General features: G+C 45.9%; 7 protein-coding genes and 1 pseudogene across 8 annotated transcripts in view; 3 read left to right on the top strand and 5 right to left on the bottom strand.

The window, feature by feature from the left end:
* Nucleotides 1-3,207: 3,207 nt before the first annotated feature.
* LOC124694618 lies at nucleotides 3,208-4,590 on the bottom strand. The gene is made up of 3 exons (XM_047227583.1): nucleotides 4,406-4,590; nucleotides 3,342-4,314; nucleotides 3,208-3,276 (listed from the first exon to the last, which is right to left on the bottom strand). Exons 1-3 carry the CDS (start codon nucleotides 4,588-4,590, stop codon nucleotides 3,208-3,210), a joined length of 1,227 nt encoding a protein of 408 aa, XP_047083539.1.
* Nucleotides 4,591-5,272: 682 nt separating this feature from the next.
* LOC124695503 lies at nucleotides 5,273-9,901 on the bottom strand. Its single transcript, XM_047228342.1, has 2 exons — nucleotides 9,618-9,901; nucleotides 5,273-5,911 (listed from the first exon to the last, which is right to left on the bottom strand). Exons 1-2 carry the CDS (start codon nucleotides 9,881-9,883, stop codon nucleotides 5,854-5,856), a joined length of 324 nt encoding a protein of 107 aa, XP_047084298.1. The 5' UTR covers nucleotides 9,884-9,901; the 3' UTR covers nucleotides 5,273-5,853.
* A 12,393-nt stretch (nucleotides 9,902-22,294) lies between these two features.
* Nucleotides 22,295-25,282, bottom strand: LOC124694617 (annotated as a pseudogene).
* Nucleotides 25,283-40,731: 15,449 nt separating this feature from the next.
* LOC124694616 (noroxomaritidine synthase 1-like) lies at nucleotides 40,732-42,309 on the bottom strand. Its single transcript, XM_047227581.1, has one exon. It carries the CDS (start codon nucleotides 42,307-42,309, stop codon nucleotides 40,732-40,734), a length of 1,578 nt encoding a protein of 525 aa, XP_047083537.1.
* A 5,053-nt stretch (nucleotides 42,310-47,362) lies between these two features.
* On the top strand, nucleotides 47,363-54,521 carry LOC124701400. Its single transcript, XM_047233450.1, has 9 exons — nucleotides 47,363-48,856; nucleotides 48,951-49,088; nucleotides 51,899-51,973; nucleotides 52,223-52,264; nucleotides 52,371-52,460; nucleotides 52,549-52,653; nucleotides 52,746-52,838; nucleotides 53,128-53,207; nucleotides 53,284-54,521. Exons 1-9 carry the CDS (start codon nucleotides 47,372-47,374, stop codon nucleotides 54,314-54,316), a joined length of 3,141 nt encoding a protein of 1,046 aa, XP_047089406.1. The 5' UTR covers nucleotides 47,363-47,371; the 3' UTR covers nucleotides 54,317-54,521.
* A 6,762-nt stretch (nucleotides 54,522-61,283) lies between these two features.
* Nucleotides 61,284-63,175, top strand: LOC124694615. The gene is made up of 2 exons (XM_047227580.1): nucleotides 61,284-61,581; nucleotides 62,044-63,175. The coding sequence occupies exons 1-2, from the start codon at nucleotides 61,284-61,286 to the stop codon at nucleotides 63,048-63,050; spliced, it is 1,305 nt and encodes a 434-aa protein (XP_047083536.1). The 3' UTR covers nucleotides 63,051-63,175.
* Nucleotides 63,176-65,741: 2,566 nt separating this feature from the next.
* Nucleotides 65,742-68,486, top strand: LOC124701397 (putative receptor protein kinase ZmPK1). The gene has a single exon (XM_047233447.1). It carries the CDS (start codon nucleotides 65,801-65,803, stop codon nucleotides 68,234-68,236), a length of 2,436 nt encoding a protein of 811 aa, XP_047089403.1. The 5' UTR covers nucleotides 65,742-65,800; the 3' UTR covers nucleotides 68,237-68,486.
* Nucleotides 68,487-68,571: 85 nt separating this feature from the next.
* The window catches only part of LOC124701398 (protein NPGR2-like), a 4,606-nt gene continuing 2,676 nt past the window's right edge, over nucleotides 68,572-70,501 (bottom strand). For both annotated transcript variants that reach the window (XM_047233448.1, XM_047233449.1), the window contains 3 exons: nucleotides 70,094-70,501; nucleotides 69,349-69,499; nucleotides 68,572-69,237 (listed from right to left, as the gene is read on the bottom strand). The exon at nucleotides 70,094-70,501 is cut by the window's right edge and continues 809 nt beyond it. In XM_047233448.1, coding sequence (XP_047089404.1) covers nucleotides 68,918-69,237; nucleotides 69,349-69,499; nucleotides 70,094-70,501 — 879 coding nt within the window. In that variant the 3' untranslated portion in view covers nucleotides 68,572-68,917. The remainder of the gene's footprint in view (nucleotides 69,238-69,348; nucleotides 69,500-70,093) is intronic.

Genomic DNA, 70,501 nt, shown 5'->3' with positions numbered 1-70,501 from the left:
AGTTCGCCATTTCATCATACGAAATTCTGCAAATATTCATCATAAGACCATGGATTCTGTGCCGGAGAAATGCATCAAAATTTGCTCAACTCCACTGAAGCTAAGCTTACCTGCCCAAATCTGCCAACCAGATAATGGATTATGTGTGTAAGTGTGTTGGAACAAATTAAGTAATGGATTAAAGCATTTGCAAACACTGTACTACTACATTTTTTCCACTGCAGGGGAGAGGAGTTGCTGGTTACTGAAAATTCTTCTGCTATTTCTTCTACGGTGCAGATGTTAATGCATTCTGTCAGATAGAAATATAAAATTAGGTCCCTAACCTCGCAATCCAGATAATTCAACTAGCATGTGAGCTACACAGATATATGATTTGTATGCACTCCTATGGACAAATTATTATCTAGAATAAGCCCAACCCTCTTTTCTATATGGATATAATGATTCAGGCAGCATGGAGTATATGGATAGTGAGAAACAATAAAATGTTCAAAGACCAAGATCCAAGCTTCAGGAGTTGGAAGGAAGGCAATTTATTATCAAGATCTAAAAGGCTAGTGAGTTACACGATCAAAAAGAAATATGCTCGAAACTCGACAGTTCAAAGATTGCCTAGAGATTCAAACATAGAAAGCTTCTTTTATATTTTGTAACCCCCTGTGTAAATACACAATACATAACTAACCTCAAAAAAAATGTACAGATTCTCATGATTACCATGTTCCATAATTCAGAAAAGGGAAGCATACAGGCACATTTCAGAAAAAGGAATACAAACTCAAAAGCAGTACCATACTATCAGCTAGTGACAGCGAGTGAAATAATAAGGCATGATAATGACAATGTCACAAAAATACCATACTATCAGCTTGACATGTCTAGAGCACATAGAAGAATAGGTTATCACTTGTTAAGCACTCTCACAAAATCTGTATCTTCTTGATTCCCATTTCTTTCTACCCTACTTTCTACCCTAATTTAACCAACAAGGTGGAGTCGATTATGTGTGGTTGAACAAATAATTAACAGCTTAACTGGAGAGGGGAGGTAAGTTTAGTGCCTACTCCCTCTGATCATCTTTAATGGACGCGAAGTATGCACATACATAGACTACTTATGTGCATCACGCGCGTCAATTTATTCTGATCGGAGGGAGAATTTTGCTCTTTCTTTTTATTGGCAGATGTTGATGCATTATGTCAGATAGAAATAGAAATTTAGGTGCATGTGGATTATGTTTGTTTAGACGGAAGGCTTGAGCAGAGCACGGCTTTAAACTAATAAAGCCAACATGTTCATTATGTCAGATAGAAATAGAAATTTAGGTGCCTGACCTCGTAATCCAGAACTATCATGTGAGCTACACAGATGTCCGATAGAAATAGAAAATGAAAATAGTGTTCTGAGCTTCCTAAATAAGTATCTTCATCAGGAATAAGAAGAAGACAGGCACAAGTCAGATGCAGTACATTATATTGACAGTACCACTGTAGATTGATATGTTTAAAACAAATAAAAGAATAAAAACCTCTTCATGAGACATCCCCTGTACAGAGTACCAATCCCGCACTGTGTCTTCTAGTAATTCGCAGCTCTTTCTCACACACTGCATATAGCTGTGGAGGCACACATTAAGCAGCAGTTGAACATTTCATCATACGAAATTCTGCAAATATTCATCATAAGACCATTAATTCGGTGCCAGAGAAATGCATCGATTTGCTCTCAAGTCAGCTGAAGCTAAGCTTACCTGCCCAAATCTGCCACTTCCACCACGCGCCATTTCAAACCAGATAATGGATATGTGTGTTAGAACAAATTAATTAATGGACTAAAGCATTTGCAAACACTGTAATACTAGTTTTTTTTTCAGTGCAGGGGAGAGGAGTTGCTGATCACTGAAAATTCTTCTGCTATTTCTTCTGTAGTGCAGATGTTCATGCATTCTGTCAGATAGAAATAGAAAATTAGGTCCCTAACCTCGCACTCCAGATAATGTAACTAGCATGTGAGCTACTCATATGATTTGTATGCACTCCTATCTACAGATTATTATCAAGTATAAACTCAGCCTTCCTTTCTTTATGGAGATAATGATTCTGGCAGCATGGAGTATATGGATAGTAAGAAACAATAAAAATTTCAAAGACCATGATTCAATCTTCAGGAGTTGGAAGTCAATTTATTATCAAGAGATAAGGCTAGTGAGTTACAGATCAAAGAGAAATATGCTAACAGTTTAAAGATTGGCTAGAGATTCAAACATAGAAAGCTTCTTTTACATTTTGTAACCCCTTTGTAAATACACTGTACATATCTCTTCATAAATATAAAAATGGCAGTGGGAGCCTTTCCCATGTTTAACCTAAAAAAATGTACTGATTATCATGTTCCGTAAATCTAAAATAGAGCTGTGAGCTTACCTGAATTAAGTTAAGTAAGTAAATTCAGAAAAGGGAAAGCATACAGGCACAATTCAGAAAAGGGAATATGAACTCAGAAGCAGTAGATCATCATAGTGACTGGAGGTGAAATAATAAGACATGATGTTGACAATGTCACCAAAAATACCATAATATAAGAATGACATGTTTACAGCACATAGAAGAATAGTTTATCACTTGTTAAGCAATCTCTCAGAATCTGTATCTTCTTGATTCCCAGTTCTTTCTACCCAAATTTAACCAACAAGGTGGAGTCGATTACGTGTGGTTGAACAAATAATTAACAGATTAACTGGAGAGGGGAGGTAAGTTCAGTGCCTGATATCTGAAAATTCTGCTCCTTCTTTTGTATTGGCAGTTAATGCATTATGTCAGATAGAAATAGAAACTTAGGTGCCTGACCTCGTAAATCCAGAACTATCATGTGAGCTGCACAGATGTCTGGTCGAAATCAAAAATGAAAATAGTGTTCTGAGCTTGGCCCCTAAATAAGTATATTGAGAAATAAAAAGAAGACGGGCACACTTCAGAAATGGGAGACAAACTCAGATGCAGTACATCATCATATTGACAGGGTGGAATAATAATACATGATATTGACAATGCCACAAAAATGACCATACTGTAGAATGACATGTTTACAACAAATAAAAGAATATAAATCTCTTCCACGAGACATCACCGGTAAAGAATACCAATCTCACACACTCTGTATCTTGTTAACAATTCGCAGCTCCCTATAGCTGGGAGGCACACACACTCAGCAGCAGATGATCACCATTTCATCATGCGAAATTCTGTAAAAAACAATCATCGCAAGATCATCAGTCTGGAGCCATGGAAATGCATCAGAATCAGAACCAACTCAAGTTGCACAAGATCGGCTCAGCTCACCTGCCCAAACCTGCTCCTGGTCTTCATAAACCCCCCTCTCGTCACGGAATTGTCGCTGCAGTTCCAGTAAGCCCCCACGGTGCCGAGGATGGGCATGTCATCGGGGCTCGGGCTGGGGGACCTTGACCGCCGGCTCGGCGACGAGTTGGCCGACGAAATCTTGATGTCCTCCACGGTCAAGGCTCCCAGGATGGGCCGGTCCTCGCGGCTGATGGGCGAGTAGGAGCGCACGGAGTGGCTCTCCGGCGTCCCCGCGGAGCCCAGCCACGTCGAGAGGCTGGCGTCCACCGAGGCCTCCTGCTTGCTCGGCGTGCTGGGGGTGTAGTCCGGGCTCGCCGCCGGCTTGCTGTCTCTCTTCCGGGCCGGGACCGGCGCCGGGTCGGAGAGCTTGTCCAGCGACGACCAGTTCTCTTGCCCCGGCGCGCCGGCGTTCTCCTTGTCCGAGTTGTTGGGCGCGGCGGCGGTGCGGGATTTTTCGGTGAAATTCTCCAGCGAGGCGAGCACGGGTGCGCGCGCCTCCGCTCCAAGTCGGCCGGCGCCCTCCTTGGTGGTGGTCTTGGTGACCGGGAGCAGGAAGAGGGACTCGCACGCCTCCTCCTCGCCGCGCGCGATGCCCAGGAGCCCGCAGCCATGCTCCTCGTCGTCGTCGATCGCGTCGATCCCGTCCTCGCCCCCCTCGTCATCCTCATCCTCATACTCGTCGTCATCGGAGTCGTAGCAGTCCTCGTAGTCGCTGTCGTCGTCGGCGGCGCCGGCGCAGTTGCCGTACCTGTGGTTGAGCGGGAACGCCTCGGATTTCGCGCAGTCCGGCGCCAGCATCCACGCCTCCTCGTCGCCGCCCGCCGAAGCCGGGTCGGCCTCCTCCTCCTGCTCCTCCGCCTCCGGGATCGGGGGCGCCTCGTACGCGGTCACGTTGGAGTCGAACGTCACCTTCTTCTTCACGACGGCGAGGCACAGGTCGTCGGCGGAATCCCTAACCAAACCAAGCAAAGTAAACCGAAATTCAGGAAGCAGGTCGACGCGCACCGATGAAGCCAGCCAGCAGGATCCACCCATGGACGAACCTGAGCTCGAGGAGGGTGGAGAGGAGCGGCGCGGCGGCGGAGACGGCCTCGGCGTGGAGGTCGGCCTTGCTGGGGGAGTGGTGGCGGGCGCGGGCGTTGGGGGACTGCGCCGGGGACCGCTTCCGCCTGCGGTGGCGGCGCTCCTTGGACTTGGCGCCCCCGAAGCAGCCCATGAAGCAGCCCATGGTCGCTCGGTCGTCGGCGAGGGCGATCGAGCGGTGAGCGGCGGGGAGTTGTGAGAGCTAGTGGTGAATGCGGCGCGGCATTTGGGGGAGAGGACGAGCAGAGGCCGTTGGGGAAAAAGGGCAAAGCCGCGAGTAGTAATAGTAACGGTCGTGTTGACCCAGCTGGCATGTGACCGTTGGATGACGGAGCGGATGGACGGCGAGGAGGAGCCCTGTGGGGCCCCTGCCCAACAGGAATCCAATGGCGCCTTTTTTTTTTGGAGGGTATCCAATGGCGCTTGTTATTTGTACAGCTGGGGTGATGGGCCGAATTGGTTGCCACCGAACGGGCTGGGCCGTGCTAGATTTCGCTATTGCAGGTGGCCTACGTTGGCAAAGTTTCCTGAAAATTAGTAAAACAAGCTCCCCGCCTGATTCTGGAGGTAGCCAAACAACCTCCATTAAGTACAACAGATTACCAAATCCTCCGTGCACAGCACGAAGGGCTCATATTAAACTGGGAGCCCAAATCAACCCAAAGTAACAAAAGATAAAGCTACTCAGAATGAGTACTAGTGTTACCTGAGCTCTGAACAAGTATGAATCCAGAAAGTCTCTCTGTTTGGTTCTGTTCTACCATGTGAATGCCAACACAAGAGTGCACTGTTTCACAGGACACAAGGATACAACATGCACTTTGAACTTGGAACATTCAATGGATATTAGTTACTGTAAGAATAATTTAGTGTGTGGTCAAAGTAACAAAGGGAAATCAGCTCGTTAACATGCCAAACGGCACACACTATTGACAAAAACCAATTACAGTTCGGGCTGTGCAATAACACAAATACTACTATTGTTCTGATTCCAGGAAGAGCATTCCGCTCATCACATATAGCATTGCTCGTCAGGAAAAGCGAGGCTGCTGCAGCACCGCGGTCCAAAAAATAAATCCAAGAAAGGCTTTCCTTCCTTTCTTGGCATCCTTCCCCCCGTTTCTAACTGCTGCAATATCTCTGAATTCTAACTTAACATCCTGCTGCTTGCACATCCAAACAGATTGCATGTGCTCCTTGTCGCCGGTCCTTTCTCAGTGGCGGAGAGCCGGAGATGGCAGACAGACGGGCCCCTACTTGAATTATAAGAGATAATTTGAGCTTGTGGGAGTGAACCTTTTTCTATACAAGACTGTTAGGCCAATGCTTAACATTAAGATACAGCTCTTGCTAAACATTCATACTCTCCACCTGCGCAAGTTGCACCCAAGATTCATCCCCACGGTATTTACATGATTGCACATATGCAAGTATCCAAATATTCATCATCCGAGTCACTTGAATCACTGCAAATTATTAACAAGATAGCAGCACTATTAGAGGACGAAATCAATTGAAGCTTCTATTGAATCACTGCTTTGAAGTTTAACTATGATTTAGAGGTCAACAAAACTATTCAGCTATAAATTGCCTTCTTAGAAGCACATTGCTATTTCCATATTGGATCTGGTTATTTCAAATAGTTAAACTTCAAAGAAGTGATTTAGAGGTCAACAAAACTATTCAGCTATAAATTGCCTTCTTAGAAGCACATTGCTATTTCCATATTGGATCTGGTTATTTCAAATACCATAAATTTTAAGAAGATAGAGACAGAATTAGAGGACGGAATCAATAGAAGCAATGTGCGGAAGACTACTGGAACTACTAATATTATCAAAGGTCAACATAACTATTCAGCTATAAATGATCTTCTTTAGATGCACTGAGCTATTTCCATACTCTATCTGGTTTCTTTCAAACACCTTAAATACATCAACCCCTGTACTAACACCAAGAAAGAGCGCCATTGTCGACAAACATATATCATCACACCCTATGTCGATTGCAGTAAGTGGCAAAGCCAGGATTTAAATTCTGCCGGGGCGGACATTTAAGGTCCAAAAAAGACAGAGATGCAAAGTCTATTCCACGTAAGAAGATCAGGATCCATGAGATAGAAAAAGCACAGCACACTTGGAAACTACTAAATATGGACTCCTGCCACTTGAACCGTTCATGGATTGCAGGTTTGCAGTGTAAACAGACGCCAGCGGAAAGAAAACTTGACGTAATTAATTCTTGCAAAAGTATGCAAATAGAAACCACATGACGGTGTATAAAGTCAGTACAACTATCCACAGTAGAGATTAAGGTCCATTGTAACTTATAGACTAATAAAACAAAGTACACACTACATAAGTTTCAAAAGCTTGTGAGAAAGGTAACAATCGTTTAAAATTAAGAACTAATTTGGAACTGTAAACTTATCTGTAAGAACTAAAAAGCAACATATGATAAAATCTAGACATATGAAGCAATTATCTTGACGCAAAAGGGTTATACGCCAATAAGTTTCACTGGGTCTATGTAAAAGTTTGACTTGGAAGAACAGAGCCTAGAGTTTACTTAATAGTTAAACTTCATCCAACAAAGATGTATGGTGCCATCATGGGCCTATCAAATTGTAACTGCGAAGAACGTAATCTAGTGTTTGCTTATATTACTCTCAAAGTAACAGAGCTTAGCTTAGATGTCAAACAGAGACAGTTAGAGAGACAATGGACACGCGGGGATGGTCCTCGAAATGGGTAGTTCAACAGATGATAAATCATGGAGCTACTGTTCAAAACGGACTTTTACTTCTTAGTCTAGTTCTACAGTCGACTTCCCAAAATCGGCTCTTCTTTTTTAGTGATTCCATCCTAAGATCTTGCCATTGATCTATAATCCATATTACACTAGGTTGCTAAACCAAAAAGAAGGTCAGATTGATAGTCTAGTCCCAACAAGCTACTAATCAGGCTGGGACGGAATTCTGCTCACCTATTCTTAAATGCAAGGTAAAGCTTTAGAAGACCTCTAGGAGAATACTAAAGCCTTGGTGTGCAAGAAGATACTAATCTAATGTTTAGTTCCTACTTTTGTAACGTAACCTGATAGCGACGCTAACCGGTCCCGTTAAATCTTGTTTGTTTTCCTTGCTTTGTAATCCAATAACGCGGTATCGGATATCAGTGTAATACAAATCTGATACCGCCCGAGGACCTGCATAATCAGATAACAATACGATTCAGCAAAGCGTGTTTGCCGATGTGGTTCCTTTCGTTGCATCGCAAGATTTGCGCTCTCTGCACCCTCACAAGCCACCACCGCGTCTGCCTGCAGTTGCTACCGCTGTTTTAGTCGCCGGCCCATTCCGTATGCATTAACAGTGTAAATCAATTGCGTCTCCGTTATGATTACCGTTCTTGAAACAAACACATCCTCACTGTTTACGCTGTGTTGTGAACCTTACAACAGTGTAATTAGGGTACGATGAGGATCCAAAGACTGGAGATGAGCACTAACACTCAAAAAACTAACAACAGGGGTCAGTCCTGAGGTGGACGATAGTTTCTCAGGCATAGAAAACCCTATGAGCATGCTGGGGCTGGGCTACCACTTCAGATCATAGTAGTCTAATTGACCATTTTATCGTATATGATCATAAGAAGTTGGCTGGGCTCTAAATTACTTATGGACCTAAGTTTATTAGTTGAAATGTGGAATCAGTTTTCAGTCATCTACTGCTAATTGACAGTAACATGTGCAGACCTACCCCCACATGCACTATTAATAAAAATATCCTGAGAGAACCAGAAGGTCAAAAATTTCTCTAATTAAATAAGGTGATTAGAATCATTAAATTCCATTGACCATGACTTGGTTGGAAGTCTGGTACTAGCAAAGAGTACATATTAAGTTAGTATTAACAAAAGTTGGAAGTGCCAATCAAGAAACATGTATTGACCACTTAACATATAATAGCTCCGTCTGTGATGCAGCAGAAGAGCAAACTGACAAAACATCAATACAGAAATTAGTACTGCTACAGAGGAACTGAGAAGTGAAGCAGGATCCAGTTTTAACTCATCAGAAGTTATCTCTCCCTTTTCCACTTTCATGTAACGATTGCAATCCTTGGTAGATCAATAAAGAGCATCCTCGACATGCAACCAAGCATGCCTACATGTGCACCTTGGACACCTCTGGTCACATGGCTGAGATTTTACGCAATCATTTAGTACCATAAAAGTCCAACTTAGTTTTATGTCACCACAAGACGACAATCTTAACATGTTTGTATGCTAATCACAGGTTCACAACGAGCTGAACGTGAATTAGTAACAGCTCAGGCTCGCGATGAACTCAAACTGGATTTATAGGTCCACACCACTTCACAAAAGTTTGGCAGGAGCATAGACCCCACTTACTCGAATTATAAGTTCAACAACAGGCTGCAAGACCCAATAATCCGGTTTACCTAGCCGTTATTGGCAGATTGTGACGGTCAGATGGATCACATGTTCTAATGTATTATCCTGTCGACACACATATCATTCGATAACTGAACCCCATCTCGCAATAGTTGCAGTGATCATTTCCCCCCTTTCCTGTTTGACAAGAAATGGCCCCGCAGGTGTTGAGCTCATCCAAACAACCCCTACAAGGCAAAATTGCCTAGCCAAACAAGGAAACACTGCGCATAGGTCAATTTTACGACACCGCAACACGACAATCTTAGCAGGTTTGTATGCTAACCGCTAGTGTGCAACAAGCCGGACGTGAATTAATAGTTATAGCTCCACGCCTCTTGATGAAAAGGTCAGCACCCCACTTACTTGATTTAGAAGTTTTAGAGAAGGCCCGCGGCAAGGCCGAATTAATTGGTTCAATCATTTCCCCCTTTCCCATTTGACAGGAAACGACGGCAGGCAGGTGTTGTACCAATGATCCCAACAAACCCCTTTTCGGCTAGTTTGTCTAGCGAAAGCCAAAGGAGGAGACACTGCGCATAATAATTCATTCATGCACTAGAGGATGGGAGTAATTGTGGTGCCCTAATACATGACCCAAATCTAATATATGATCGGATTCAGCAGCGCAGATAATAACGATGAAATGAATAGGAGGATGCATAGAGTAGAGGGTGAGCGGAGGAGGAGGGTTGCATAGTGTGTTGTGCTTTACCTAGGCTGGAACTCGAGTACCTCGACGAGCTTCTTCCCGTGCGTGTCCTTCCACTGCACGCGGCGCTTGGGCTTCTTCTGGCCCTTGCGCGCGGTGCCGCCCTCGGGCCGGCGCGGCGGCAGCAGCGCCCTGCGCTCGCCGGCGTCGTCCTTGGAGCCCGCCCCCGTCGCGGCCGGGGCCGAGGAGGTCCTGGAGACCGAGAAGGGCGGCGCGGCCTGGCTCTTGCCGGCGTTGCAGGAGTTACTCCGGAAGGTTCGGCGATCCATCGCCCGGTGGCATCAACCCCCGCGAGGCGCCGCGCGGAGCTGGACGGGTTCCCGCGGCTTCGGACCTGAGCTCGGGGAAGCAGGGGCGCTCGCGCGGCGGAAGCCGGATTGGATTGGATCCAAAATGATGCCCCCAGCTGGTATTAAAACAGAAACAAACGAACGGAAAGGGATGTTGGAGGAATCAGGGCGGGGGCAATCAATCAATCAGCGAACCGAATCTGCGGAAAAGCATTCGCGCGATTAAGGCGTGCGGGATGGGAGCGAACGTACCGAATTCGGCGCAGGATCGAAGGGAGCTGGGTGGAATTTCCGGATCGAGAGGGGGCGCCCTCGAGGGCGAAGCCAGGGAGGAACGGGGTGTGGATTCGGCGGTGGAATTGTTATGAGATTGGATTGGATGATTGGATGGGCCGGAGAAGATTGGAATCGGAGGGGAGGGGGTGGTGGCGAATCCGGCGAGCGTAGGCACGGCAAACCCGCGCGCCTCCAACTTGCCCCTTTCTCTCTCCCGACTCCCCGGGACAATAACTACGACGTTCCTGGTTTCATTTTCCTTTTCTTTTTCGCAACATTTTGCACCCTTTTCTTTTCTTTTCTTTTGGCCGCCGCCCACCCTTGTAAAGATTTTTTTTTTTTGTTTTCGATATGCTTCCAATGAAATCGCCATGAAATACTGAGAACGAGCAGCACGCTGCGATCCAGCTCGTCATTGTGCTAGCCATGTACAGTAGTGATTTTTGCGACGACAGCCATAGGTCGCGTCGTGTGAACGCCCAAGGGAGACGGTTTTTTTCTTTTTTTTTTGGTGTTGTTGTTGTGAAGCTTTTTTTTTTTGAGACATGTTGTGAAGCTGCTTGCTGGAGTCCGGGCTGGATTTTTCGCGCAGAGTCACGGGTCACGGTCCTTTTCATTGCACACAAATGATAAAGGCGCCAAGTCTTGAATGAATTGATAAAAACCAATGCTTGATCCAACACAGGCAGGCTGGTGATAGCGTGGATTCACATCCACCACTCAGACCATTTGGAAAAGCCATGTTTACTACTCCCTCCCTCTCGCTCATAGTAAGTGTCGGAAATTTAGCATAAAAGTTATGCTCAAGTATGTGAAATAATGTATGCTTTTTTTTCATGGGAAACGATGTTATCATGCCATGCCATGGCGAATGGTGGCCATGTCACCTTTTTTCTAGACAACCAGCTAAACTTTATGGATTAGTCTAGCGGGCGGCCGCATGCCTATTAGTGCATCTGAGCGGACGACTAAAAAAGGAACATGCTACCTTTGTCAGTGTGAACACATACCATTTATAGCTAGACATTCTGTGATTGTAGCACATGCACTACAATGACATCATGCACATTAATTTTTCTTTTCAAATGCTTAAAATCATATAACTTTTACACCAGATGTCGAAATTAGGATCCACTTTCACTTTTGAATTTCTTGCGACGAGCTCTTCAAAACTAGATCTCATTTCTATGTATTTTGATGTAGTTTTTTTTAAAGCAACTTTTACATGCGACAAAGCAATTATAATGCAAGATTATGCAACTTTAGTGTGGGGCGAAGCAACTTTACTGCACAACGTAAATCTACATTCACAACGAAAGTTGCATCGCTAGACGCCAAAGTTGCTCAGCCATCCATCAAAATTTATTCGGTGGGTACTAAAGTTGCTTCGCTGGACCCCAAAGTTGGGCCATCACAAATCAAACTTGCTCTGTCGAGTACCAAAGTTGCTCTACAGGAAACTAAATTTGCTCGGTCAGGCACCAAAGTTGCTCGGTTCGAGAATTGTGTCGCCAGGCACCAATGTTGTTGTGCAGGGCACCTAATTTGCTTCGTCACGCATTGAAATTTCTTCAATGGACACCAAAATTATTTTCGGGCACAAAAGTTGTGCCTTCGTGTACCAAAAAGTGTATATGTTCGTTGCACACCAAAGTTGCTATGTCGAACACTAAAGTTGTTTTGCTGCATAATAAAATTGCTCTGTTGCGTATCAAAGTTGCTTGAAAAAAAAATCGTCGAAACATATGAAAATGTGGTCTAGTTTCGAAGCTCTCGTCGTGGAGATTTTAGAAGTGAAAACGAATTATAATTTCACCGCACGGTTTAAAAGTTATAGTTTTTTAAAAAACGAAAGCTGACATGAGCTAGCCTACCAGCCGGACCGCAACCTCCTGTCGCCTAGTGCATGTGCCCAGGACATCCGTCTGGCGCACACCCGCCCATAAGATTTCAGGAAACTTTATTCATTGGTTCCCCGCAAAAAAAAAACTTTATTCATTGGTAATAATGTTTACAAAGATATTTGTAGAATAGGGAGTGCCTAACCACATAGGGATAAAACATGTCTAGCTAACTTGTGGTCTTCAAAATTTGAAGCTCTACCCTCTCGAACGCAAACTTATATTCAAGAAACTGTGAAGATCGTGCTTTGATTTTCAGTGATCACGGCACCATCTTTTTTTAGGCTACCATCATCTTCTTCTTCTTCTTCTTCTTCTTCTTCTTCTTCTTCTTCTTCTTCTTCTTCTTCTTCTTCTTCTTCTTCTTCTTCTTCTTCGATATCAGTTATCACATGTTTGCAATCTAAGGCTACAACAAAACACTGGATGCGAAGGTCCTCTGATGACGCCAAGGCATCCCAGCAAGCCAAAGCTTCTAGGATGGCTGCATCGGTAATGCCAGGGAAGACAATCACCAATGATCCAAGGTATAAGCCATTACTATCGCGACAAAATGCAGCCGCACCGCCTTTCTCCCCCCATCTTCAAAACAACTGCATCAACATTTACTTTAGGGGTAATCATCAGTGGTGGGATCCATCATGGTGTCGCATGCGTAGTTGGTACACTGGCCGAAGCTTGAATGCAAGTTTTCGCTAAACCTCGGCCTTAGCTCAATTAGGAATGAGTTGATAAAGCCATGAGTTGACAGGGGGCTCTGAAATATGTCTTCATGAATGTCCTTTCTTCTTGTCGTCCAAATAGCCCAGAGGGTGACAGTAAGACATATAAACTATAATCATGTGGCAATGTTTCCATTAGATGGAACAACCAATGCTATGCATTCTCCTCTCCACATGCAATCATGTGTTCCAACATTAGGTCATCAGATGAAACCTTTACACTATTTGCCATGTTGCATTCAATTAATCAGTGTCTCCACGAATCTTCAACTCTACATAAGGTGCAGGTGCTTGATCTCGCAATATTCCTATGCTCCAACATGTCAGTTGTAGGAAAGGACTGCTAGGCCAGTCTCCGAAGGAATATTCTGATTTTGGAGGGGGCAGAGGTCATCCACAACGAGCTTACCCTTCATCTCGGACTCAGCATTAGACGAACCTTGGTTGCCCTCAAAATAATTGTCCCTGTTTTTTCATGTTGATAATCATCTTGTAGGCAGATTGTACCAAGAATAAACCTTTCGGGTCAAAGTTCCAATCAGGGCACCTTCTCATGCACAATGCTATACTAAGGATTGCATCAGCATTCATTGGTAAAAAAACATGACCAATCTATCCTTTTTTCATGATGCCAATGTCTCATCAATTAATTTGGATACCATCTGTGGAGGACCATGATTCCTCAAAGTTGCGATGGCTGATCATGAACTTTTAAGAGGCACGAAAGGCCTTCTGTTACTAATAAAATTAGATAGGGTGAGATAGGATTACCTTGTTGATACCTTGTGTAGCATAGCCTAACTGGATACTGATGGTGTTGCAACGTGAAAGACCATTTGGTGTCTGGTGCGTGCAAAACTATTGTTGGTATGCACACACGTTCACCAATATTGGTCCCCGTCGTAATCTTAGCTTCCAGGATCCATTCACCAAGCCGTGTGACCATTAAACGGGTACCATTGCAAGCTCCAATAGCTTGGTTGATATTCCTTAGTAACATCGTGGAACCACTACCTTCAATGAAATCCTATGATGCGGAAAGTTTGGAGGGTCGACCTTATGGAGAAATTCAGGAGCATACAACAGTTTTGCCTCAGCCACATGGTCCAGAGTTTTACAAATAGAATCACAACTCTCAAACACCATCTCCTCCCCATGCACCCTATAGAAAACATTATCGTTGATAGAGTCAGCAACTTTATTAGTAGGACACACTATGGTGAGGTCTGCCAATAAAGTGCATCAAAATACATTTCAGTAAATGATTCGTACACCGCATGAATAATATCAGAAACGGGATCAGTCTGGCAGCCGTGTTGTATCTGCTGGCAAGGAGATACAGAAAGGGGTAGCCTCCCCTTCTCGTGTATCCATGTGCATAGCTCCATCACCGATATTGAGGACCCACTGCGCAAATTCCTCCAAATCAGCTCGTTCCTCATCCGACAATGTTGGATTATACAATCTCATATTCTCCTCCGTAGCTTAAGAACATTTACATGCTGCCAAATGGGTGACTACATAAGAGAAGAGTTCACAACTTCCGATATGCTGCCCGCTTCCACAACATGTAACACCTACCTGAAATCCCCTCCTGAAACTATAATCTTTGCACTGAAAGGGAGTAATTTTCGGGAAGGTTCATTCACAGACAAAATGTCTCTCATGCTTCTATCAACCGCTTCAAAGCAACGTCTTTTTGTCATTGACATTTCTTCCCAGAGTATGAGTGTTGCTTTCTATATTAATTCAGCTAGATTACTGTCCAGAGAAATGGTGCACACTCTTCGCTCATTGACTTTATATAACATGTATCCTAAAACGTGAATGAGCCGTCCTTCCACCTGGTAACAGAAATGAAGCCACACCTGAAGAAGCTACAGCAGGAACGATATGATCATCGGCCCGTAACCTCGCAATAATAGAGGTCCATGGAAATGTCTTGCATGTACCACCATGACCAGAAACAAAGAAAATGCCCTAGCAGAATTGAGGGATGCAAACATGATCTGGTCGTAGATACTGAGTTGATCTTCATTTAACCTTCCATGGAAAGAAGAAGCCATATCTATTGTAGCTCTTCTAAAATCAACCTATTACCAAGCAACCTTCCTGTGCGAATGATTTTAGTAGATATACAAAAAGATGATAAGGAATAACCAATTTTAGCAAACATAACAGATAGCTCGTGCAACAACTAGATGTACAAATATTCAGAAGGAATTGCTTGAACAATATCATTCAGGTAGAATGCAATCTGAAATGATATATCATCTGCCATAAACCTCCAACATTTATCTAGAAGCCATTGTCCATCTGTGACACCACAAAATAGCAAGACAGTTATGAATAGATGTCGCGACTGATAAGAGGTGGCCCACTGCACGCCTTCATAAAATAGGAGGAACCACTTGTAGTCATCACCAACTAACCCACGCGCTTGGCAAGCTACCTTAAAAGAGGTGTGCAATCGGGCATTGTAACTGATGCATGTAAAATGCATACATGAACTATGTAATTTATTGTGTGAAACTCATTATTATTATGCAAATTTATTATATTTATTGGTACAAACCTATTGATCGTTGAAAAAGTGTACAAGTTCTTGTTTTATACTTTGTTATGTACAAAATAGGCAAATTTGAAAGGAAACCGGTCATTATGGTGAAATCTGGAGTTTCCCAGAATCTGTCCCTGCAGAACAATTTTCAAAAACTGCCACGTAAACCTCCGAAAACGACGTCCAATGAAAAAGTTGAGAACCACAAAGTTGTAGGAAATTTTCTGAGAATTCTTCTAGATATAAAAATCATCCCAAATGGACTACGAAAGCTTATTTTGATGCCAATTAATAAGAAGTACAGATGCATTTCCGGATTCCAAAATTGGTGTCGTGATTGAGACAAACTCTTGTCATACTTGATGTATTCCACGAAGCCACGACTTTATGGGCTCATAAATGATAGGGGAGTCCTAGGAAGGTTCTAGTGGTTTTGGTTTCCATTGCAGAAAACAAAACAAAATATTACAACAAGCCGATATAGCCAAAGATTGGTGTTCATACTCTTGAAGACCGAAAAGCCTAACGTTCAGAATGAACGTTTGTCGATGAATTTGTACATCGACGCCGAGCTCGGGGTCGTGAAAAAGTCCAGCGATGAAACGCTCTAAGTGTTGCGCCTCCGTAGTTCTACATATGTACGGTGTATAGTATAGACGTCTCCCGTGCACCGGTCTAGCGGTGCAACAGAAGAAGAAGATTCTAAGGTGTTTCAACAGCACGACGACGTGCAGTTGGAGGAGAATACTCCAAAACCTACGTACACTCCAAACTTCGGGAGCACACGTGAAGGAGAGGAGAGGGGGACGTAGAGAGAACTCAATGAGGGGGAGCCTATGGGGCTCCTTATATAGGGGTAAGGGTGATGAGTGCATTTTTAGCATGTTTTTGCATTACTATTTCATCAAGTTATCATCAAGTAGTGTTAGGATTTTTGTATTTCACCGCGTCACCACGCCCTTTTATGCTTGTCTACACATGATCTTAAAATAATAAGTCAATAATGAAATATCAATGAAAACTGTCATTTTCTGGCATTTTAACGTGATAGAAATCATTTTTGCACTTAATATTACGCCTAGGCGAAAGGACAACATGAGGACAGCTTCTAGGGAGTTTAACGGGCATTGGTACGGGGCAAGCCCGCCCGTACCGTCCGCCCGTACCGCCCACCAGAGGCACCACCTCGTCAAATACTTTCATCTCCCGCAGACGGATCTGAGATCGGAGTTGAGACATGACCAAAGACACTAGAACACCGCCCCAGAAGAGATCTGAAGGAAGATCAAGAAGGGGCCTCATCCACGTTGCTACCCGGATCATTGGAGGACAAGGCATCATCACCTTCATCATCATCCACAACGAATCACCGATTCCATCCTATCCATTCCATTAGATTATAATCCCCATTACGGTTGTGGGATCATACTTGGATTCGTACTATTATTCCTTTTCCATACGCAAGTTTATGATGGTGTTCTTGATTGTATCCATGTGTGAGTAGTTCATCCCGTTCTTGGGAGAGATGGAGAAACCCTAGTGGCACTATTACATGAAATACGATGATTTATACATTTGCACTATGATTGTATGTTAGTTTTATCTTGTGATGTTGCATGATATCGATCATGTAATATTTGCCTAAGGGTCACATGAGAGAACCACCCTTGGAAGTGTGGTAGTGTATAAGGCGGGAAGTGACATCCCGTGTTCGGTGCACTATTGCACGGAAGAGGGGGATAAGAAGGGACTTGCAAGCTTAACAAGTAACCATGGGGCAATCCCTTAATTGTAATGGATCAATAGATGGCTTGCCGAAGGTCGTTGCAATGGTTACTCAACGAACACTTTCAACATTTCACTTATTCCTATTTAGTTGATGTCATGTTCTTTTGTTTATGGATGCCTAGCGGTGCGAAATAAAATGGAAACTTGTAAGTTCATGAAGTTTGTATATATGTTAGAGAAACGTTTGGGGGGCCAATTTAAGCCATGCATCATTCATGGTGCAAATTTACAGCGAACCATAGTGAGCATTCTATGAAGCATCTTCAACAAAAAAAACTGTGCCCATAGTAAATAAAAGGATTACTGAGATGCTCATTGTCTGTTTGTCTTGTCATTTTGGCATGGGATTGCTCCTATATCTGCAGGAGTACTTCTATATCATGGGACAAGAGGCACCCCGTTGGCGTTCTCAATGATACATGTATACTTACAATGACATGAACTTATTTGTGGCCAAAGTTGAGTAGCATGAGGTTTAGGTACTCGTATTCAAGGGCCACAAGATTTTCATTTGTCAAGCATATAACTCATATTTGCCCTCACATTAACTTTAACCATTCAAGATGCTTATGAGGTAATGAGAGCTCAAAGTTAATGAGTACCATATTTTTTGGAAGGTTTATATAACTTGTTAATCTTGATTCCTCTGCAAAGAGCCTTTCTTTTACTTTTATGTTGAGTCTTCATCTTCTTCTTTATGCACAAATTAAGAGAGCATAGTTGTCATTCTTAGTATAATATGCATAGTCCCAAGATTATTATTGATTGTTTCATGATTATGCTATTGCTTATTCTCAAATTACTTGTATCTAGTCACCCTTTGAACTTTAAAAATGTCCTAGCATTTATGTTTTGCTACTTCATAAAGGACATGTTGAGTACCACTTTGCTATGTTTTATCTATACTCATAAACAAACAATTGCTTTCAATGCATAATTATTCATGATCCTTTATTTGAGTTAGTTCTCATGTTATAACATAGTTGCTAAGTTCTATTGTTATAATTATATCTATCATGTCTATGTTTAGAGTACTTTGATCCCAGCTCACAATGCTTTACAATAACTTGGTCAAGATTGTGTTGGCTTCATGTCACCTCAAAAATTATTTTGTTATCACTTACCTACTCAAGGACGAGCAGGAGTTAAGCTTGGGGATGCTTGATACGTCGCAAACGTATCTATAACCTTTGATGCTCTATGCTTGTCTTACACTAATTTATATATGTTTTTCTTACACTTTGTTGCATTTTTATACATTTTTCGGTACTAACCTATTAACAAGATGCCACAGTGCCAGTTCCTTGTTTTCTGCTATTTTGTATTTCAGAAAAATTGTACAGGAAATATTCTCGGAATTGGACGAAACAAAAGCCGAAGTCAATATTTTACCGTAACAAAGACAGAGTCCAGAGGGGGGTCGAAGAGGCGCCACAGGGCGGCCAGATCACCCCATGGCGCAGCCAAGGGTGGGCGCGCGCCAAGGGGTTGTGTGGGCCCCCAGGTAGCCACCGACCTCGCCCTTCCGCCTATTTATTCACAATATCGGGAAAAAATTAAACACCCGAGCCTCCATCCACGAAAAGTTCCATCGCGGCCGCCATCGCAGACCCTAGCTCGGGAGGGTTCTGAAGCTCTTCCCGGCACCCTGCCGGAGGGGGAGATCATCACCGGAGGCCTCTACATCGCCATGCTCGTCTCCGAAGTGATGCGTGAGTAATTCTTCCCTGGAATATGGGTCCATAATAGTAGCTATATGGTTGTCTTCTCCAATTTGTGCCTCATGTTTAGATCTTGTGAGCTACCTATCAAGATCAAGATCATCTTTATGTAATGCTACATGTTGTGTTTGCTGGGATCCGATGGATATTGAATACTATGTTGAGATCGAGTATATATACTTGCCATATGTTATTTGTGATCTTGCATACTCTCTGTTGCTAGTAGACACTCTGGCCGAGTAAATGCTTATGACTCCAAGAGGGAGTATTTATGCTCGATAGTAGGTTCATGCCTCTAGTTTTCTGGAAGAGTGACAATAACTTGTAAGATTGTAGATGTGTTGTTGCTACTAGGGAGAAAACAACAATGTTTTATCCAAAGGTATTTCTATTGTTTACTTTACACACATTGCTTAATGCGTTATTTGTTGCTTGCAACTTAATACTGGAAGGGGTTCAGACGATAACCGGAAGGTGGATTATTAGTCATAGACGCAGTTGGATTACAGTCTATGTATTATGTTGTAATACTCAAACGAATCTCATAGTAATCATCTTGTCATGTATGGTCATTATTCTATCAATTTCCCAACTGTAATTTGTTCACCCAGCATGTTAGTAAGCATAAAGATATTGCGGATAACATTGAAGATTTCTTTAATCATGTTAGTAAGCATAAAGATATTACGGATAAATCCCTAGTAGAACTTGTTCCTAATTATGGAACTGCAACAGCTTATTTAGTTCAAATGTTAGAGGCTAGATTTGTTAGCTTTAACCCCATAATGCAGCAAATGATTCTTAAACTTCATGAAGTTGAGAATGATGAAACGAGAGATTTTATCCTAGAAACTTTGCTTAAAGAATTTAGAGATGTTGTTATAGAAGCTAGAAAAGTTTTTGATCGGTTTAAGATGCTAGGCTCATGTGTAGATGTTGTTGGTGAACTTGAAAAGATAGTTAAAACCAAATCTGAAAATAGGGAGAAAATATAGAATTTGGCATCTTAAAAAACACTCATGCATGGGCAGGTGTCGGGAAACTCCGAATTTCACCATGATGACAGACTTATTTCCATATTTATGATTTTTTAAAATAAAGTGTAAAACATGTAATTGTGCACTTTTTCAACAATTAATAGATTAGTCCAAAAAAATATAATAAATTTTCCAAATATTAGAGATTTTAACATAATAGAAAACAAATTTCACGGATACATTTTACATGTATTAGGTACCATACCACAAAATCACTTGATCCCACTTGGTGCATAATGTATGTTTTCTGAGTAGATCAACTTGAATCCAATCTTTGCACTTTGACTTGATGAACAATGTGTCATTTCTTTTTTTTGTTATGATGATGTCTTGAAGGTAAACATGAATACTCACACAATTTTGTTCGTAAAGGCATACAACCTATAGGCTCAACTCTCTCATGACCAATCTTAATCTTCTTTGCTTTCTTACTTTTTTAACCTTGAAGCCAACATATGGTTTAAGAATTGCCTATGGACAAGCCATTCAAGTATAAATCAATGCAATCACTAGTCCATACATATTTCAATTAATTACCAAAACCACACATCGGTGATCCATGCTCTTTCAACATGTTTATTGGAAACCAGGCGACTGACAGTTTTGGTCCGGTCTAATGGCAACGAAGAAACATTATTTCTTCCTATTTGGATCTTAAACCATTAAGAATGGCTCGAAAATTGGGTTCCGTGAGGATACATGGTTGGGAAATACTACACTCCATGAACAATATCCAATTCTACGTAATATTTTCAATGAGCAGAAAGATACAATCGTTGCAGTTCTGGTGATATCTCCACTGAATGTGATGTTTATACAGGATTCAATTGGTCCAAGTCTTGCGACATGCAATGCTCTACTAGGGTAAGTGGCAATGTCTCAATTGTCATAAGGGACTAATGAATTTCACAGGAATCTGCATGAGAATGGTTAATTCTCATTTGATTCTATGTATAGAGCACTTGTTCTTCAAAGTGTCATTCAATAATAACAAGAAAATCTTGAAAATGAAGGTAGTGATAAAAAAATAAAAAATAGTGTAGCACTTACGCAAAGGTGTAATCCTTACCAAGGAGAACCTTGCAAAACACAACTAGAATGGGAGTTCAGAGCGTTTTTTCATCATGATGATAGTATTAAGAATTTTGCTAGTGTAAAAGTTTGCTTGTTTAGCCATGTAGCTTCTAATTTATATCTACCATGTACCATGTAGTGTTGCAAATATTTTTGGTAACTGGTTCCGTGAAATTGATCAGAAGTTTGGGAGTGCTTGCCATAATATGCTTGCTTTGACTATATATAGAAATGATACGGTTCTCAAATTCTTTTCCTTTATAGGTTATGGTGTACCTATTTTATCCCTTGCTGGTTGTCTCTACAACAAGTGCATAATCAAGGACTATTGAATGAGGCGTGTACACAGTTGGAGGGAGCGGTAACGAATTTGTTTTTATCTCACATGGATAGAAGCGTAATCTACAAATTGGCCCTCTGGTTCATTAGTCGTTGTGTGAGATCTATATGATTCTTGTACTAACCCCTTTCCGTTTTTCTTTTGTTGGTTCGGATGCGTGCATCTCATCTATGCAGATGCCAGATTTAAATTCGTTTGAATTGTATTAGCGTGATACTATCTTAATTGTGAGTTTAATAGAGCGCTCTTTATCGAAAAATTGAAATTCATTTGGCCTTAGCAGAGTATTTTTCATACTTGGCAAAGGCACGATTTTTCCGGTAGTGCTTTAAAATTACAGCTAGGTTTAAACAAGGGCAGATTCGGTATCCAAGAGAATCTGACAAGAGTTTCACGGTTTGACTAACGGGAATAGTTCGGCTTCTTAACTAGTTTGACATCTGACGCTAACGGAAATGGTATTTTGGCATAAAACCCGATATTGTAATGGTAATTTGGCAAACTCCAATTTTGAGTGGCGTTGCATGGGTAGATCGATCAGACCGTCATGTCACGTGCACCGCACCGCGAAGCTAGCCCCACGTCTCATCAACAGAGATCTACCGATCCATCAACCCAACACATGAACACAGCAATTGATCAGTGCTGTACCATTTTACACGCCCACGTACGATCACCAGAAATGATTTCCTACGGCACACGCTAGCTAGCTAATTAACTTGCATGGATCCGCCGTTCATTGCACTTACAGATTCGATCGTGCAGCTCGACTTTTGCTGAGTACGTGGCCATACGATTTTGAACACAAGAAACCTGACGTAACAAACACAAACGACCTTGAAGAAACACCATGCATATGTAACATGAAGCAACAAAGGACGGTGAATCCATACACGGTAGAAAACCCACTTTTTTTTTTTATCGAAGACGAGTTATAAGATATCGATACAACTCTTACGTCGAGCTTGTTGTTACTGCTGGCCACGGCACAGCTCAGCCGTCTCGACGGCGGCGGCATCTGAGCCCCTCCTCACCGCCGTCACCACGAGCCCGTTCTTCATCTGCAACACGACGGACAGCTTCGGCTCCACGACGTGTCCTGGCACCACCTCCAGGTCGAAGTTCCACACCACGGCGGCGACAACGCTCTTCATCTGCGCCACCGACACGTCCTTCCCCAGGCACGACCTCGGCCCGGCGTTGAACGGCATGAACCTGTGCGCCGGCACATGCCGCAGCGCCGCAGCGCCGCACCGCCGCCGTCTTCCGTCGTAACCCACCTCTCTGGTCTGTACTCCGCGCAGTCCTTGCCCCACACGCGCTCCATCCTGCCCATGGAGTAGACCGAGATCAGCACGGTGTCGCCGGCGCGCACTTCGTGCCCGCTCGGCAGTACGTCGTCGGCCAGCACCGCCTTGCGCTCGATCGGGCCCGGAGGGTGCAGCCTCATTGACTCGAACAGCGCCGCCGAGAGGTAAACGAGGGGTTTCGTCTCGTCCGGCTCGAACACCGCCATGCCGCTCTTGCTGTTGTTGCGGGAGGCGACGATGGGCGCAAGTTCTCTCCTGATGTTGGACACGACGTGCGGGTGCTTGGTCAGGTTGTACAAGAGCCACGCCAGCGTCGTGCCGACCGTGTCGCGCCCGGCAAACATGTAGTTGATGATCGTCGCGTAGAGGAAGTCCTTGGGCTCCCCGTCCTCGCCCACATACTCTGGGTCGTCGATGTAGGAAGAAACTATGTCCAGCTGGTGCGCTCCGTCGTGCTCGTGTGCCCTTTTCCGGAGCATCTCCGCGACGAACCGGCGCAGCACCGGCTGTGCCACGGCGAGCTTCCTCTCGGGACCAATCCTCAGACGCCTCATGAGCTTCCAGCAAGAGATTGGGACGGTGTGCCGGAAGAAGCCGACCTCCATGACGGCGTCCATGGCGTTCGGGACGTCCATGGGCGGCATGTGCACCGACAGAAGGCCCGGGTCCACCCCGAAGACCGGCATGGCGGTCATGTCGAAGGCGAACCTAGTGAGCAGCTCCTGCATGTCGAACGGCGCCCGGGCGGTCGCCGCGCGCGCCAGCGCCGGCATGAGTCCCCTTTCCACCTTGTCGCAGCAGGACCCTGCCATGAACGCGAGCAGCCGCGGGCTGGCCATGAGGTGCTGCACCCGGGCGCGCTGGCGGCGCCACGACTCGCCGTCGGCGTTGAAGAAGCTGCCGCCCATGGTGTCGAAGAAGGAGGCGAACTCGTCGCCCTTGGGGTAGTTGGGGAAGTTAGAGACGAAGATGCGGCGCACGTTGGCCGGGTCGCAGGTGCAGAAGAAGCGCATGCTGGGGGCGCGCACCTCGTAGCTGTGCCCCGGCCCGGAGGCGGCGAAGAGCGCGGTGGCGTAGCCGTGGAAGTCGTGCATGTTAGCGATGAGGGACGGGAGCATGCCCACCACTGGCCAGTCCGTGGGGCGCGCCGGGTTGGTCTTGGAGCTCCTGGCGGACTTGAGCTAGCGGTACAAGGGAATGAGCAGGAGGAGGAGGGAGGAGGCGAGGAATAGCTCACGTAGGAGGAGGGAGGAGTCTCTAAACACCGCGTGAATACGTGCATCCGTGTGCTCATGATTTTCTTTCTCGGGCGATCAGAAAATTAATTGGGCGCGCTCATTTACCACACGCTCCGCTCCTTTCGTGGACCACCCATCATATACGACGACGAGGAGAGCGGGCTTTGCATTTTTTTTTTCGAGAACAAAACAGCGGGCTTTGCTGGCTTCGCAGGCTTGGATGGACTGGGCTTCTCTCTAATTTTCCTACCTGCCTAGCTTCTACTTCACCGCACGGCCTGGGGACTGGGCTGCCCTTCTTTCTTCATCGATTCTTCTCTGATTTTTTCCAAATTAATAAAACCAGCTACCACATCCATCTAACGTGTGTGTGCCATCGCCCATCGCTACCTTCCCTAGCTAGGTACGTACGTGCTTCAAATTCAACTACAACTATATAACAAAAGGAAAATAGGAGGTACCACGCCCATGCCGTGAAATTGATCAGAAGTTTAGGGCGGGAGTATATAAAACTACTTTGCTAGTGTAAATATTTTTTTGTAGGTAGTATGTACAATTTCTATGCATTCTTCATTTTTACGTATACCTGCATGCTTAATTGCGTCTCCTGCGCTATCTAGTGATAATTGCATCTTGTGTTAATTAAATACAGCTACTCCTGTTGTCTGCGTCAGAGCAAGTCTGCCGGCCGGCGTAACACATGGGTCGGCAATTAATTTTTCTAATTACCGCTCCAATTTTTTTTCATGAAACTCTCACATAAAATGGTACTCCCTCCGATTCATATTAAATAACTCAACTTTGTCTAGATACATATGTACCTAGTCCAAAAACTTAACAAAATTCATATGAATGTAGACAAAGTAGAGTTCACTAATATGAACCGGAGGGAGTATGTAATATCTACCTGCTCGTAAATGAGAGCTATGGGCCGAGACCGAGAAAAAAAAAGATTCCACGAGGCTCCTTCCCCCGCTAGAGCGCCTCCCCCGTGCGCGACCGGGGCGCCCCGGCCTCCCCACCCTCTTCCCCCTCAACCCTCCTTCCCCCGCCACCACCGCCGGCGGGAGCCGCCGGGCAAAGCTCGGGCGGTGCTGGAGGCGGCGGTTCTCTTCTCTCCCGTGCGCTTGGGAGGCCCGACGGGGCGGGTTCGACCAGGCGGCGTTGGAGGGTGCCGGCTTCGGCCCAGGCCGGCGCGGATCTTGCCGTGGCTGGCGGCGAGGCGGGCGGTCGCGACGGTGGTGCCCAGCGCCTCGCCAGCCGACGCTCCTGCGTCCCATGGTGGTGGCGGCCGATCTGGGCCCACGGACCTAGATCTGGGCCTGTCGGGCCCGACCGTTTTGCGGTCGCTCTCTGTTGGTGTCTGTACGCAGAGACCTCCTCGGCCACCATCCGTCGCGGCCGGTGTCATGCTCGGACTAGACCTGCGGCGTTGGTTTTGGCGATCTGCCCGCTCGCGCTTGTCGGAGCTCGGTTGAGCTTCCGGCGGTGGGGCGTCGTTGGGGTGACGTCCCGCCAATCTGGGGTGACGTCCATCATGTTTCGGCAGGCATATTTTTGCCTGGACTACAAGTGCATTTTTTTTTATTTCGTCTAAATTTAGCCATAGAATCACGTTAGCTTATTTCGTTTCAATATATATTTATTATTTGCGAAGTCAAAATTTGTGTCAACAATATTCTTTCATTTGCATACACAAACATGGGGACTGTTTTCCATTACCAACTACCATAATTTTGTGGTCGATATTATTCATCTCTATTTCTAGTAAAATCCCCTGCCCTATGATCCCCGCGACTGGAAAATCATATGTCAATTAATAAAAGTAAATGGCATTCCTCATAGAGAACATAGAGACAAAGAACACATTGTTCTCTCCAGATGACGATGCTTGGGGAAAACCCTACCGCGCGCCACCCATGTGCCACCACATACCACCATTGTCGTGGTGGTGACGGCCACCCATCTTCAAACGATTGTGTGCGTTGGGGGGGTGTGGGGGGGGTCGTCAATGGATAAAGTTTCGAGCAAGGAGACGGTGATGTTCTCGTAAGAGAGCAGGACATGCCCCGGTCGCCACAAACACAGTATGGTTGTGGAGCGAGCTTTGCGTCACCACCTCAATCGTCTCCCCCACCACGGCCGCTCTAGGTTGACATAGATGCAACACTCGTGTTCTTGAAGAGTGACGCATATGTTCGAGGACTCCAAGAGCTAGACAACAATTGTCGTGTTGTTGAAGTGACACATATGTGCTAGAAGCAAGTACGTGCATGTTGATTCTTTGTTTCTGTATGTGTAGGCAACAGTAGCACTTGCAGCTTCAATTGGCAGCAAGGTTTAAATCGGAAAAATTAAAGACGAGGCACTGCCACCTCATGCATGTACGCACCGGCTGTAGGTGTTGTCGTTCACAGGGCGACCAATTTGCAAGATAGATTGAAAGTGAGAGTTCAGGTTCCGTCGTATTTGTCATGGTGCTGGTGGCTACCAGCTGACGCAGAATGCCAAGGAATCGGACTGTGCAGTTCCTTCAGAAGAAATTTACCGCATTATCCATAATTATTACAACCATTTCTGAAAAATTGCACAAAAAAAAAAGCTAAAATATATCCCACGTGATGAACAAGCCTTGAGAAACTACAATAGATATATCCCACGTGTTTCACGCATGAAGGACAATAATTTCAGGATTATCAATCCTTGAGAAACTAGAGTAAAATATATCCCACGTGGTGAACATTGAATCTCAAATTTCTAGGATTTAAAAAGAGACCCTGTAAACTCACTCATAAGAACCAAATACAATATAAGCGCAAATTCTAATGTACTTTTATATTCTCCGCTACAATAAATCAATATGTATTTGTCAAAATAGAACAAGATTCTCAACACACACTATTCATTGTATATTTATCGAATATAAACGCCAAGGAAAAATGGCTGGAAAAACATTAGAGCATCTCCAGTCGTGTCCCCAAAGGGATTTGGAGCGCGCCGGATGAAAATACGTTCCCAGCCGCGTGCCCCAAAGCCTTCTTTTGTCCAGCGCGGCTCAATACGGTGTCCGGCGCCCCGAGCCCGTCCTGCTACACAGGGGGCGCTCCAGACACGCCGGACACAACGAAAAGCGAGGCGAGGAAGCGCGGGCCCGACGCGTCAGCGGGTCGGGAGCCTAAAACCCCTTCGCCTACCTTTGGTCAAGCGACGTTAATGGCGTCCCAGATTTCCCAGGCGACGCAGGGACGCGTCTCGTCATGCATGGCCATGTGGCCATCCACGCCAGTTTTATTGCGTCCAACGCCCCGTTGCCGCTTCGCCTGTCGCCGCTGTACATTAAGAGCGCCCATGCTTCCTTCCCCATCCCAATCTCTCGCCGCTCCAACCTCTCGCCGCTCCCAAATCTCTTCTCCCTAGCCAATGTCGTCACCCTCGCGCAAGATCGCCGCGGCGAACGGCTTCGGCCGCGGCAGCCTCACCGTGGCGGAGGCGTGGGCGCTGTAGCACGCGGGATATCCCATCCCGTCGGACATGAGCCTGCCAGGCAACAGTGGGTGGAGGATGTCCATCAACGGCATAGGAGTCCCGCCGCCGCCGTCGGCGGGCACGAAGCGCTGGAGGGACGTGATCAGGGACCACCAGTCTCGCCTCACCGCCGAGGAGCGGGCGGATCCAACCTGGGCAGCCACCGGCAATGACGCCTGGTGGGTCACCTACTTCCAGGCGCAACACGACATTGAGATGAACAGCACCGCCGGCCTCATCGGCCGACGGAACAGCTGGAATAAGGGCGTGCGCGTCCTCTTCTGGGGTGTTCCGGGGCGCACCCTGGAGAACATCGTCGACGACATCCACAACGGCGCTCCAAGGTTGAAGACGCCGTCCTCGCCGCCAGAATCTCCCGCAGCGCGCTGGCAGCCTAGGAGGATGTACTCGTCCTCCTCCAACTCGTCCTCGTCAGGGCCGGCGCGATCGGCGCCGTCCTCGTTGCACGACACCGCGCCCTACACCGTCCCCAAGCGCGAGGTGAAGGAGGAGCCAGAGTTCGCGACGCCGCCCGTTAATCCGAAGCGTGGCGGCAGCAGCAAAGGCGCGGCGGCGGCGCCCTCCTCATCCCAAATCCGGAGGTGAAGGAGGAGCAGCACGATGAGGCAGCCGGGAAGGTGGCGCTGCTAGCAGAGTATGAGCGGCATCAGCGACTCATCGCGAGCACGACGACCCCGAGGACTGCCCAGGGCTGCACGTGGCGTTTGCGGCATCGCTGAACAACAAGGACGCCTGGAGGGGCGACCTCGATAGGGCGATCGCCATGTCCATCCGCGACACCGGGAAGCCGCTCGTGGACCTCAGCGACGACGGCGAGGCTGGGCCAGCGGCGTGGTGAAGGACGAGCCCGTCGACGAGTCCGACGAGCGCGTCAAGCAGGAGGTCGTCACCGACGACATGTACAATTTCCACCAACTACGATGCCTTTGGCCACCGCAAGTACTACTAGATTAGGGTTTAGTTTAAATTTCATCGAGTTTCGTTCGAATCTATGTAATATATAGGAAGTTTGAATGAATTCGCTCAAGTTTTAAATATCTGAAATTTTGTTTAGGGGACGCGGCTGGGGAGCGACGTACCCCAAACGCGGCACGAACAAACACGTCTTCCAAACACTCGATCCGGCACCGTTTGGGGGACGCGCTGGGGGACGCGGCTGGAGATACTCTTAGTCATAGTGGTTGTCGGAGCGTTGCCAACGATGGACACAGACAACAGCTCACCACATCAAGGGAAGTAGAAGTTAGGGTTCACGAGTTGTAGATGAGCCATGCTCTTCAATGAAGAAGCTGTTAAGGTAACGTGACTCATATGGGACGCCCGTGGGTTAGCACATACAAAAAAAAAGAGACCCTTTACGTCAAGGTGAGTGTTCGCAAGTCTAAGACAAGCCATGCATGTCAAGGAAGCAACATTCAGGATAACATCAGTTGTCATGGACGTCGGCGCTGCGGAATGCCGATGTAAGGCCGCCACGTCAAAGAAAACAACGATTGGTTTAGCAAGTTAAACATGAGCCATGCGTCTCAAGGAAATAGTGGTAGGGTACACGAGTCAGTGGATGTCTGTGTGCTAGGCACTACGAACACGGTGACAAGCCCACCACGTTAAGGAGGCATATCAATTACCATAAGCGACGTGATTAGTACTAGACATTGGCACGTTAGCGACACTGAACATGGAGAAAATCCCACCACGTAAAAGAAAGCAACGGTTAGGGTTTTCCCACCTGTTTTCGGTCCTTCGGCATTTTCCCGCCCACGCATGATCTTTTGGAGTTTCCCGCCCCACTGTTGGTACGGTCTTCTACCGTTTCTCGCCCATGTTCACGTTTTTTCCCTCCCCTCCGTACTAATGTATGCTTAGTGTATGACATTGCTTCACATAAGGATGCCAAGATTGAATCCAAGCATGCACTGCTGACACCCATTGTGGATTTACATAAATTAAGTATGTTAGCAATAGTCAAAATTTTCCAAACGACCCACATGGGATCGAATTTTCATTACCATGGAGATAACGAAAATACAAGTCAGTTTCCAAAAGGAAGGGGGGGGGGGATCGCCGCCTAATGCTAACGTTCAAGACGAATATTACAAACCAAGAAGTATGATTACAAGAAAAAACGATAACTGGGAAACTGGGTAACACTCTAGATCGCACACCAAAACGACTTCTGCAGGATGTTTTTTGTTGTATCTTCATGATTTATCACCAGAATCCTTATCCTCCAGGCGCAACTGAGTAGATTGTCCAGAACTCCTCGTAGGTTGATTTCCATCTCCCGCCGCAGCAGCAAGGCGCAGAAGTCCATCAGCTCCAGCACGAAGCTCCAAAGCGTCCTGCTCACCATGAAGACCTGACCAGTAGTTCATGAAAACAGCAGCGTAACTGATGATGTCAAACGGAGAGCTAATCAACTTTTTTTCAAAACAGGATTTATTTCTTAGTTTCCAAATGGCCCAGCAAATAGCAGCCAAACCTAGCAATAGTCAAAATGATGTCTTTGTATTAAAAAAAACAATTGTATGACACATGATATAATAGGTGCACATGCATGCCACCGTGGTTGGTGGTCCGATATTGCCCTAAATCTTGACACATGATATAATAGGTGCACATGCATGCCACCGTGGTTGGTGGTCCGATATTGCCCTAAATCATGGCCGTCACGGTCTGCGCTAAATTTACAATTGTTAATAGACCAAGAGATTAGGTTTGGCGTTATTATGGTGACACCATGAAATAAAGACATGTCGGAATAAAATAAACCAAGATCACAACATCAGCCACACATTCTAGCTACACCGTGCAAACAACCCTCTAGGCACGCCACCTTAATATGACCCAAACTTTATGCATGTTAAAAAAATCGATGACCATGTTAAAATTGAGAAAGAAAGCTTGAGGTTGAAGAAGACGTACAAGTATTCAGTATCAAGTATGTTTTTCATATAAGGTTTACTGAATTAATGGCATGGACTATTATCCCACAAAGAAACAACATGTGTAGTAGCACTTGTTTAAAACTCAAAAATGTGCATGTCTAGATGCATAATGATTTTCATGGGCTTAATAGTGCCTCACTTTTTTTTGAACAGGGGAACGGTCCCGAAGGACCGAGAGCTTCATTTATATTCAGCGGTGGAGCTACATCTTACAGATATGGACTCAACAATTTGGAAAAGTACAACCAAGCCCTTACATTTTGCACTATGGACCTCACAAGAAAATTGTAAAAAGCAATCAAGTCCAGCTCCTTCTCCATCACGATTTTCCAGCTCAGCACAGTCTACCTCAACATCTCCGGGGATGAGACCACTTGGGACAAAGAGGCGGGAGCGAACTGCGCTGTCGCCGAAGGGCCTTCAAAATGGCATAGAAGCCTGGAGGTTGGAGAAGACCATCAGACACTGAGGATGGGAGTGGTCGCCATTCGACCTTGAGGAACGACGACGGATACTGTGCCGCCGTGAGGAGACTCCCGAGAGAAGCACCACTGCTCCCCTGATGCAGATCCGGCCACCAAAAGCCCGAGGCCTAGGAGCCCCTTCCTTCCTCGTCTCCACGGCGAGCAAGCAAAGAGGATCCTCGGCCTTGACTTCCACCACCGAATCCAGCACGAACCCACGAGCTTATTAAAAGAGATGCCGATGTCGCTCCCTCCGGTCGACGACAGCACCACGTCGCCGCAACCATGAGGAGCACCGCCGCAAGCCACCACACGCAGCTCAAAAGCAGCGGCGACGCGCTCCAAAATTTCGGCATATAGCCAAACCCTACTGGAGGAAAACAAAACCTAGCTACCACTGTACAGGGAGGGGACCCTCACCCACCACGACGCCAGCAGTCGCTGGAGAAGGGAGGGGAGGGGCCAGCCGGCCCAAAACGGAAGGAGAACGGGAGAAGGAGGTAGGGCGAGAGCGGTGGGAAGGGGATCTTAATACGATATATATATCTGAGCCATCGTGGTGTTTCTCGCCATATTATTGTCATAAGGTACCTGTTAATTTAGATGAAAAGTTTGTGGCGGCCAGGGAGAACTAAAGCGTGCTACCACATTCATGAAGTATAGGATACACAAGCCGAGAACGACCACTATACAGTAAAAATCATATGTTAAAAAAGATTATCTCTAAATCGTAGCATAAATAAGTGGATCAGACAAATGCACAAAAACTGGTATGCAGACTTAGGAAATCTAGTCTGTATGCGGGTGGTGCCCCCCCTCCCCCCCCCACCCACCCACCCATAGAAAAAAAAGCATGCCCAAAAGAAAAAGAAAACACATAGGCTTAATATATATAAGGTCCCACCGACATCTAGTCACCGTTGGCATCTAGTCCTCGTCTCCGAGGTCAATGAATACCTATGGAGGCGTCCACACATTGACCAGAGGAGGAGGAGGACGGGGCAGCTGCTAGCTACCAGCGGTGGAGGTGGCGGGGCGGCCACCTGCTGCGACAGCCGACAGATGGATGGCGTCCTCGAGGCCAATCCACTTGGTCCGGTCTTCGACCTCAGAGACGAGGATGGCACGACGAATGGCCTCCTCGGTGAGGTCGTCCTCCATTGGCTCATAGCCGCCGTCGTCGTCTTTCGGCAGGTCCTGCTCCTTCACGGCATGGTTGTAGGCCTGTGGAGCGAGTGGCAGAACCCACAGGAGGGGCTCCACATAGTTCGTGGCCGCCCCAAGCTAATGCTCCCAATTGGGACGGCTAAGGCGCAGCGTGGGGAAGACGAAGCCATCCCGCTGCTTCCGCTACAGCCACTCCTCCACTCCGGTAGCTCCTCCTCCTTCACAGCCACCAGCGGAGGCGGCTGCAGCGTCTGGTGCGCCTCCTCCTGCGCCTCATAGTCGAAGTCCTCGTCGTCGAGGTCTGGAGGTGTGCCTCGATGCCGGTGCGCCGCTCCTCTGCTTGTCCTCAAACCAACGGCCCTAGAGCGACGAGTCCACGGCGTAGGCTGGGTCCCACCTTAGATCCGGTGGCAAGTTAGCTCGCAGCCGCAGGATCTCCCGCCGGTGAGCAGGCCCACGTGCACTGATGGTGGGCACCGACACCCAAAGCTGATTTAGATGCCACCAGTGTGGCAGGTGGACATGAGGCCAGGGCAGAGGCATGCCGGCCTCCGCGAACTGGTGGGCGGACTCGACTTCCACTCGCCGCACCGAGCGCGACACGGGTGGAGGATGAGGCGGCCTCTGCGCGCAAGAAGCGGCGGCCTCATGGTCGTTGGTCGCGAGCTAGGGATTCGATGGGGAGAGAGAGTGTGTGAGAACTAGGGGACTGGTGTGGGATCGAGGACGACGATGGGTCCTCATTTAAGAAGATTGTGTGGACCCGCGTCGCCTCGCCTCCCGTCGCTGACATGCGGGCCCGGCGCAATCTAGCGCGGACACGCGTGGAGATGTTTGGACGCGTGCAGTGTCGTTGGACACCGCATACCCGACCCAATTTTGAGCTAGAGATGCAGGCGAAACAGATAGAAAACATGGTCACGTCCTGATGCGGCACGCCGTTGGGCCTTGTTTTCGGCAGAGGAACCGCAACGGACACAATCGGTCCTATCATGCCAATGTGCATGGACAGATTGTCGTCAAGACAAAAATGGTTGCGACCGCACTAATTCTTGTAATCCTGCATGCGGGTTATGATGACCTAATTGCCGCCGCCCCGCTCCATTAGTTCCAAGTTTCCAACTTAGTATCCTGGACTCTGGGTTACAATGACTCGATCATCCCTAAAATATTTATGTACCCTATCTATAATTAGTAGGTAGGAGCGAGTAGGTTTAACGAAGAAAAGGCCAACACTACCATGCCAAACAAAAGTACTTCTCGATCGTCGACGGTTGCGAATTCCACCTGCACCTCCTCCACATCGGCACTACCCTTCCACCAACGCCGCGTTGAGCGCGGCATGCCATTTCAGCGCTGGCGCACCCTGAAGATCGGCGACGACCAATCCGAGAGATCCACCAGGTGCATGGCGTACATGATGAGCTTGCTCCGCCTCTTGCCAGGACCCCGCTAGGTTGATCAGCTTCGGCATCACGGTGCTCCACGGTGCGATACGTGTACAACGCTTGCCGCCGGGCCGACCTGTACACGGAGCTGATGATGGTCATGGTTAGAAAAGATGTTTAGCAAGGGCCATGAGCACTAGCACCATGATGGCGAAGGCCTCCTCGTTGAGCACGTTGCGGTCGCAGCTGAGGTTGAGCATGATGAGCTCCACGAGCCCTTTGTGTTCATCATCAACCCCAGCGCCACCTCACGCACCGGCACCTGCATCAGCAGCGACGTGAGCACTGTGCCGCCTATCTTGCGGACGCACGTTCGCCTTGAGCACCGGAGATGGTGGCAACATTCTCCTTGAGCCCACTGGACACAAAGTAGAGTGGCAGGAACGCGACGACACGACGTCTTCGATCGATCTTATCTGTGAGTGCGTCGTCCAAGACGCCTTCAGGACGAGGACGTCGGCGCGATGACAAACACGCCCAACAGCGCGTGGATGGCAAAGCAGTAGCCGAGGAGGATGGCCATGAGGCCACAAACGAACGACTCCTTCACCGACTCGACTTCCCTGGACCGGCGCGCCTTCTAGAGCAGCGCCCACACGATCAGGGTGGTGAGGCCACGGGGAGCTGCTTGGCCATGCTTGCCGACTGCGTGTTCTGCACTTATGCGTTGCCGCGATGGTGCAGAGCATAAGTGAACATAGCATTGCTTCCTCTTCCTTTGATAGTAGCATGGACGCATTACCTTCATGTGTGGGAAACCAAGGAGGACGCGCCGGTGTCTATGTTTAACTCTGAACTCCCAGGATTTGTTTCAGCTCATCCATCATCTTCATGTTTTTCCGTGAAGGGGAGACTATCTTATTTTGCTGGAGCACATGGCGAGGATGGCTCGAAAACTGTAGTTACAATGGTGAGTTGATTGGACTGAGGCTAGAGATGATTTCTGCACGATTTCGTTCTCATTATATACGTCAGTTCTTCGATTTATTGATGAATAATCACTTCCATCAAGTATATAGAGTATAATATTACCGTGTTGATACTAACGCTATTTCAAACTGCAAACAGGTTGTGCTTTTTCCATGAATTAATATTCTCCACTAATTAATATTCTTCATCAATTACTGTGGAATATTGAGCTTCTATATTTCATTTCTTTTGTGCTTCATTAATCGAAAAAGTTACATATTTAAATCTAAATTTGTTCAATTAGTTAAACTAGTACCAGAACATCTCGGCCATATTGAACCAGGGACCGTTCATGACCGTCAAAGCTAGTTTGGACATGCATGGCCCATTCGAGAATGTGTGGCCCATGACGGAAAATAGGTAGATACCAAAGCCATGCCATGTTTTAGTCCCACATTGCTAAGGGAAGAGAGTTTGGACCAACTTATAAGGTGACCATTTTGGTGATACCTAAAATGGTAGAGACACACAAAGGGCTGCACCACACACCCGCATAGCGCGTGCAACGGCTCCGGCGCTCATGTCTCTACCTGCCATGACAGCGCAGAAGGTGGCGTCTCTGTGGCCTATGAGGCTATCCAGGTCCATGAGATGCACGTGCTCGGTGATTCATGCTCTTTCAACATGTTTATTGGAAACCAGGTGACTCACAGTTTTGATCCCGTGCATGTGTGTCGGGCAATGTCACCCGGACATAATAGGAAAGATCCCGTGCACACTACAAATGCATTTGTCGTGAACATTAGAGCACATTCAGCCGTTTGAGGCCCTAAGATCCTAGACGTAACTACCGTCGAATTGGATGAAAATAGGGCGTGGGGTACCAATTTTCCAGTCGCTCCTCATCATTCGCTCAACTGCGGCGTTAATTATGAATAATCGTCTTCCCGCTACACAAAAGCATCGCCCAAATAGTTCGGTGATCAGATCAGCCACATAACGATGATCTAAAAGAAACTAGAGGATAACAGGGACATCGACAGTCCCTTCCAGCAGCTTGTCTACCGCGGAGTCAGGCGGCGATGCATCCTTTGGCCGCCGGAGTCGCAGCGGCGGGAGTGGACGTCGAAGGAAAGGAGGAAGCCCTCGACAGAGGGGGTCGGAGGATGTCTTGGCGATGATTGTCGTACCAAGCCCTCGTCTCCTCGTCCATCTTGCCTTCGTTGCCGCCAATCAGGAACGCTAGGTCGGTGTTCCTCTTCTTCACCGTGGCGATTGTCTTCAGCAAGGCGATCCGGACGCCTTGGTTGGCGAGCATCTCCTTCCACCTGGCGTCGTACTTGTGGTCCCTCCCGGTGGCATGCGCCCTCACATCGGCCCAACACTTGTCGAATGACGCCTGCAACCTTTCGGCAGGATTGCCCGCCTTCTTCAGCTCTTTGAGCTTTTTCTGGACGAGCTCGGGGCGGCCCGCCGACATGGCAGGGGCTAGAGCGTCGGGGTTGTACTGCTCGTCATTGTTCTTCGCGAGGTTCCGGCGTACGTCCGCCCACTTCTTGCAATTGTCGATGCGGGAGAAGACGTTGAGGTACTTGAACGTCAGGCCGGTGTCGTCGCGGTACATGTCGAAAGCACGGTGCATCTGCAGGAGAACCGACGAAATAAGATTAAACCTCGGCGATCCATGATCGAGGGATGGCACGACGAATCAGCTCACCTTCTGCTCGAAGTCGGCGCCGCTCTCTGGGCGAGATTCGATCTCCTCCTGTATGCCGTGCAACTTGCTACACGCCGTCTGGATGATCCTCCAATGGGTGCCCATGGCCTTGTCACCACGCACCATCAGCATCTTGTTGAAGTAGGGATCGATGATCTTGTGTTCGTCGAATGCCAACTTGACCCACTGAGGTTGGAAAAAGCGCTAGGCGTAAGCGAGGCGATTGCCATTTGCCTAGTGCCTAGGTGATGCTTAAGAGGCCTAGGCGGTCATCGTTTATACCATCAAGTATGTATATGTGTTATTATATGTGAATAAACATTAATTTAGAGCATGCAAATGTGTAAATTTCTAATAACTACCTTGAAAATAATGCCCATATAACTCGATCGTGAAGTATTGCATGATTTCTTATTGTGGAAGACAATTTCTTGGTTACACTGCCTAGACTTCCGCTTATGCCCTAGGCGAGGCGTTTGTCCATCTCCTAGTGCCTAAGCGTGCCTAAGCCACTACTAGGAAAAAGCCTAGCCGTAAGATGGGTGTTAGTGGCGCACCAGGAGGGCAGTGCGCCACTACTACTTAGCAGTGGCGCACCGGAAAGTGGTGGGCCACTATTAAAAATGTAGTAGTGGCGCACCTCTTCTGTGGTGCGCCACCACTAAGTTTGACCATGGGTTTGACCCAGCCTTATACATAGCAATGGCGCACCATGTAGAGGTGCGCCACGGCTATTTTATGTAGCGATGGCGCACCTCTACATGGTGCGCCATTGCTATGTAAAGGGGATGATGGAAATGTTTAGGCATCACTTAGTAGTGGCGCACCATGCTTGGTGCGCCACTGCTAAGTGGTGCCTAAACATTTCCACACCCCCCCCGTGGATCGCAATCGCCTTTTCGGGTTTGGAAAAAATAAAAGAAATAGATAGAAATTTCAAAAAATAAAATCCTTCGAGATGCCCATGTAATATGTCATCTAGGTTTAGTGAAATTTTAAAAAAATGAATTTTGATATATTATGCAAAATGGCGTCATCTTTCGGTAAAACGGGTTTTCTGGTTGCATACGACCTCCGATGAAAAACTTTTTTATATCAAAATCTATCTACGCGAAATTTCCTATTCGAATTCAACGGCCTACGGCCGTTTAGACAAAAAATGGATTCGTCAATTGGAAAACAGAAACAGGACTTTTTTCAGGTTTTAGATTTTGATGAAAAAATTTCAAAAAATAGAAAAAAAGTAGCGGTGGCGCACCCATGCCTTGGTGCGCCACTGCTAAGCTTCCCGCCCACGAATTTCAAAATGGGAGGAGCCGGCCACTTAACCCCCTCCTCCCTCCTCCCTCCTCCCTCCTCCTCCACATATTCTCCTCTCCTCCTCCTGCTCTCCTCCTCTCTCTCTCCTCCTTTCACTCCGGCGACCTCCTCCTCTCCTCTCCTCCTTTCACTCCGGCGACCTCCTCCTCTCCTCTCCTCCTTTCACTCCGGCGACCTCCTCCACTATGTCGAGCTCCGGTGACCTTACTTTCCGGCGAGCTCCTCCACTATGGTGACCTCCGGTGACCTTACTCTCCGACGACCCTCCGACGACCCTCTAGCCTCCATTACCTATGGCCTTCGTCCTCTTGTTCATCCTCTCCTACATCTCCTCACCTCTCTTCACCTCTCCTACGTCCCTCATCCATCATCACCGGCGGCTAGGCTAAGAAAAATGAGAATGAACATTGCACAAATAATTCTAGCAACAAAAACGAGAAAAAATAACGAGCCAAAAAAATCGAAAAAAAATGTGCCAGATCCAGATCCAGATCCAGATCTAGAAATTTCAAATTTTAGTAGTGGCGCACCTTTTTTCTATCCAGTGGCGCACCTCAGACGTTTAGGAGTGGCGCACCATGAAGCTAGTAGTGGCGCACTACATGGTGCGCCACCGCTAAGCCAAATAGCAATGGCGCACCACTAGTGCGCCACTACTAAAAGTTAGCAGTGGCGTGATAGCAGTGGCGCACCACTAGTGCGCCACTGATGGGTAAAAGTGGTGCGCCACTGATTGCCCTTTTCCTAGTAGTGAGCGTCGCCTTGTCCAACATAATATGTCTCATAGTTCTGATTGGCGCCGGTAATGCCGTTCATGGAGACAATATTCCATGCTTTGGCGAGGAACTCCTCTTCTTTCCCCGTCCATTTGATCCACGGCTCGGTAGGCAGCGAGTTCTTCTTCCTTTTCTTCTTTTCCTTCCCCGTCCCCGTAGGATCAAGCACGTCCTCGTCCTTGCCATTGGCCTATTCTTCTTCTTCATCGACGGCTTGGCACCCCGCGACACGATCGCTGGCGTTGCTCTGGTCTCCTCTTGCGTGAAGAAACCCGGGATCGACGCGGCGGCCATGGAGCCCGACGTGATTATCTCGTGGATCACACCATCGTTCGGTAGCGGCATCCCACCCAACGACGCGCAAGCGCTGTTCCCGGGGTTGGAGAAGGAGAGTGGCCCTCAGCGCAGGGCAGATGCCCTCGTACGCTCCCTAGTGGTACCGTCGTAATCTGGTGCCTTCGCTAACCTTGACAGATGTGTGGATTGGGTGTAGCTCTCGTGGAACATGGCAGGTGACGCCGGCGAGAAGGTCGAAGGAAAGCCGGTTGTACCTTCGATTGGCCATGAACCGGGGAATAGGCCGACACGCGGCTGTCCCATGCTCATGGCCATGGAGACCTGCCTCGGTTGTTCATCCGCCGCCGCTGCCCTCTTCGCCGAGAGCTTCATCTTCCTCTCCGCCCTTCAACGAGTTTTTGTCTGGCGCCGCTCGACATCCGCCACCAACCTTGCGTTTGACCAACCCGACGGCCTCTCTTTTGGCGCCTGTGGCTTCCTCGCCTTCGGCGTGCCGTCATAGTTGCAACTGTGGGGAATGGCGGTAGCTATTCCAAAATTTGGCGGGGAGAATGGGGATAGGCGGCGCAATGGAGGGAAAACGAAACAAAATGGAGGGAACTAGCCTTCCTGTGGCCGACATCGCGGGCCCGCTCGACGTTTCGCGCGCATTCGTTTCGTCCGAACTCCCCGAGCGCGCCTCGGCGGACCAGGATGGCATGGACTCTCCAGATGGACTAAGGGCCTTTTTCAGAGAAAAAACGAAGAACCGGGGACGCGGCTGGGCCAAATAACGCCGTCTAGGTGGAAAAAAGGGGTGCCGGAAGCCTCGTAGGGGAGAACATCACTAGCCGATCCCTCAAATTTTTAAGGAGAATCCGGGCCCCTATTTTTTTTAGACTAGTATATTTGTTAATATAGTTGCCGATTCTTCATGTCTAACTCATCATTTGAAACTAGTTCATTCATATTTGGTTCAAACTAGTACATTAAACTACAACTGGAATGGGAGTTCGGAGTGTTTTTCATCATGATGATAGTATTAAGCATTTTTTTCTGGTGTGAAAGTTAGCATGTTTAGCCATGTAGCTTCTAATTTGTATCTGCTACGTAATGTTGTAAACTTTTTTGGTAACTGACTCCGTGAAATTGATCAGAAGTTTAGAATTCTTATAGGGCGGGAGCGCTTGCCATAATATGCTTGCTTTGAATATATAGGAATGATATGGTTCTCAAATTATTTTCCTTAGATTATCTGATTTTGTACCTATTTTATCCCTTCCTGATTTCCCTTATAACAAGTGCATAACCGAGAACTGTTTAATGAGGCGTGTACACAGTTGGAGGGAGGGGTGATGGATTTGTTTTCATCTCACATGGATAGAATCGTAATTTACGGATTGGTCCTCATTAGGCGTTGTACGAGCTCTATATAATTCTTGTACTAACCCTTTTCCGTTTTCCTTTTGTTGGTTCGAATGTGTGCATCTTACCTATGCAGATGCGAGATATAAGTTCGTTTGAATTGTATTAGCCGGGCACTATCTTAATTATGAGTTTAATAGAGCGCTCTTTATCGAAAAATTTAAGTTCAACCGGGTAGGATTTGGCCTTACCCGAGTATTTTTCATACTTGCACAGGCACGATTTTTCCGGTAGTGCCTTAAAATTTTAGCTAGGTTTAAACAAGGGCAGATTTGGTATCCGAGAGAATCTGACAAGAGTTTCACGGTTTGACTAACGGGAGTAGTTCGGCTTCTAACTAGTTTGACATCTGACGCTAACGGAAATGGTAAATTTTTGGCATAAAACCCGAGATTGTAATGGTAATTTGGCAAACTCGAATTTTGAGTGCCGTTGCATGGGTAGATCGATCAGACCGTCATGTCACGTGCACCGCGGAGCTAGCCCCACGTCTCATCAACAGAGATCTACCGATCCATCGACCCAACACATGAACACAGCAATTGACATACACTACTGTACCATTTTACATGCCCACGTACGATCACCAGAAATGATTTCCTACGGCACACACTAGCTAGCTAATTAACTTGCATTGCATGGATCCGCCGTTCAATGCACTTACAGATTCGATCGTGCAGCTCGACTTTTGCTGAGTACATGGCCATACGATTTTGAACACAAGAAGCCTGACGTACCAAACACAAACGACCTTGAAGAAACACCATGCATATGTAACATGAAGCAACAAAAGGACGGTGAATCCATACACGGTAGAAAGCCCACTTTTTATGGAAGACGAGTGATCAGATATCGAGCTTGTTGTTACTGCTGGCCACGGCACAGCTCAGTCGTCTCGTCGGCGGCATCTGACCCCCTCCTCGCCGCCGTCACCACGAGCCCATTCTTCATCTGCAACACGACGGACAGCTTCGGCTCCACGACGTGCCCTGGCACCACCTCCAGGTCGAAGTTCCACACCACGGCGGCGACAACGCTCTTCATCTGCGCCACCGACACGTCCTTCCCCAGGCATGACCTCGGCCCGGCGTTGAACGGCATGAACCTGTGCGCCGGCACATGCCGCAGCGCCGCACCGCCGCCGTCTTCCGTCGTAACCCACCTCTCTGGTCTGTACTCCGCGCAGTCCTCGCCCCACACGCGCTCCATCCTGCCCATGGAGTAGACCGAGATCAGCACGGTGTCGCCGGCGCGCACCTCGTGCCCGCTCGGCAGCACGTCGTCGGCCAGCACCGCCTTGCGCTCGATCGGGCCTGGAGGGTGCAGCCTCATTGACTCGAACAACGCCGCCGAGAGGTAAACGAGGGGTTTCGTCTCGTCCGGCTCGAACACCGCCATGCCGCTCTTGTTGTTGCGGGAGGCGACGATGGGCGCCAGTTCTCTCCTGATGTTGGACACGACGTGCGGGTGCTTCGTCAGGTTGTACAAGAGCCACGCCAGCGTCGTGCCGACCGTGTCGCGCCCGGCGAACATGTAGTTGATGATCGTCGCATAGAGGAAGTCCTTGGGCTCCCCGTCCTCGCCAACATACTCTGGGTCGTCAATGTAGGAAGAAACTATGTCCAGCTGGTGCGCTCCGTCGTTCTCGTGTGCCCTTTTCTGGAGCATGTCCGCGACGAACCGGCGCAGCACCGGCTGTGCCACGGCGAGCTTCCTCTCGGGGCCGATCCTCAGACGCCTCATCAGCTTCCAGCAAGAGATTGGCACGGTGTGCCGGAAGAAGCCGACCTCCATGACGGCGTCCATGGCGTTCGGGACGTCCATGGGCGGCATGTGCACCGACAGAAGGCCGGGGTCCACCCCGAAGACCGGCATGGCCGTCATGTCGAAGGCGAACCTAGTGAGCAGCTCCTGCATGTCGAACGGCGCCCGGGAGCTCGCCGCGCGCGCCAGCGCCGGCATGAGTCCCCTTTCCACCTGGTCGCAGCAGGACCCTGCCATGAACGCCAGCAGCCGCGGGCTGGCCATGAGGTGCTGCACCCTGGCGCGCTGGCGGCGCCACGACTCGCCGTCGGCGTTGAAGAAGCTGCCGCCCATGGTGTCGAAGAAGGAGGCGAACTCGTCGCCCTTGGGGTAGTTGGGGAAGTTAGAGACGAAGATGTGGCGCACGTTGGCCGGGTCGCAGGTGCAGAAGAAGCGCATGCTGGGGGCGTGCACCTCGTAGCTGTGCCCCGGCCCGGAGGCGGCGAAGAGCGCGGTGGCGTAGCCGTGGAAGTCGTGGATGTTAGCGATGAGGGACGGGAGCATGCCCACCACCGGCCAGTCCGTGGGGAGTGCGGGGTTGGTCTTGGAGCTTCTGGACTTGAACTGGCGGTACAAGGGAATGAACAGGAGGAGGAGGGAGGAGGCGAGGAATAGCTCATGTAGGAATGAGAACGCCATTGTTGCTAACCGAGACCAACTGCGTGGGAGGTGATTCGTGGGAGAGGGGATCGATGCTAATATCTGGCATCGGCTGGGAGAGAGAGAGAGTGAGATGTGCAGTGGCTCGCCTGTGCATACCTAGTACAAATGTCTACGCACGTCCATGGTCCATGGAGCACCATTGACAGCCGGTACGTGCGGTCCCTTCCTCTGCATGAATCGGCCGCGCAGCTAGCTTTGTGTAGGGCGAGGAAAAGCAATTGTAAGTGGTAGTTCACTGTAATGGTTTAATTTGTTGTAATTTTTTTTGCGATTTGCTAATTCTAAATAACCTTGGTCGATTTCTAAGGTGCAACTGAGATATATCTAGTTGGAGAGGTTGCGATTTTTCCAGTTACATATAGCTTGCAACTGATATTTTTGAGTTAAACACATGAGTTGAAATTGAGATTATCTAGTAGCTCATGGGTTGCAACTAAGAAAAAAATATCCATATCGTCAAATTTGCTCCAATATTCGTGATGGCCTATTAGTTGCATTTGAGTTGCAACTGACTTAGACTTGGATGACATAAATGGATACGTGCAGCGGTGGCCCACATAGCATACACACAGACGAGCGGCAGAAGCATGAGAAGCCATCGATTGCAACCTGATTTTTTTAAATCTAATTAGCCATCTAAGATTTGGTTAAATCTAAGGGAAAATCTAAGTCTACTATGATATAGGGGTACCTTTTTTTTGCAACAAGTTCCACATTTTTTTTATTGGTTATCAACTACTCCTGCGGTTCTCTTTTTATAACATAACACATTTTTGGTAAGCCAATTTTAACTAGCCAGAACATCTTATACAAGGAAACATACTAATATCTATCATGTCCTCCACAGAGACTATAAATATGCCATCATATTAATTCACTATCGAGTGAGAATCAAGTCCCTTGCCGCAGTTGATATTGTATATGTCAATGGTTCAAATTATAAATTGTTTCACATGCACAATATCACTCTCTTTTAACACCTTTTTCTTTTCTTTTCGTGAAACATATATATTGGTCTCTTTTAAATCCGCGCCAGTCATTTAAAGAGGGATGTTTTTGGGTGAGTCCCATAATTTCTTCTCGTACTATTTGGGAGTATATTCCACGTACATATGCTATTTACATGCTTTAATTTATTTCCCGGGAACCAATGGTTGGTAATTGATGTTACTTCCTCTGTTTCGTAATAAGGGTCGTAGGTTTGTACGTCTAGATTCACATGTATCTAGGCGTTGTAATATATACACATGTAAAATTAGATAATTTTACATCTTCAAAGGAGTCACGGAATGATTTCATCTTCAAAGGAGTCACTCCCAGCTTATATAGATGCAGGCGCAAATTCAAAGATGAATTGCATCTCCTAGTTCGCAAGGCCAAGCTCACAAGGCCAAGCGTAAATCTTATTTGGGGCTTAAAGCTTGGGTAGATAGCTTTGTTTGAATCTTTAGCTAGGCCTTTTCTTTTGTTCAAGTGATGTTCTCTAGCACTTTGCATGTACATACACTACTTACTCTTTTAAAATAAATAAAAATATGCAGTGGGGAAACTCACTGTTCAGCTTAAAAAAAAAGATAAATTTGCGACACTTAATTTGGAACGTAGTACTTGGTAGCTGCCGATCAGGACAGCGAGGGCAACCAATGCCCCCGCTATATTTTGTGAAGTTGTGCATAATTTTTCACTCTGCGATACCTTGCTCGTCAAATTAATGCTAGTGAAACCCAACAATTTTTTTCCAAGCATACAAAACAACAAGGCTAGCTAGATGCAAAAGGAGGAAAAACCAGCCAAAAAAACTCGAGCGACCGAAAATGCCATTCGGATTTCAGGTTGGAGTGATGAGTGATCTATATACATATGTGATTTTTCATGTAATGCATGTTTTATGTATGCATGGGGGCACAAAAATACAATTATGTGGACCTGCTATAGTTTTTTTGAAACATATTTTATGTGCCAAATACATCTACACATGCATGTGTGGATTATTTTCAGTTACAAAAGTCTCATATACATTTTCAATTATTTTTGTTTAAAATTATGGGCTCGTAGATCTCCAAATCGCATCACTCCTAGCATCATCTCAGCTCCTACTTATGAAATAATGCTAATAAGTCTCTTTACTGCTGCAAACGTCCAATTAGTATATTCATTTTAATCTTCGTGATGAAAAAAACATATGTGAGAAAAATCATAGTGTTTGGCTCTAGGGACAACACGTTTGGCTAATATTGTAGAGCATCCGTTTAATTTTGCTACTCCGTGATGACCGAAATTGGCTAGAGAAACATGGGCGTATTGTCGGAGAAAACGTTACTCCATACTCTTTCAATTATGAGATGTTTTTCAAATATGCAAATGTCTAGATACATTAAAATCAGCGAAGTGATTGTTTCCAACATTTACTTGACCGAGTATGTCATCGCCTTAAAGGATGGAAAGAAAATTTTCTTTTGATGGGCGGGAAAGAAATATTAATAAAAGCAGTGGCGCAAGCAATTCCCTCGTATGCCATGTCGGTGTTCAATCTACCTACAGGAATTTGTAAGGCAATTACTGATGAGATTGCAAGTTTTTGGTGGGGTGACGATTATTCCAAGAACCGGATGTATTGGTTCGCCTGGTGGAAAATGTGTATTCCAAAGAAGGATGGCGGGATGGGTTTTCGAGACCTTCACAACTTTAATCTTGCTATGTTAGCAAAGCGGTGTTGGCGGTTAATCCAAAACCCAGAATCTCTGGTTGCATGTGTCCTTAGTGCAAAATATTACCCTGATGAAAATATACTGAACGCGGGACCTAAGAGTGGTTCTTCGTATACTTGACAAAGTATTGTCGCCGGACTGCGGACCTTTCGTAGGGGCTATATATGGAGAATTGGTAAGGGGGTTCAAATTAATATTTGGCATGATCACTGGATTCCATCCGGTCCCAATCATAAGGTTCTGACGCGAAGAGGAGCTACCCTATTATCAAAAGTAGAGGAGCTAATTGACCCTCATACGGCTGTGTGGGATGAAGACCTCATCAGAAGTATTTTCCATCCACTAGATGTTGGAAGGATTTTGCAGATACCACTTAATGTTGAAGGGGTAGATGATTTTGTCACGTGGTATTATACAAAATCGGGCACCTTTTCCGTTCGTACAACATATCACAGAGAATGGGACCACACATTTGATCAACGACAAGCTCATACGAATAGTCAGGGTAGCACACAAGTGAACACAGTCTGGCAGCGAACTTGGAAATCACGTGTCCCAAGAAAGATAAAAATATTCTTTTGGAAGTATCTGCATTGTGCACCGCCGTGCCGGTGTGCTCTCTAATAGACATATTACTACTAGTGGTGAATGCCCTATATGTTCTAGGGGTGCGGAAGATATCTAACATGCACTCTTCACCTGCAAGCGTGCAAGGGATGTCTGGAAAGCTTTGAACCTGGAAGGAGAAATAACAAGAGCTTGCAGCGAGGACAGGTCTTGTTCGGTTACACTCGAGCACCTTGTATGTGCGAAGCCAGTGCAAGTACAACCAGAGGAATTGGCCCTCCCAGACCCGGCGGCGATCACAGCATGGTATATTTGGTGGCAACGGCGGCAGATCGTCAAAGGTGAACCTGTACAATCACCAGACCGGACGGCCATGGCGATTAAGGTATTAGCGACAAATTATTCACGAGCAAGTACTGCCAAGTACAAAGCGAAGTTGAAGCATAAGTGGGTGAAACCGCTACATGGGCTCGTTAAGGTCAATGTGGACACACTTGCAGGAGGAACGGGGGATGTTATTCGGGATGAATGTGGACACTTTATAGCGGCGGCAACATGGTTCCTACCGTACCGCATGTGAGCAGTGCATGCTCGGCGGAAACCCTAGCAATCCGAAACGGTCTTTATCTTGCTAGTAACCAGGGATGCAACAAGATTGTGGTCGAATCAGATTGTGCAGATGCCATAGAAGCGGTGCAGAATGCGGGACTTCATATGGGGCAAGATGTTGCAATTATCGCGGAGTGCCACCAGTTGGCATTGGAGTTCGGGATGACGATGTTCCAGCACTGCTACAGAGAGGTTAATGAAGCAGCTGACACTTTGGCGAATACTGCATTTAGCTCGAGAACTTCGGCCGTGTGGGATGATAATGCGCCCGACTTTATTTCATCTTATATTGTAAATGAGGCTACTGTTATTTGATGAATAAAGTCTTTCCCCGCCAAAAAAAAAATCAGGGATAACTAATATGAAACGGAGGAGGTAGCCAAGTAAAAGCTTCTTTTTAGGAGAACAAGTTAGAGTTTATCATATAAGCTGACAAAAATCGATAGTCAAGTTTTTTTTTTGGGAAAATCGATAGTAAATTTGAGCTCCAACTAAACATGGCCTTCATGGTCTCTCTCACCTCCAGAGCCCATGCAGATTAATCGTCGCAGACCTAATTTCCGGCCCGTCTCTGTAGCGAATGCCGGAGCTGAGCTGAGGCCCAACCCAAAGCTTCCGTGTCGGGTCGGGTCGGGTGTGTCTCTCGTCTCGACTCACCACGCCGAGCCGGACGGACCGACGGAGCGACGAGGCGAGGAGAGGAGAGAGATCATCCAAAAACCCCCAATCCCCGCAGCCGCGGTCACCACCCCCGGCGAGCAACCACCGCCGCCGCCGACGCCGGAGTCTCGCCTCCCTTCCCTTCCGCCGCAGCGCCCGGATTCGCCGCTCCTCCAGGTCGCTCCCGTTCGCCCCCTCAGAAATTTCCTCCCCGCCCCTCTCCTCCTAACCTCGTTCCTCTTCGCCGCTCGCGCTCGAGGATGCTCGATGCGGCGCCAACTCTCCTGCTCGGGGGAGGGCCCGTGTACCTCCGGCGTCGTATTATCCCTAGCCGCCGCCGGCATACATTCTGACTGACTCACTGCTGGTGCGATGTGCAGGAAGGAGAGACCCACACGGCGCCAACTGCTCCCGGCCACCCGATTCTGTGATTTAGTTTAACCAGGATCCCATTATTCTCCACGAGATTCTGCTCCGAGAGCCAGGCGGGCAGGATGAGCAGCAGAGCGCAGGGCGAGAAGGGTTCCCAGGGAGCAACGGGCGGCTCCGAGACGGCTGCCCGCACGAGGCCTCTGAGCATCCAGGAGATCCTGCGGCGCCGTGAAAAGAAGGCCGTCGCGGAGGCGAAGAGGGCTGCCGCGGAAGCTAAGGATACCAAGGGAGAGCTCCAGGACTACGAGAAGGGTAAGCCGAGTCGCTCCGATTCAGGAAGAGGGCACAGAGCCAGGAAGGATGTGCCTGTGGAGAAGGAGAGCGTTAGAGACGCGCCGAGGGAGGACTCCAGGAAGGATGATGTGAGGCATGCGTCTAAGGAAGGGAGTAGAAAGGATAGCGCGAGACACGCGCCGAGGGAGGCATCCAAGAAGGACAGCTTGAAAGATAGGCCGAAAGATGGTTCCAAGGTGGATGACGCACCAAAGAAGGGCTCCAAGAAAGAGAGGCCCTCCGCGAGAGATGATGGCCAGTCAGCTGCCAAAGACAAAGGCTCTCGTAGTTCACATAAGCTTAGCGCAAGCACGAGAGGCCGGCCCGCTGAAAGCAGAGATGGAACCCATGGAGAAATCAGAGCGAGGAATGGTGATGCGGCAAGATCCGAATATCTGAAGGGTCCTGCGAAAAGATGGAATGGTGAACCCGTTCACAGTGATAGAATCATCGAGAGCGACAAGCTCCGGAATGAAGCGAAGAGGAAATACGACCATAGGAGGCCAGAATACGATCAAAGGAGGCCAGATGTTGATCTACCGGTGTTGAAGAAACATGATTCTGCACGATTTAGGCACTATGACAGAAATGATGGGAGGAAAGAGTATGGAAACCCATACCATGAAGAGCCCAGGCCAAAACGGAGAAGGTCAAGAAGCAGGGATCATGATCAAGGGAGACGTGGCAGATCTGTCTCACTATCCCCAAAGGCACAAAGACGTAGCTACCATGGACACGATCGTGACAATTATCCTCCAGGAAGAAAGTATGCTGAAAACGACAGGCATAGAACATCTGGGAATGGTGGACACGGTGGTGAGTCTTACCAGAGACATGAAAGCCCTCTTGGAGGCTACTCACCAAGGAAAAGGAAAACAGTGCCACAAGACGAACAAGTGAGCACCAAAATTACTCCTCCAGCTGTTCGATCCCCAGAAAAGAAACCAGCCACGTGGGATCAGGCTCCTGCAGGAGCAGATCAATCTAATTTCTTCACCACTTTGAAGCCAATTGTTAGTCAAACCTCTTCTGTTTCAGTCAGTTCTAGCGCACCAAAGCCAACCCCTGCCATTGAGACTATATTGTCCGGGAATAGTTCGTCTATTGACTCTGTCCAGCTAACACAAGCAACACGGCCACTTAGGAGGTTGCACATCGAGAATTTAACTAGTTCAGCATCAGAGGATATGTTGATTGGTTGCTTGAATGACTTCTTGCTGTCATCTGGTGGTAACCATATCCAGAGGTCTAAACAACCATGCCTCAGTTGTACTGTGAGTAAACTGCCACATCACTTCTTGGTAGTTTGTACGACTTTGCCGCATTTCTTCATAACATTTATCCACATCCTATGTTCCCTCAATGCAGATAAATAAGGAAAAACGCCACGCATTTGTTGAATTTCTTACACCAGAGGACGCGACAGCTGCTCTTTCTTTCGATGGAAAATCTTTCAATGGGTCTACCTTGAAAATTAGACGTCCCAAGGATTATATTGAAATGCCAGTAAGATCTCCATACCTTTCACATCTATTCTTCTCAGTCGATGGTTTTACCTTTTCCATTAATTGCTTGAGTCTTGATTTTATCTAGATGATTCTCAATTTATTAAGTTTCCTGTTGTATTTTCTGCAACGATCTGTCAGCTGCTTCATTTGTTTCCTTCTGATTTTGGAACTGTATTGTGGGCTGAAGAAACATCTTATTATTATTACGACTTTCAGTATAATCACCGTGCATACTGGGCCATGTGGTGCTCTAATTGCACAACTACAAATCTGGCGATACTGTACAACATGCTGAACACATTTTTAGGATAGATGCATTATTGATGTATTTGTATCGGCTAGATACCCATGCGCGTATACATGTCGGTGCCACGTAGGTTGTTGTTCCGATGTGGTTCTGTTTTTTTGTCTGTTTGTGTTGCAGACCTATCCAGCTCTCCGTGTAAATGATTGTAAATGATTATTAGGTGTTACTGTTGATATTCCTGATATCAACTCCCTTTGTACAGCAGGCTACTGACTGCCTGATCTAGTTTATCATCAATATTTCGAAGAACCTCAAACTTCGCCTAGATTATATTTAATATATGCCATGTATGCTTCCTTCAGTTTGCATTTTTTTTAATCATTCAGATGCTTTCTGCATATATGGAATATATTTTGCAGCTAAATTACTTTCCTCAACTTGCACATGTTCTTTCCATTTTATGCTTCAGTACTGTTTTTAATGGCTAAGCACTACCATTTCAAGCATCACTCTTCCACGAAATGATATGATTCCATAGGGAAGAAACTCTTTGCTCTGCTCTTACATTCTATCAAGCTGTCTAGCCACCGAATGGCCCAGCAACTACATCATGTTTACATACGTCATTGTATTACCTTGTCCATAATTTGTGTATTATCTAGGTAACATGTTATGATTAATGCTGTTATGGTGAACTCTTGATCCAATAATGTCATCAACTATTCCAAATAAGAATTGCTGATTAATGTGGTTATTGAGCACCATGTTTGTTTCTGTTTGCATGTTTTATGCAAAAGTAGATGAGAGTAATCATTTCAGATTTACTCATGGTGCATTATTATATATAGCTTCTGTCGGATTTACTCATGGCATATATTTGTATCCTTCGAGAAAGTTTTTGTCTGACGGGCATGTTGGAATCTCTTAAATAGGGTATTTTAATTGGGTGTGTCATAATTCACGTTCAGGACCGTGAAGCAAAGGAATTGTAAAGCAGGCTTCCAGATGTAGTTCCTGTATTATGTGACTGCTGCTTCTTCCATAATTCATTGGCTGCTGACTACAATGCTGGCAGAGTGCTTATGGTGGCCAGTACACAGAAAAATAGAAAGACAGTTTGTACAACATCCATTTACGATCTTAATTTATGACAGTACAAATGCATTGTGGTAGTATGAGCTGCCAATTTGAGTTTAATGTGACATTTAAACTTCGTGTTTACTTTCCTCTTGTCCACCATATCGTGTTCCTGCCCAACGTATTTCATCGACCAGATGGCATATTTAGCCCCTCTACTCTGTCCTAGGATTTAATTTGGAATCTTTACTCTTGAAAGGACCCGTTAGGTCTTTGTTTGTAAAACTGATATAGTTGGTTGTTCTCATAATCACGACTGAAAAGTTACACGGCAAACTGTGCTGCAACTGAGAGATGGAAATTGTGGGATAGTTTATAGGGTTCCATTCAGGCGCAGTTTGGCATTGGCAGTAACAGAAGGTATCCGTCCTAAATTATTACAGGGATTAAGGTGTCTAGGTGGTCGTTGGCCTTTTCATTTCTCCCTGATGCCTCTGCTCCTCATCGATATATAAAGCCTTGTCCAAGACTTACAATGCAAGAAGGGTAGATACAAAAAGGAAACTCTGATCTATCTCAGATGGCGCATAAGCAAGAAGAGCAAAGAAACTAATAAATCTAGAATATAACTAAACTTTCAAGTTTTGAGCACTTCTCTCAAGATTATTTCCAGCATAGTTTAGAGTTTTTCCTATTCTGCCGCTTAGGGCCACCCTAATTGCAATGATTGGTTGCTGGGCGCGGTCTTTCTCCAAGGTCAGTTTTGAGGGTCCAAGGATCATTTAGGTCGGCTCGGAAGTTTTGTGGCTAGATGGCAATCAATATGGGTGTTTGCCTGTTGAGCACCGTTGGCAGATTGCAAAACCATACCTGTATTTGCCAATGCCAGCATGAATCCAACTGGGAGATTCAACGTACAACCATGTGAAAAGCGCACATCATATTCCCTCTTATGAATTTGAATTGAAGTCCAATAGGACCAAATATACCAAGTTAATAAGTAACCAATCTATTTGGCCTATGTGAAAAATACAGGGATCATGGTGACCCCATGCCCCAGAGGCAACTAAAGGGTCAAAATATGCCATAATCCCTGTCTTTTAAATCCCTTTTATCAGTTTCTTGTTAGAAACTACTACCTCCGTTCCAAAATAAGTGTCGCAGTTTTGTCTAGGTACAGATGTATCTAGACGCATTTTAGTTGTAGATTCATCCATGTCTAGATAAAGTTGCGATACTTACTTTTGGTACGGAGGGAGTATGTAGTAAGATGTTGAAACATGAGTTAATGGAGTTTAACCCTGCACCCAGTATGATTTTCTGAGGCAAACATTAATTAGCTGCACCGATGATATATTTGTCGTCACTCATCCTTTTGTGTTCAGAGGGGATATATGATTTTTATAGCTTTCAAGTAGATTATATTTCCAAAACCTTGGTTTATTGCACTTCTAATGTCAAGGCATACCGATTGTTCTCTGCAGCATGTTGCTCCAAAGAAACCCGTAGAAGAAGAGATTAAAGTAACATCAGATGTTGTTGCAGATTCACCGCACAAGGTAACTTCCAGAATTAGAGAGGTTTTCTTTCTGTTTTCAGCTCACCAGAATATGGGCGAATATATTTACCAAGAGAAATGTGGCTTAAAGTGTTTACACATTTTCCTGGTTGATATCACACTCCGGTCCCAAAATATTTGATACATGTATTTGTTACCGGTATCAGCTATTTTCAAGCATAGAGCACAAGAAGATTTGACTGGTAATTTATGCCTTTTCATGTGCTGATCTCACATTGTAATTTTGCAGATTTTCATTGCTGGTATTTCTGGTGTTCTTTCGTCTGAGATGGTAATACAATTGTGTCCATCAGTATATTTGCGCCATATATTGCTCTGCATAGAGCCGGCCATTGAAGCATATGTTCCTGACATTTTGCCCTTTCCCACTCTTTCAGCTCATGGAGATTGTTAGTTCCTTTGGTCAGCTGGCTGCATACCGCTTCGTTTGCAATGAGGACCTTGGTAGGCGATGTGCATTTCTTGAGGTATGGAACTCCTGTTGCACAAAAACTAAGCTTTGATATAATAAATATAAAACCAGCAAACTCATATGTGATCAATTTGATGGAACAGTACATTGATCACTCCATTACAAACAAGGCATGTGCTGGCCTCAACGGGATGAAGCTTGGTGGGTCCATCATAACTGCTGTTCAGGTGTTTCCTAATCCTCTCGAGGTACAACCATTTCCCTGCCCAATCATGTAGTGTTTTTTAGCCATTTCATTATCTGTATTGATTCATATATATGCTGCTCCACTGCATTCCAGGTTCACAATGAAGCTTCCCCATTTTATGGTATTCCTTATAGTGCCGAAGCGCTTCTTGAAGAACCAACAAAGGTCCTGCAGCTAAAGAATGTGGTATGCCGCAGTTTTATATATGTTTGATTATGGTTCCCTTGTATAAACGACCCTTTTCCATCGAAACCATTAGTTAAATAGTTTTCTCCTTACTAGACTGGCACTGTCGTATACCAACCAAACTTTTTATTTCCATCAATGTGCTATTCCCATGCCATAGATATAGCAGTACTCGGTCCTTGCACTAATCTATGATGATGTAGTAGCTATAAACACAAGTATCAACTCATGTTTCACATTCTGAAGTTTGTACACTTGTGAGTTGTTGACGAACATGCAATATATGTAGGTTGACCGAGAAGAGTATTTGTTACTTTCAAAACCTGAGCTGGAGGAAATATTGGAAGATGTACGCATGGAGTGTGCAAGGTATGTAACATTCTTTTACTTTCATCTTGTACTTAGTGTTGTGGCTAGTAGCTTACATAATGCACGAGGCTGGCAGGTTTGGAGCAGTCAAATCCATAAATATTGTAGAGTATCCTTCTAGCATTGACAGCATTACTGAGGATATTGTAGTTGAGCCCAAAGATGGACCAGCCAAGCTTGAGCCCACTGAATGTTGTGCCAATGATAACTGTGCGGAGACTGCGACAGATTGCCCTTTACCAAGTAAGAGCATAGCAGTTCCTTCTGGCCCTATGAAAATTACAGGTGTAGACCCTATTTCTGAGGGCCAGGATCACAAAGAGCCTGACACGCTTTGTGAGAGTGATATACCTGCAGCGGCAGATCAGTATACTGATCTAGATGATCTTCATGCTGGAGCTGCTGGCCCCTCATTGGATCAACAAATGGAGGCTGTTCATATGGATTCTGCTCAGGCTGATCAAGATGCTACTGCAGTGGGTGATATCCATGCTAGAGCTTCTGGCCTCTCAACGGATCAACCAACAGAGGCTGTCAATATGGGTTTTATGCAGTCTGATCAAGATGGTACCGCAGTGAGTGATATCCATGCTGGAACTGTTGGCCCCACACTAGATCAACAAACGGAGGCCGATCATATGGATTCTATGCAGGCTGATCAAGATGGTACCGCGGTGGGTGACATCCATGCTACAGCTGCTGATCCCACACTGGATCAACAAACGGAGGCCGATCATATGGATTCTACACAGGCTGATCATCATGCTACTGCATTGGATGATGATAGTGCAGTTGGAGAAGGACATGCAGGCTCAAAAACTTTGGAGATCTGTATTTCTACTGCTACACCTGGAGATGTGGTGCAGAGATCTGAAACTGAGAACGAACAAAAAAGCTCTAATGATGTGAGTGAAAGTGGCGCGGAAAAAATACCTGCGGCTGTTTCGGACACCATCGTGCTGGAAGCAGGCTCTATATTGGTAGAGTTCATGCGCAAGGAGGCTGCATGTATGGCCGCACATTCTTTACATGGACGGAGTTTCGGCGACAGGACTGTTTCGACTGGATATGCACCGCATGATCTCTACTTACAGAGGTACTGGAGGTGATTTCAGCTGCGACGAGATCCTGATGTTCCGATGACACCTGATGTTTTCGTATGTAACAGAAACATGTCTTGTAACTTCGAGATTTTGGATGGGTAGTTATATGTCCGTCAAAGTCAAGTAGCTTTCAGGCAGGAGGATGTACTGTTAGTTTGGGAGGAAATTTAGGAGAACCGCGATGCAAGCCCTTTGGGCTGAACCTGCAACGTGTATTTTTCAATGTTTAAAATAGCCGGCTACAGGATATAGCCGCGGCCTTCTAAAACAGCTATAGCCCGGCTATAGTCTGGCTATAGCCGACTTTGACACCTTTTAGTGGGCTAATGCAGTTAGCCGCACCATGCAGGAAAGGCTATAGCGGGCTATAGCCGGCTATTTTAAACTATGGTATTTTTCATGATACCTTGTAATAGTTGTTGACTTTTATTCAGTGGATTTTTTTTTCATATGTAAAAGAGAAACAGGTTTTAGGTACTTTTTCCGATAGTTTCTTTTTTCTGAATTTATCAGTTGGCAGTAACAATCTAATATGAGAGGAAGATACAGCACTATAATTAGAAGCACCTTCAGATTTCCTGCTTGAACAAACCTTTTATTAACCTTGTTTTCTTTGGAGGTGGCGTTTTGGCTCATAGGAGCAAATGCTCTCATTATACAAAATAAATAAAAAATAATTTTAAAAATGTCAAACAATTCTGACATAATTTTTTTGTTGTACATAGTGATATTCTATGTTAGTGTACAAGTTTTCATGGAGAAACAACATTTTATGTGACGTGTACAAAAAAGACAAAAAAATGTCCTGTACGTAGTCGTGTTATAGCATCAACATTTGTCTTTTTTACTGGAGCCACAAATTTTTATAGTTTTTTTTTGAAAATTTGTGTACGAACATAAAATGTGTAGATGTACATGAAATTTTTTAGTTTAGAATTTTTGACACTTCAAAATGTAGATTCACACAATGGGAGCAAATACTCCTATGAGCCAAAGTGAATATCCCGTTTTCTGTGTCCTTTTTCGTTTGGTCGCTGCTCTTATGTTTGTTTAGGCACTTTACAGGCAAGAACATCAACTGGTTTGTGTTGATGATATGGCATGGACCATCTGTGCGATGGAGGCGGCGGCAGAAAGGAGGAGGCGAGAAGGGGGTCGCGAGCATATGAGAGCAGGTGTGGCGGCTCAGGTTGGGATTTTGTCTGATGACCCATTCACGCGAGTTGTCTATCGCCAGACGCCCAACCCGCGCACGCGAGGTGTCTATCGTGGAGCGCTCTCTGGTAGGGCAAACGGTCACGAGCACTTGCTTGTTCTCAATGATGTTCCGTCGACACGCGATGCTTGGCGTATGTAACACAAACACGAGCCCATGTGCAATCTCGATCGGCCCATCAAAATCACATTACGGGACGATGAAATCAGAACCATCTTGTTGCGGCCGGTCGGATACAAGGGACCAAAATCGAGGTAGCCAACAAGCAAAACCTAATTACTACTACGGAGTACTAGTAATAACCAAACTAAAAGTCCAATCGGCGAGAACGCGAAGAGCCTAATAAGGATGGGGTAAACACTATATCGGTAGCCGATGGGAATCAAATAATCGGACTGATTGGTTGCCGTTGATCTATATTCCATCGCGGCTCGCACGAGATTGCTTCGCACAACTGAGAAAAAAATGGTCCCGTTAATCCCGCACCTGTTTTCTAAATTACAGCACGCAGTTACGAACAACATTTGCTTCTCCCCCAAATCCAACGCGCCGTCGAAGCTGCTTCCTGCACCGCGGTCACGACCTGCGACTGCTCTTGCATCGACACATGCGCTAGCTGGAACGAGATGCATCGCTCACGCGATGCCCCTGGCATTGTCCTTCCCGGCGCCGCCTCCATCTCGACATGCATCATCGTTCTTCAGCACCCACGCACGCCGCTGCCCTCCCTCCCTCCTCGCCCGCGGCATCGTCGTCTGTTAGGTGGCCGCGGTGGCCGTCTCCACCTCTGTTAATCACCCCACGGTGATAGCGTTGGCTCCCATTACTACAAGCAGCAACGACAACTTCCATCAACGTGGGCGAAGAGAGCAGGCCGGGTACTCCACATGCGACAATGGCAGCGTGCTGTAAGATATTAGCCAACTAGCCATACGATCTCTCCAATCTCTAAATATCTGTATTATTTTGTGTTCTTTATTATTCAGTCCAGCATGATACTTGTGTGCTAGATCTGAATGTTAGTCCCAATTGTTATGCAGAATGGTTTCATTAGATATGAAGATATTGCTAGGAATGATTCAGTGCCACGGATGTACCAAAATTTTGAAGATTAAAGCTCATATTCATACAATCCAGTTGATGGATTTGGTAGTCAAACACACCAGAATTGCTATTTTTGTTTCCGATTCATGTAGCTATTGTACAGAACCTTTGGTCCAAACGATAATAGCCATGCTTCTTTATTTCTTACAGATGCTTCTCTTGTAGATAATATTTTGCTGCAAGCACTGTCAACCATGCTTCTTAATTTTTCACATATGTTTCTATTGTAGAGAGTATTGATGCAACCATTCAATTTGTCATATGTGCTACTCGATTTAGTGTCAGAGGTTAATTGAAACATTGCTTCATAATTCACATTTATCATATATGATGCGAAGAGCTAGTGTCTATATGGTATGTGATTTTTTATTTTGCCATACATGCTTTTCCTCTGCTTCTGCATATTGTATGTTATGCTTTGTGAATAAGGAATTTATGCTTCCTTCAGTCCATGCTTCCGAAGCATTATACATTACTGATGCATTGCAGCAGCAACCATAGTGTCATCAATATGTTTTCCACATCCTTCTACTGTAGATAAGTGTTGCTTCATACAATGTCAACCATGCTTCTGGGTTTCTTAAATAAGTTTCTATTGTATAGCAGACAGTCTTTCACATGGAGACCGGGCGTGTTAGTGAAAGCACGTCATGAAGATGGAACCAATGGACAAATGCGTGTTGCTGTCAACCGTAATGACGATCCCAGGCATGGTGAAGGTTGCTCAGCCGCTAACCGTGTCGGCCATGTTGGTGTGATCCGTGACGATGTAGTGGCATATGATGGCAACCAACTGTCAGCAGGAATGTGTGGTTCAGACACATCTGTCGAGAGCTATGACGAGTCAAACTGCACCTAAATTTCATTCAAGCATGTGTGTTACGATGTAAACATATGTATGACGCAAGTAACACGGAAAATATAATGAATTATACTATGTCTTCATAGAAGTGAATTCGATATGTGTAGGAAGCATCGTATGGTGATGGTGGACAAAAAATATATTTGTAAGGAAGCAAACTATATCGATAGTTTTGGTAAACTGAAGCTAAATTTTCAGGGTAATCAAATTTGTGCCCCCTTTAACGCAAAATTTGGTTCCATCGGAAGCAAAACCTAGCGCTCGAAACACAATGTGCTTCATAAGAAAGTAAGCTATTTGACTGTTTTAAATTGATGAAAAGCAGACAAAATTTTGTTTGGCTTGAAGCGAGCTTCAATTGCGTGGGAAGCAAAGTATAGTAACGCTGGAAACATAATATTAACTACATAACACAGGGGAAAAAAAATAGTACTACGTACTACATATGGAAATAAATCTGAAATGGAAATTTTTCGGTGTTAATGTAATTAATTAGTTTCCTAAAATAAAAATTTAGCTTCCTAGAAATCAGCAACCATGAGACGCGCTTCCCTCCAACACTCGTACGCTAATTGATTTCTGTTTTGGAAACCACCTCCGTCTATTATTGCGCCAGCACACGGGCCAGATTAAACAGATCGTGCGGTGTAGCACAGGTCCGACGGGAAGCTATGTATCGGATGCCGATCCCTAGCGAGAACGGCGACACACGACCGAGCGCGTCGGCGGAAACCTTGAACGATGAAGGCAGGTCTGCGACTGATGAGATCAAGAGAACAAGAACGGAGGACGGCCGCGCACCATCTTCGTCTCCGGCTCCGGCTCCGCCTCCGCCTCCTCGCCGGGGAAGAGTAGCCTTGCACCCCAATGGACTTTCTGTGGACGGCATACCACGTGCCTACGTCATCGAATACTACACGCATCGCGACGGCGCCATCTACAACAGAAGCACTGATTCCTTGGCGAAACTGTATCGTCTCCATGATACCAGCGAGAGTACGTGAGCCTTTCCATCAACCCATGTTGCTTGTTTAATGACTTCAGATATCTCAATCTTACAATTCAGCTCATACCACTATATTGGTGATTTCATTTGTATCAAAATCAAATGTGCAAACGGTAATTGTCTCATCCTCATCACTCAAAACACATTAGGAGATAATCTTGTTTCGTTTTTGTTCCTTCCAGTTAGAGCTGGGGGTTAAGAATTTTAATCATGGATCTAATGCATGTACAATGTTCCTATTGCTTGCCGATCAGCTGGGCTGGATCCAATGATGCAGTCGGAACCAAGGGAGAATTGCTCGCGGAACTGGAGGTCCTGTGAAACACACGAACCTTGCACCATGATGCAAATATTCTCACTGAAGCTGGCGTACCCTCCTCCAGCTGGTGGCCAAGTTCAGGTGTACGGTTTCATGGCTGTCCGCGACAGTCTGGACCCTCTGCGCAACTACGTCTTCAACCGCACGAGGGACGATCCTTTCACCGTGGAACAAGACGGTGGACTTATTCAAATGTCCGGCCCCAAGAGAGGCATCTGGTGGCACGACATGGCACTGATCGAGTTCGACATGAGGATCAAGAGAGGGGAGAAGGAAGCGGACGATCTGCAGCTCATCGATGGCGGCGTCTGGTTTAATGACCGAACCTCGACACACGCTAGAGTGGCCACAAAACGCATCGATGGCGACTACGGCTCGGTGGACATATGCTACGCACTCCTGCACAGTGCGATGGAAGCCACTGTGCAGATTGAGGTAGCGGAGCTGCTCAGTGGCTTCAGCCTCTATGCCTCGGTGTTCTATATCAGTGGTCTGGTGCAACAGGAGATGCAGCTGTTTGATGGTGTCATCCCTGGTCCTGATGGTTGTCAGATATATAAGCTAGATAAGTTTGTGCTTGGTAGTGGTGGTCGGACAGAGGTTGCTGCACGTAAGTATATGGTTTCTTCTTCTGATGGTCGTCATAGATATGAGCCAGAGAACTGTGTGGTTGCTGCTGGCGGCGGTGGTCAGAGATATGAGCTAGGTAAGTATGTGATTGCTTTCCCCAAGCGCACTAAGTTGGGGCTGACGCTGAAGATCTGTCAAAGTGGTGGCTCATCGGACTGTGATGAAGTTGTGAGATTCTGTATCAGCCCTGCTAGTACGCATGGATGTGACACCTTTGCTTTTGACCTCGGCTTCGCTACCATACATGTGAAGATCTCTTGGTCGACATTGGATGTAGGCATGTGCGAGGATGAGTCAGGCTGAGTATATATGGTACAATTAATTACATAGCAATTTCACAATGTACTGCCACTTTGTTATGTCAGACTACCTGTCGTGCACTTAATTATTTAGTGGTATGCTACCTAAAAGCACGATTAATAGAGGAGTATGCCATGTCATTCTACACCCATCATAAACACTATTCATACAATAAGCTAGCTACTAGATTGACTCTTAAGTGAGCTATAATTGGGATTTAATTATGTAAAGCATGCATGTGATTGGGCCTCAGCTGCATGCAACCTCCTTTCCCCTCGGCATGTGTGCTACAGCTGGGCGCTACTACTGCAATCGCCCACTCCTCTCTCTCTCCTCTTTCCTCTCTCTTCAACATGGGATTCTGCTGATATGTCCATCACTATAGCCTGCTGACTTTGCATTGTTGTAGTTGCTCTAATTTATATAGCACAGCTACGTGCTGGCACTCAATCAAGTAGTAGCGCTGGCCAGTTCAAAAAAAAAGTAGTAGCGCTGGCACTGGCGGTAGCTCCTCCAAAATTTGGCGGAGAAAATAGTTCTATGCGGCGTATTTTGGTGGGAAACAAAATAAATGGAGGGAATTTCCCTTTCTGTCACCGACACCGTGGGCCCGCTCGATGTTTCGCGCGTTTTTGTTTCGTTCGGAGTTCCCGACCGGGCATCGGGAAGCCGAAGATGGTCTAGGCTCTCCGGATGGATTAAAAGCTTATTCCGGAAGAAAACAAGGAACCGGGAACGCAGCTGCGCCGAATAACACTGTCTTGCTGAAAAAAAGGCTCTCAGGTGATAAGGGAGCGACCCACTGGATCCTCCTTAGTTGATGCCCGATCTTTCACAGCGAGAACCTGGGGTAGAGAATCCTCCCAACAACGCGATGAACGCAGCCTGGAGAAGAGGGGACGAATCCAGCAAGCAACGGATCGATGAACGATACGCCTCAAACCAAAAGCTAGACAATCCTTGATGAACACAAAAACCTTCGCAGCGGATATAATAGATAACGGCAGCACCGTACCCCCGGAGGGATGATACACGTGATCACACGCAATAGGGAAACCCTAATCTTTTAGACTAAACTTGAACTACCCTAAACCCTAGTCGTGTCATCTCCTTATATGAGAGGGAGAGGTGGCCGGCCGGCCCCCTTATTGGGCATAACCTAGTTCGACTTGGACAGACCCAAGTCAAACAGACTCTATTAAAACCCTAGATGGCCCACAGCATGACCTGGCTACATTATTATATCTCCTAATAACAAGATTATAATAAACTACTGGTACAACCTTAGACCCAAATATCATATCAATGGCTGTCCTAGAGTACCAGGCCCGGATATCCATATCATCAGGGATCTCATCGGGAAAACGGCTGAAGATACTTTTAACTTGAAGAAATATTTGTGCGGACTAGACGAGGAAACCAGAAGTCCAGAACCATCGTCTAGTTGTGGTCCGCTACAAGCGACCGACCAAGGAAACCAAGTAACCAAGTAAACCCTAATAACCAAATCTGAAGAGCCACAACAAGGAAACAAGGATGGAGAGCGCCGGCGCGCCAGCGACCCCTCTAGTAACCTCGGACGACGGGTCTGTGATGGATGAGGAAAGAAGGACGGAGAACGGCCGCGAATCGTGTTCGTCTTCGTCGACGGCTCCGCTCCCGCCTCCGCCTCCGCGCCGGGGCAGAGTAGCCTTGCGCGCCAATGGGTTCCCCGTGGATGGAGTGCCACGCGCAGACGTCATCGAGTACTACACGCATCGCGACGGAGCCATCTACAAGAGGAGCACTGCTGGTTCCTTGGCCACACTTTATCAGCTCCATGATACCAGCGAGAGTATGTACTTGTGTTTTTTTTTCTAATCCCTATTTTCGAGTAGGACATGACTACATATTTACTGTACACTAGTGTGACTTGTAATTTCAATTTAAGCTCTGATTCTGCGACTACAGAGCCAATGCGCAACATTAGGAATTTTGTATTGATTTTCCTCGGATTGTTTGTCTGTTGCTCCTAAATTTATTGTTGTGACAGAAACAGCATGAATTTTGCCATACTTAGTCAGTTAGTGTAAACCGTGCTTATCATATGATTTCTAAGAGAGGCCAACCCAAATTGTGATTATGATGTTACTGTATAGTAGTTTGTTCCTGTACTTCTTCAGTATTACATATTAAGTCATGATTCCGTTTTCTAGTCTTGGACGTACGAGCACTTCACCTATGTACACCTTGTTTTGGTAAGAGTTTTAAGCATTGATCTATTGCATTTACAAAGTTTCTATTGCTTGTCGATCAGCTGGGCTGGAGTCAATGATGAAGTCGGAGCCAACGGAGAATTGCTCGACGAACTGGAGGTCCTGTGAAACACACGATCCTTGCACCATGATGCAAATATTCTCACTGAAGCTGGCATATCCTCCTCCAGCTGGTGACCAAGTTCAGGTGTACGGATTCATGGCTGTCCGGGACACTCTGGACCCTCTACGTAACTACGTCTTCAACCGCAGCAGGGACGATCCTTTCATCGTCGAACAAGAGGATGGACATATTCAAATGTCCGGCCCCAAGAGAGGCATCCGGTGGCACGACATGGTGCTAGTCGAGTTTGACATGCGGATCAAGAGAGGGGATGACGAAGAGGATGATCTGCAGCTCATCGATGGTGCCGTCTGGTTCAATGACCGGACCTTGACACACTGCAGAGTGGCCACGGAACGCATCGACGGCGACTACGGCTCAGTGGACATATGCTACGGGCTCCTGCAAAGCTCGGTCGAGGCCACTGTGCAGATCCGCGTGGCGGAGCTGCTCGGTGGCTTCAGCCTCCGTGCCACCGCATTTTATATCAGTGGTCTGGTGCACCAGGAGATTCAGCTGTTTGATGGCGTCATCCCTGGTCCTGATGGTTGTCAGATATATAAGCTAGCGAAGTCTGTGGTTGGTAGTGGTGGTATGACTGTGGGTGAACCGTATAGGAATTTGGTTTCTTCTGGTGGTCGTCGGAGATATGAGCCAGAAAAGTGTGCGGTTGCTGCTGGTGGCGGTGTTCAGAGATACGAGGTAGGTAAGTATGTGATTGCTTTTCCCAGGTCCGCTAAGTTGGCTCTGAAGCTGAAGATCCGTCAGAGTGGTGGCTCATCGGATTGTGATGAAGTAGCGAGATTCTATATCAGTCCAGCTAGCACGCATGGAAGTGACCCCTTCGCTTTCGACCTCGGCTTCGCGACCATACATGTGAACATCTCTTGGTCGACATTGCCCCAGCCTCGGCTCATGTCTAGAAGATCTCTTGGTATGCGATGAAGATTAGGCAGGCTGAGTTTATATGGTACAGTCACATAGCAATTTCACAATGTACATGTGTGTCAGACTACCTGTCGTGCAATTAATTATTTAGGATTAATATGGATGCACTCTTGATTTGCTTTCGTGTGCGTGTTTGAATGTTCCGCGTGGATGTTTTGGTCATGTTACCTGTGCAAATATGAAGACGGTGCATTTATATGGGTAACAATAGCATGATTCCAGTGATCTACAAATTTCCAGCTAGAGCGAGGTAGGTAGGTTGTTGTGTCATTCTTGTTAAGGAGAGGCGTCACGTACTCATGTGTCTCCAAAATGCGCAGTAACAGATGTTGACAACATTTGAGATCGCCGCACTGACCACGTGCCCGTAATGGAGTGCTCCCACGATGAGGCTAAGCTTCCGCTGCGCCTCGAGGAGCTCGTGATGGAGTGGTACTACCTCCCTGGGGATGGTGGCCTTGGGCCGATGCCACCGACCGAGAAGTACTCACAGACACGACAGTGAAGATGGCACAGAAAGAGACGAGCCGGAGAACTTGGTGCTCTCGGCGGACACGCTCTTATTTCATAAGCCGGGTGTATATGCACCCGGGATCAGTTTTGATTTTCCGTAAGATAGAGAACATCTTTGACGCCCACTACAGAACAAAGAAAGGGAGTATGGAATACTCCTGATGTTTGTGTTCCCGCGCAGGACAGTGTTTTTTACAATCACTCGTCAAGGTGGCGGCACAGTCCACGGTCAATTCCTTTGAATGCTAAGTCCAAATAATCGTTATGATTTATGAAGTAACAATCAGCTTAGCTGTACAAGGATAAGGGAGACCCCACCTTGAATGATAGTTATAAGCCTGGTATATTGTCTTCATTCATCAGTCCAAGACGTGTCATCCTCCATGAAGACTTTTCATCGAGCATGGTGGCTGCAAAAGTCTAACTAAACATCTGATTCATTTTGCCTATGCTTGCCCCTGTTTACTTCTTCTGTAACTGTTTTTGCAGTGCGTACTTTTGTTTGGACCACCACAAAAAAGATGGTTTCTTAATCAGTATTGTAAATAAACCACATCACAACTCCACAAGTAGCATTTACTTGGCATTTTTTTGAACTACATCATCCACAAATTCAGATATGCATCTGTATCTGGGTGCTCTTTTATGTTTCGACGAAACACCGGTGTCCATCTAGATGTATGAATTCACTTCTGCATTATCCACTTTCCCCTGAAGGCCTGAACCACCTCTTCATGAGGTTGTAGAGATCAGAATGAACCCGTAGAAAGAGTAGTGTTTATGAAGACTACTATTATTATAGTTCTTTCATTTTGATGTGCCATGTTCAGCTCATTCTATATCTTGATTGTGTTGGAGGATAAACACTGATACTATGTCCTTTGCTCTTTTGGTTGTTCTAGGGGAGGACATAAGGAGCAGCAAGCAATTTTTTCTTGGAGAATAATGATTAATGAAGGACAGCCCATAGTTTACATATGACGAAATTGTTCTGATAAAGTTTCCATCAGGCAAACTAGAGGCCCTGAACTAGGTTCTACTTGTGTTACCGAAGCTGATCATTTTGAGTTAGCTGTAGAAGAGCGCATTACAGGTTCAGTCATGAGATGGTATTTGTAATGGTAATATACATTCGGTGTTGGTTTATTTGTTACATCATACTATATGTTCTAATAGGCTGATATGTGGTGTAATTTTTGTGTTGGAACTTGGAAGTGCTGAGGCAGCAAATTCTACATTAGCTCAATCAGATTCAGTTGTATACATGTTGCACTCGAGAGAGTGATTTGGTAATTGTAGAAATTAATGAGATAGAGACGAGTGAAATTTTGTTAGTGAGATTTAGTGACAGGATGGAGTTGCTCATATCGTCTTTCTAGCTTTTTACATTAGGTCTGTATCTCATAAGTCTCAGACCTTGCTTACTATGCTTAAAGAAATGGTTCCACTACTAGCAGTTTTGTGATCTATCGAGATGTTTGACACCGCATGTTAGTGATTGTTGATTTTAGCTAACCAAACCTTATGGTTTCCAGACATTTTATGAATGCTATTACTTTAAGCCATCCAAGGATATGAGTGAAGTGAAATCTTAGTAAACAAGGGATAACTGTTAGGTTGTTTCTTTGATGCATATCATATTGAATTACAAGTTTTTATTGAACTACATTTTAATCCATTTTTGGAATATTATGTGGCTATGTCTTTCTATGAACGTGAATTGCATGTGTATTATGTGTACATGTGTGACAAGAAACAAATTAAGTGGGCCGTGGCAAGGCAGAGGCATTGAACTAGTGTAAATCAAAGATGTCATAGGCTTGAACCACATCAGTGCTTAAACGATTCTGGATAAATGTTTCTGCTTCACAGTTTTTGCTACAATCACTTCTCAAGGTGGCGACACGGTTCACTGTCAATTCCTTTGAATGTAGAGTCCAAAAAAATCAATACAAAGCAACAATCAGCTTAGCTGTACAAGGATAAGAGAGACCCCACCTTGACTGATAGTTATAAGCCTTGTACATTGTCTTCATTGATCTGTCCAAGATGTGTCATTCTCCGTGAGGACTTTTCATCGAGCGTAGCGACTGCTAAAACCTAACTTGGACTACTTATTGATTGATAGTAATGTTCTTCAAAAATTGGACACTGAAGCACTCTGAATTCCACTAGAAATGAATGGTTTATAAGTAGTACTTGTGCCGCCATTAGCTGAAACCGTGTCTGCAACCATGGCTCCTCCTCCTTCACTTCTGCTTCCCACCGCATCCCTCCTCTGCTCATTTGCTCTCCTTTCAATTTCAAGAGCTGTAGCACATGACATTCTTCCCTTGAGATCCTCTCTAACCGTCGAAGCCTTCCAAACTGACATGCTGCAATCATCAGATGGCACCTTCTCCTGTGGTTTCTACAACATCTACACCAATGCCTTCACATTTTCAATATGGTATTCCAAGGCGGCAAACAAAACCGTCGTCTGGAGTGCAAATCGCGACCGCCCTGTCCATGTCAAAAGGTCAACCCTGGCCTTGCAGAGGGATGGAAATATGGTCCTAAGAGATTATGATGGCACAGTTGTGTGGCAAGCTGGTGGCAACTTCAGAAATGTCCAGTATGCTCAGCTGTTGAATACTGGGAATTTCATCTTGAAGGATACCAATGGCAAGACAATATGGCAAAGTTTTGATTCACCCACAGACACTTTCCTACCAACTCAGCCCATCACTGCTTCTACAAAGTTAGTGCCTACAACCCAATCACCTGTTCCTGGTAACTACATCTTCCGTTTCAGTGATCTATCAGTACTGTCACTTATATATGACACTCCTGAAGCTTCGGATATATACTGGCCAGACCCTGATCAGACTCTCTACCAGGATAATAGAAACCAGTACAACAATACTAGGTTGGGGATGTTGGACAACAACGGGAGTTTTGGGTCGAGTGATTTTGCTGATGGTCAACCACTTGTGGCCTCTGATGCAGGGCCTGGGATTAAGAGAAGGCTAACTCTGGATCCTGACGGTAATCTTCGGTTGTACAGCTTGAATGAATCAGATGGTTCATGGAAAATTTCAATGGTAGCACTGTCCCTTGCTTGCAACGTCCATGGCGTATGCGGTCCTAATGGAATCTGTCACTACTCACCTAAACCTGCATGTTCATGCGCACCAGGCTATGTGATGAGGAACCCAGGTAACTGGACTGAAGGCTGTAATGCTATTGTCAACATAACATGTCATAATCAGGAACCTATGAAGTTTGTGAGACTCCCGCAGACAGATTTTTGGGGCTCCGATCAGCGGCATATTCGCTCGGTTTCTTTACATGCTTGTAAGAGGACCTGCATGGGTGACTGCACCTGCAAAGGCTTTCAATACCAGGAAGATACAGGGTCATGCTATCCGAAAGCTGGTCTTTTTAGTGGACGGACCTATCCATCAACCGATGTGCGAACAATATATCTCAAGCTTCCTTCCAAGGTGAATGTTTCAAGCACAACTTTTCGTTACTCGGACGTGTTTGATTCTGCACCACCTAGTCTTGATTGCAACCAGATGAGCAGCATACTACCAAATCTAGAAGTGCATAACAATGGTGTGGAAGAATCAAAGTGGTTCTACTTCTACGGTTTCATAGTTGCAATTTTTGTTGTTGAAGTTTCCTTTATAGCATTCGCATGGTTCTTTGTTCTGGGAAGAGAGCTTAGGCCATCAGAGTTATGGGCGGCCGAGGAAGGATACAAAGTGATGACTAGTCATTTTCGAAGATACAGTTACGGAGAACTAGTGAAGGCGACAATAGATTTCAAAGTTGAGCTAGGAAGGGGAAGTTCAGGCGTAGTGTACAAAGGTGTCTTAGAAGATGAAAGACCAGTTGCTCTGAAAAAGCTGGAGCATATTAGTCGGGGTAAGGAAGAGTTCCAGGCTGAGCTGAGTGTGATTGCCAGGATTTACCACATGAATCTAGTGAGAATATGGGGGTTTTGTTCAGAGGGATCTCACAGGCTGTTGGTTTGTGAATATATCGAGAATGGCTCACTGGCTAGCATTTTGTTCAGTGACAAAAACAATATCTCGCTGGACTGGAAGCAACGGTTCAATATTGCGTTAGGAGTTGCGAAAGGATTGGCCTATCTTCACCATGAGTGCTTGGAATGGGTCATTCATTGTGATGTGAAACCTGAGAATATACTGTTGGACAAGAACTTTGAGCCTAAGATCACTGACTTTGGATTGGCAAAGTTACTAAGCAGAGGTGGGTCCAGTGAGAACACATCTCATGTCCGAGGAACGACAGGTTACATTGCTCCTGAGTGGATTTCTGGCCTCCCTATCACGTCGAAAGTTGATGTGTATAGCTATGGAGTTGTGCTTCTTGAGCTTTTATCTGGAAGCAGAGTCTCGGAGTTGACCGTCGGTTCAGATGCAGAGGTGCATAGTATGCTCAGGAAGCTTGTCACAACGCTTGCAGATAAACTGGAAGGAAATGATGAATCTTGGATCGACAGATTTGTGGATTGCAAATTGAGTGGACAATTCAGCTATGTACAAGCTAGAACATTGGTCAAACTGGTTGTTTCTTGTTTGGAGGAAGATAGAAGAAAGAGATCAACTATGGAATCTATTGTCCAGACTCTCCTATCATTTGATGAAGCGAACAAGTAGTACCAATTTAATTTTGTATGTGACCTTTTAAATATGGCAACAATATTTCGTTGCTAGGTCAAAGATGTATGCATGCCACAGTGTGGAACTTTTTCCAGTAGTAGTCATTGATGAAAGTTTTGTTGCATTTAGTAAAAACATGAGAATGTTTGAATGTGTGATGTTTTTTTTTTTTTGAAAGCATTTGAATGTGTGATGTTAGTGTGTGAAATGACACTGATGTCATGATTGATGATTGTACATGCTCTAATTTCCTAATGGAATGTTAAGTGTGGTTCTTCCAGTTATGGTACTCTGCTAAACTTATTTTCACTAAAAGAAATAAAATCCATCTGTTATTGATGTCTGCCTTAAGTGCTCATTACAATATCTTATTTGTGTTTCCTGCTGCTCAAAATGGTCTGATATTGCAGTGATATTTACACCATTACACTTGTCATATTCCAAGATTACAATCAAATATATACATCCATAGCAAAAAAAATGTTGGTTGTAATGTGTCATGCTGTAATTTCAAGATGTTGGTAAAATCAACGCAGTTATGATCATACATGTGTTTGTATTTTACTATTTCCTGTACTGCATATACTTCTTTTCTAAAATGCTCAACCTAAATATAATATGTGATCATCTACAACTTCTCCCAGTTTTATTATTCCCTATAAAAATACTGATGCGATGTCATCTGAAAGGTTCCGGCGGGGCCGTTTCTTCCAGAAGAGCAGCCGTCTCAAAACATTCAGCAGCTTCAAGTGCTGATGAACTACCCCCTTCATCTTCATAGGTTAAACCAAGGTTAAAACATGCAACATGATTAGTTCTGTCCAGTCTCAGCGCGTCAGTTAGGAAGGTCCTTGCGGCAGGCAAGGGCCTCCCGCCAAGCTGCCGAAGGGCAACGGCGGCTGATATCAAACTCGGTACGTGCTTAGGTTCAAGGTCTAATGCTGTGGAATATGCTCCAAGAGCTTCCTTGAGAAACCCTCTTGCCTCATGTAGCTTTCCTGCATTGGTAAATATCACAAGTATTAAGAATGAACTTGTATTGACAATTCAAAATAATGCAATAATACTTGAGAACGGGGAAGTTGGGTGATAAGAAGAATATGAATCACCTGTAGAATGATAAGCCAAGGGGGAATATGCATTGATAGCTTTTATTTTCGATATGCAAATTTCTGCATCCCTCCACTGTGACAAGCTTAGGTACACAAGGGCCAGATCGTACCATGTCTCTGTTTCTCTACTTCTATCATCCTTCGAGCCCTGCAAAAAAGCATAGCAGTATTAGAGAGTTTGTTTTTCTTTGAATTAAATTCGATAAACAAATTAAGTTTTCCCCCTTTCTTTTTTTTGAAAGGAATACGGTAAGTGATTTTCTTTTTAAATAATAAGAACCTAAATTGCTCGGACTTGAACGGGTGCATCCACTTCCCTAAGCAAATGAGCTAGGCTCACTTCTTTCTTGGAAAACTATGCACTCAATATGAGCATTACAATTTAATATGTCGGGCTTAAGTTTTTCTCTTTCATAGAAAACAATGCTCTCAATACGAGCATTAAAATTTAATATATCGGGCAACTGCACGGCATTCCAACTGTATTAAAACAGGAGGTGATGTCAGCTTGATATCAATGCATTTCCCTTTATCGAAAAAACGAGATGACAAAAGTTGTGCTTCCTGCTTTTTCTTATACTAAGAGGTTAGTCTGTCAAAAAAGATACATATTTTTCAGTTTGTCATGACATGTGCAAAAATACTTAGTACAGCAATACAAGATAATATTGTGAAAATATTAATCATGACAGTAATATCCTTTAGAAAAGAATTCCAAAAAAGGTTTTCATGAAGTAGCTACCTGTAACACCATCTTCCCAGAGCGGGAATTTTTCGTCCTAAGTTCAATGACAGCAAGAAGCTGCGTATAAGTTTCAATTGCCTTCTTAAATTGCCCGTTTGCAGCCTGAATCTTGGCTTTGGTCTGCAACAGATCTACGTGACACCACTTCTCAGTCTGATCAAGGGCAGCATTTACAATAGATTCAGCATTTTTAAACTGTTTTTGAGCACTCATGATCCGAGCAATAAGGAGCCAACTCTTTAGTTCTGATCCATTCTCCAATTTCAGTAGCTTCTTTGCATATGAAGCTGCTGCCTCTAGTTTCCTCTGCTCAGCATTTTCTAGGCTGAGATTGTACAGTAACTTGTAATCCCTGGGTTGCATCTTCTTTCCAGCAACACGGAGCACCTCAAGTGCTTCACGCTG

The sequence above is a fragment of the Lolium rigidum genome, chromosome 3 (genome assembly GCF_022539505.1).
Source record: "Lolium rigidum isolate FL_2022 chromosome 3, APGP_CSIRO_Lrig_0.1, whole genome shotgun sequence".
NCBI classification, from domain to species: Eukaryota; Viridiplantae; Streptophyta; class Magnoliopsida; order Poales; family Poaceae; genus Lolium; species Lolium rigidum.
Note: the sequence above shows the minus strand (reverse complement) of the source record. Positions and strands in the feature narration are given on the sequence as shown.

Excerpts from the sequence above, each read along its gene's own strand:
- LOC124701400 (XM_047233450.1), top strand. The coding sequence starts at position 47,372 with ATGAGCAGCAGAGCGCAGGGCGAGAAGGGTTCCCAGGGAGCAACGGGC. Across the intron at positions 48,857-48,950 it reads AACCATGCCTCAGTTGTACT|ATAAATAAGGAAAAACGCCA; the intron begins GTGAGTAAACTG and ends CCCTCAATGCAG. Across the intron at positions 53,208-53,283 it reads GTACGCATGGAGTGTGCAAG|GTTTGGAGCAGTCAAATCCA; the intron begins GTATGTAACATT and ends CGAGGCTGGCAG.
- LOC124694618 (XM_047227583.1), bottom strand. The coding sequence starts at position 4,590 with ATGGGCTGCTTCATGGGCTGCTTCGGGGGCGCCAAGTCCAAGGAGCGC. Across the intron at positions 4,315-4,405 it reads TCCACCCTCCTCGAGCTCAG|GGATTCCGCCGACGACCTGT; the intron begins GTTCGTCCATGG and ends TGGTTTGGTTAG. Across the intron at positions 3,277-3,341 it reads CCAGGAGCAGGTTTGGGCAG|ACTGATGATCTTGCGATGAT; the intron begins GTGAGCTGAGCC and ends CCATGGCTCCAG.
- LOC124694616 (XM_047227581.1), bottom strand. The coding sequence starts at position 42,309 with ATGGCGTTCTCATTCCTACATGAGCTATTCCTCGCCTCCTCCCTCCTC.
- LOC124701397 (XM_047233447.1), top strand. The coding sequence starts at position 65,801 with ATGGCTCCTCCTCCTTCACTTCTGCTTCCCACCGCATCCCTCCTCTGC.
- LOC124695503 (XM_047228342.1), bottom strand. The coding sequence starts at position 9,883 with ATGGATCGCCGAACCTTCCGGAGTAACTCCTGCAACGCCGGCAAGAGC. Across the intron at positions 5,912-9,617 it reads GTACTCGAGTTCCAGCCTAG|TGATTCAAGTGACTCGGATG; the intron begins GTAAAGCACAAC and ends AATAATTTGCAG.
- LOC124694615 (XM_047227580.1), top strand. The coding sequence starts at position 61,284 with ATGGAGAGCGCCGGCGCGCCAGCGACCCCTCTAGTAACCTCGGACGAC. Across the intron at positions 61,582-62,043 it reads GCTCCATGATACCAGCGAGA|CTGGGCTGGAGTCAATGATG; the intron begins GTATGTACTTGT and ends CTTGTCGATCAG.